Source organism: Pocillopora verrucosa, chromosome 8 (genome assembly GCF_036669915.1).
Source record: "Pocillopora verrucosa isolate sample1 chromosome 8, ASM3666991v2, whole genome shotgun sequence".
Lineage (NCBI taxonomy): Eukaryota > Metazoa > Cnidaria > Anthozoa > Scleractinia > Pocilloporidae > Pocillopora > Pocillopora verrucosa.
The window spans coordinates 3,664,775-3,715,477 of NC_089319.1; the positions used below are offsets into that span (position 1 = coordinate 3,664,775).

General features: G+C 38.8%; 4 protein-coding genes and 2 pseudogenes across 4 annotated transcripts; 5 read left to right on the forward strand and 1 right to left on the reverse strand.

The window, feature by feature from the left end:
* The first annotated feature begins 7,705 nt into the window (after nt 1-7,705).
* Nucleotides 7,706-8,843, forward strand: LOC136283149 (uncharacterized). Its single transcript, XM_066171501.1, has 2 exons — nt 7,706-7,736; nt 8,100-8,843. The coding sequence occupies exons 1-2, from the start codon at nt 7,721-7,723 to the stop codon at nt 8,639-8,641; spliced, it is 558 nt and encodes a 185-aa protein (XP_066027598.1). The 5' UTR covers nt 7,706-7,720; the 3' UTR covers nt 8,642-8,843.
* A 2,817-nt stretch (nt 8,844-11,660) lies between these two features.
* LOC136283114 (uncharacterized) lies at nt 11,661-13,658 on the forward strand. Its single transcript, XM_066171394.1, has 5 exons — nt 11,661-11,775; nt 11,883-12,100; nt 12,515-12,605; nt 12,848-12,997; nt 13,120-13,658. The coding sequence occupies exons 1-5, from the start codon at nt 11,661-11,663 to the stop codon at nt 13,656-13,658; spliced, it is 1,113 nt and encodes a 370-aa protein (XP_066027491.1).
* Nucleotides 13,659-16,348: 2,690 nt separating this feature from the next.
* Nucleotides 16,349-17,291, forward strand: LOC136282865 (uncharacterized; annotated as a pseudogene).
* Nucleotides 17,292-19,274: 1,983 nt separating this feature from the next.
* On the forward strand, nt 19,275-24,849 carry LOC136282841 (uncharacterized). The gene is made up of 8 exons (XM_066170789.1): nt 19,275-19,412; nt 19,518-19,735; nt 20,294-20,384; nt 20,958-21,110; nt 22,647-22,737; nt 23,305-23,537; nt 23,705-23,854; nt 23,986-24,849. Exons 1-8 carry the CDS (start codon nt 19,298-19,300, stop codon nt 24,516-24,518), a joined length of 1,584 nt encoding a protein of 527 aa, XP_066026886.1. The 5' UTR covers nt 19,275-19,297; the 3' UTR covers nt 24,519-24,849.
* A 7,008-nt stretch (nt 24,850-31,857) lies between these two features.
* LOC136282840 (uncharacterized) lies at nt 31,858-36,381 on the forward strand. Its single transcript, XM_066170788.1, has 6 exons — nt 31,858-31,946; nt 32,542-32,694; nt 34,031-34,121; nt 34,664-34,896; nt 35,064-35,213; nt 35,345-36,381. The coding sequence occupies exons 1-6, from the start codon at nt 31,865-31,867 to the stop codon at nt 35,875-35,877; spliced, it is 1,242 nt and encodes a 413-aa protein (XP_066026885.1). The 5' UTR covers nt 31,858-31,864; the 3' UTR covers nt 35,878-36,381.
* Nucleotides 36,382-38,834: 2,453 nt separating this feature from the next.
* LOC131790997 (uncharacterized) lies at nt 38,835-46,353 on the reverse strand (annotated as a pseudogene).
* Between the last annotated feature and the right edge of the window lie 4,350 nt (nt 46,354-50,703).

The following is a 50,703-nucleotide window of genomic DNA, read 5'->3' on the forward strand; positions in this document are numbered from 1 at the left end:
CAAACTGGCCTTGGTTGTCGACACACTGGCCTAAATCGTCGGCAAACGGGCCTAGGACACAGACACAAACACAACATCAACGTATATTTCAATAAGTCGATAGAGTTTAAGCATATTACATAAGCATAATACATAATACTGTGTTCCTGATATTCTTTGCAGTGCTTATATTGCATTTTGGTTTTTACATAATCTCATTGTAATGGTTTCTGAAAAAACCATCATTGTACGAAGCCAATAAAGTTATTACTATTATTATAGATCGAAAGTCTATCTGATTTGATCAACCACATACAACTGACTCGAGGTGACTAAAGAAGGAATGATTTAAGTCAGCGCTGACTTTGATTGGTAAAAGTATGAAGGCATTATAAAATTCAGTTTTGTGTCCGAGACATAATCCGCAAAATTATTCCAATTAAACATGTTAAAGCTTACAATCAAATTGAACACCTTAGGTTTGACTTGATCAACCACATTGTCTTCAGTTTTTGTTGCCTATATTAGCCCAGTGAGTCGCCTGCGGGGATACGCTTTGTGTGCGCCCCGAAGCGTCAGGCGACCGAGCAGTAAAAACGAGTGACAAAGCCGAGGACGATTGTGACGGGAAATAAGAAGCAAATCATAACTGCTGATTGTCGGCTGTGCCGTGGGTGGGGAATATACGACCACTGCAACACAAGGTGTACAGAGACCGTGTTTGACGAGGGTGCAGCCAAACGATTGGTTGTATGTCATATCTGTCATAAAACAGTAAATTGTTTAAACTTATGACTTTCCAATTAGTACCAGGCTCAAGGTGAGTGTGATTTTTTTTCCCTTTGTTATTAAGGATTACAAGAAATCGACCTTACAAACAAAGGTTTGTAAACATGCCAAGCGCCGTAATTTACTTTGTTATAACGCGAGTAGAGACGAAAGTCCTCAAAGAGAACCGAAGTGGACAGTCCGAGTTCAGAAGGTTTTCACACTCAGTTAGATTGCAAGCTTACGTACGGTAATAAAAACAAACACAGCTAACACTCCTATACTATACAAAGTTTTGTGTTCAAAACAAAACAGAAAAAACAGGAACGATGAAAAATATAGCCAAACTGGCACAACTGTTAAATTTCATACTAATCATGAAGGTGCCAGAGCGACTGCGATTACGCTGAGGTCCATCGCGGCTAAACCATCATGGTGATCTCCGATAATCACAGTGAAGAAAGCCTAAGAAATTACATTGGCCGCCCTTCGAGTGAACAACAAAGAGCTTGCTCTGATATCCTTTCTGATGCACTGGGTGGATGGCCACATCAGTCACAGCAGCCGAGTTTAACGGCGCTGTCATCTCAAACAATCTTCGTGTTCCTGTAAATTCGGCTGTCGTTCCTTCATAAAACACACGTCTTGAGCAGTTTGTTTTCTGATTGTTATGTGAAAAAACTTGCGTGATATTATGAGCCACAATTTAGCCGGATTTCACTGAACATTTCACTTTCAGATTGTCTACGTCTCGTGTTTCTCCCCACTTCTCTGGTGCTGTGGCCGCTTCCTGCGTGCTTTACGACAAAACAGGGCACAGTCAAGGCTTCTCTATTTGTTAATTATAATTCAACAGATACGTTCTCGAAAAAAAGCGTAAGAGCTGCTCAAGGCGAAGCCGAGAGGAATTTTAGTTCTCGAGTACTAAAAAATATAACTCTAACTAATTTGGCGAAGCAAAAATAGGGGGTCTTCATTTCGCCTTTCTTATTGAGCATAAAACGATCTTGTTAATTTTATGGGTTACAAGGCAGAGAAATTCGGAACTTTACCAGTTTTTTCGATTTATCGATCGGAGAGCTGAGAATGACAAAATAATGTTTATTTGGACGGACGTAACGTTTTAAGGTGTCGTATGTATGTATGTATATATATATATATATATATATATATATATATAAACGAATGTGGGGGTAGAGTCTACCTTGGCATAAAGTGCTTAATGCTGTGGTAGCAGAGCAGACAGACAGAACTTTTCAACTTTTCAGTTCTGTTTGACGAGCCCTTAGGCGCGAGACTCAGAGTCACAGAGAATCGATGCGTCCTCTTTAATTATTTAACTTATGTATATATAAACTATATATATATATTCGTTTCGTTTCTGCAAAGATAACATGTTGAAGCACAAGTTGGTAGTGTAACCTGTTTACAAAAAGTTTGCAGCCTGATGCAAATTAGTAGGTTCGCTTTATCTTTAACTCCCAGGTTTATTACGTTTTATGTTCTCGGCATCTGTATCAACGTTCTCAGTAGTTCTTTACTTTAAACAGAGTATATTATTTTGAACGGCTATTAGTGATTATGAAAACTTTCACGCGATATAAGGTGATCAGAGCTAAACGGATGTAATCCACTTGTTACTTAACTAAGCGAAAAAAAGTTATTCAAAGGATGAAATGGATGAGTTTTTGTCCTCTCGATTTCATGTCAATGGAAACAAAGTGAAAAAATCAATTTTCTTTTACTTTGTATAAATTATGTCATGCATCCTGTGTGGATGTTTCTTGTGAGGAAAGTCGACTCTTTAATTGCAAATTCCTCAAAAAAAAAGTCACTCTGTTGATTTGGCAAATCAGATTATCAATGATAATGATAAAAGTAGAAACAAACTCTTCTATTACTGCGACGAACAAAAGAAATTTTCGTGCAAACTGAAGAGCAATTAAAGCGATGAATAAAAAGGAATCATGAATTATAGATAGGAAGTATTTCAATTGTGAGTCAATGACCCTCAGAGGAAGGCAAATATAAGAAAGCTGATATGCAACAAGAAAAACTAAGGAGCTCCACCTGGGAAAGATAAACCGGCCAATTTCAGTATGGCTGTTTTATGGCTGACCCAGTTTGCCATTGTTAGCCTAAACATCCTTTTGGGAATTCTGTTTGTCCTAGCAGACAAAGACTTTTGTGGACGCGTTTTTGAAACTCGAGTCGGTGAGTAAATACTTCTAAATAAAAAAGAAAAGAGGAAAACACCGATTCTTATACTCTCTTTGTATAGCTAGTAGTTACTAGAAAGAACGTTTTTTTTCGTTACAGACCATGCCTTGGTGGGTCATGTTATTCAGACGACTGTTGTTGTGGACGAGTTTGAATGCCAGTTGAAATGTATGGCAAATAGCAGCTGTAAGTCGATCAATGTTCATCCCGGTGACAGCAATAGCCTAAGGGGCGGGAATCCGTCTTACCGCTGAAATACTGTACAACAGCTTCACCAGAGCTGTTAGCAACGGTAGTCACGTGGATTGTACGTTCTTTTTTGTTTACTGCAATGAAATCTCAGCTGAGTGAAGGACAAGTGTGTTCTCAGTTATTTCATGGCATCCTTCGTGATAAACAGCGTTTTATTTTCGTGACCGTTGCTGATTTCACGGTATGAAGATTTAATCCAAAGCTGTCGCGAGGACGGGTCGTCCACCAAAACGTTGGAAACAAGAAGCCAACCTCCTGGAAAAAACGAATGAAATCTGGATATTAGACGCGATGCCTGTTCCAATTTTTATTGCGGTATGTACCTAACTCAACAACAACTTCATTGAATGTCTTTTATTTTCCAAAGTATTTTTAACTCCGTCAGTTGTCATGTCACAGTAGACCTTTATTGGCTTTCCGTTCTTCTCAGGGTCGATCCAGTACTTCCCGTTTTTTGAAAGAAACGTGAGTCTCGGATGTCCTTACAGGAATGACCAGGCTGATTGTAATATAAGCCTCTGGTAGCTGAAAAAGAAATGAGGTTTGATCATGATGGGTTTATTAATCTTAACACACCAGGTAAGACGCTGAAAAAAGGGGAGAAAGCTATACGCAAACTTGAACACGACGGTCCACATTTATCTTCAGAAATGCGTTTTAAAAAGGAGCCAATTGAAAATTTCCACCATCCTCATTGCACTTAATAGTCATGTATTTTGTTTGACAACGTCTACAATATAACTTTTCTATAACAGTCTCATCGCTTACGTGTTTCACAATGTTTTCCTTTGTATCCTGGATGACACTGGCCGTTTTTAGTTGTTTGTTTTCGCCTGCGAGAAACATCCATGCAGGAGGCCTGATTAGTAAAACAGAAAGGTGAACTTTTTTCTTCCCGTTCTGCCATCGATTGTTGTTCAGAGTAAACAAAGCTTGTTTTCTCTTTATCAGTATTCAGACGCTTAATGTGCGATTTTTGAAAGCAAATTTGACGTTACCTTTACACTCTTGTCAACACTCAGAACATGCTATACAAGCGGAAATGAAACCTTTTGGTTCGAAGGTTGTTGCAAAACAGGAATTGCAAAGTGATGGAGATAGTTAAGACTCGCTTGAAAAATGTTTGCCCGAGATTTTAAACTGTCTGATGTAAGCGAATAACAAATGATTCTCTCAGATTTCATTAGTATATAGCAGTAGTTCCGAAAAATTGTTCTTGGCAGTAAATAAGATAGGAAAGTTATCAACAAACCTGCTTAACCCACAACCCACCTGAACAGAGCTATAATATTTAGATCCTTTCTTCTTTTGAAGACGACCTGGCTTCATCTGCCGTGTTTTATTATTCATCTCACAGCTGCGTTTTCCTCCAAAACAACCGCAAGTTGTCATCAATGGAAAGACATGAAGTGGGGATCAATAAAAGTTGTACAGGAAAGGTTAAACGATTCTACTTTATATTTACCAAGCGCTAATCACTAGTATTTGCCAAATGGGGATCAAAGATGGGAGTGCGACGAATTCAAGAAGAACTCTCATACAGAATTTTTTTCGCTGTCCTCTGATGATTTTTGGGAAGTCTTTGTTCGCTAAGACCTAAAAGCGACAGTCAAATACACCTACTTTCACAGCCCTGAAAAGCTCTAACAACACACGCAGAAAAATACCATATTTTTTCAGGTGTGTTTGATATAGCCAATCAGCTGCTGACACGTCAATCGCCTTTCACGTCTGTTGTTGATGAGTGAACGGCGAGTCTTCACCATTCTCAATTCAAGGTCGTTTGTCGGAATGTTATCGGATTATGGCTGCTAAAAAACTGAAAAATCCGTATCGTATCAGTGACATTCAAATTTTCCTAAAAGAGGAAGTAAACCAAAATACCAAAAGAAAAAAGCGAAAGTTACGTATTCAGTGCCCTTGGTAATTGCATTTCTCACCGCTGAGAACGAAAATCGATTGTTGGAAGACTTGTCAACTTTTGCTGTGTATCTGAAAGATTTCTTCAGTCGGTAAGGACAAGGGCAATAACTGAGAATTTTGTAAATTGAAAATTACGCCCAATTTTGCTTTTAGAAAGATTCAACGCATTCTTTCATCTTGAGCTTTAGCGCCAAACTCTAAAAAATTCGTACCGCTGACAGACAGTGAGGTTCAAACTTCCCTAGACGAGGAAAAAAAACCGATATACAAAAATAAAAACCGAAATCTACGCATTCAGTGGCTTTGGTGTTGGCATTTTTCGCGGCTGACAATGAAAATCGACAACTGGAAGTTTTACCACAGGCAGATTTTGGCCGTTTACCTGAAAGACTTCATCTGTCGGTAAGGACAAAGTCAATAAATGAGAATTTTTTTAAATTGAAATTACGACCATTGTTGTTTTTGTAATCATGATTCAACGCATTTTTCCATCTTAAGAGTTAGCGCCAACGCACTTTACGATTTTTATTCGGAGATTGTCAATTCTTTTATTTCCATTCGTTAATAAAGTCAACTTTTCTTGTCAGTAAAGAGCTACTGTGTTTATATGATAAACAAAATAATACATTGTTGCTTGTAGATATTGAATTTCTCTTCTCGTGTTGAACTCGACATCTCACTCGTTCGCCGCGCTTACTTGTAACCTATCGAGTTGAATACTCGAAGAGAAACTCTACATCTACGCACTTATGTACTATTCGTGACATAACATTCATTTGAATTTTGGTCCTCTTTTACTTTCAGTCAGTATGATTGTGTTTTAGGCACAGACTAACTCTATAGCTATAATTCCGGCATACTATGAATTTGTGCCAGGGAAAATATGCACGTTGAACCTGAAACAGTACCACCAGCTCAGATAGTCTAAGTGGCTTTGAACCTGCACAGGCGGTGGTAAAATAGTTGACGCATTGGATTCCGGGCCGAGGGCTCTGGGCTTAAGAACTAGCAGGGTTATTGTGTTCTTTTCTTTGTGCCTATCTCCATCCAGGAGTAAAACAGGTAACAACGAACTGTCAGGGATGCCTCACAAAGAGAGGGGGGGGGGGAGGACAGAACAGAAACTGGGATAAGCTCCAGTCTGATTGGCTACATGACTCAAGTACAGACATCACCACTCTTTTTGAAAAAGCATTACAGATCAGAAAACAGAGAGAAAAAGAAAAAAGTAACCTTGCGGGAACATACATCTTGATACACTGAATTTGTCATCAGGCATAATTTTAAACACATTCACGTCGAAGCCTCACTGGTCTTGCACAAGATTCTCATAACATTTTCTGTCCTGAGTAATTGGTAGTCCTGAGGGACTTTGGCCGAAGGGAGGCGGAAAAGCTTGTAACTGATCGAGATAATTATCAGAGTGAAAATTTTGCTGCACTGGGGGAGTGGGTAGTGTAAAAGTTATGTTATGACTAGGTCGTCGGGGCTGAATTTTTATAGCAGAGCCGCTATAAACTTTGAACAGGACCTATTATATCAGGCTTGAAAACATGTAAAAAATGTCGATCTAAGAATTAACGGGAAATGATTTGATGTACTATTGTTGATATGATGTATTTATTTTGTTAGGTCGCCTGCCTGGATGTCGGTAAGTTTCATCCGGGATACATAAAACACAGTATCAAACACCTGGATGGCGAGAGGATTCTAGCAAAGTTTATTGAGAGACCGTTCCAAAAAAAAAATTACCTAGATTTCATCTGCTGCAATTTTACAGCTTGAAGCGTAAGATAAAGTATTTTTGCAGATTAAAATGGTCGAGATTTGGTCACTTTGGCGAGGTCTAAGCTTTTCGATGAAATAGGACAAATTTGACGCAAGCTAAGAATTCGAAGAAACCGCGCCGTTATTCAAGATGCCTGCTGTTTGTGCAATACCAGTGACACCCCTTGTGATGTAAATATGTCATATTGTGAGGCCTGTCAGCTATAATTGCTACCTTGTGGGGTATTATAGCAAATACAAAATAGAATGTAAAAAATGCTCGAATAATGCCATCAAAAGTAACTTAACTAATTAGTGATTTTGCAAAACCAAAACAGTTCTGATTTAATTCTTTGTCAGTTAACCACTTTGCTTTGAGCCTACGGCTTGTTTCGATTTTTTCCATGACTTGATCCACAAAACCTAACAAAAATAATGTTTTTCTAACGGTGAGGAACTCGCGATGCAGCGGTAACTCAAGGATCATAAAAATTCCTTTGGACGAGATAATAGACTCTTGAGACCCTTGAGCAGGGATACCGTTGTGTGAAGACTATGAAGCTCGTTAATGTACATAGCATTTCCTTCTGTAGCTGTCAGAGGTTTATATAAGGATTCGCCTGGCCATTCATGTAAGGACATCCGGGACTCAGGTTTCTTTCAAAACGACGGGGAGTACTGGATCGACCCCGAGAAGAACGGAAAGCCTATAAAGCCTATAAAGCCTATTTTAGAGGACCCTCCTGTAAACCACTTTTGTGACGCTGGCATCCTCATTAAAGATTATAGTATTATAAAGGTCTACTGTGACATGACAACTGACGGAGGTAAGACATGGATCAAGATGATAATATAAAGATGAAACACTTTGAAGAAAGTTGTTGCTACGTTCTTCAGATACTACTCCTAGAAAAAAGTATCGAATGAATGCTTAGTGTATCAAATAAATGCTTGAAAGGTGGTGCTTCGTCTGTGATAATTTTGTTTCATCAACTGAGTTGGTAATGTGAATTGGCCACTGATGTATTTATTTTGTTAGGTTGCCTGACGAAGGGCAATTGCTCGAAACGTCAGCTTTAGAATTTTTCCGCAGTGGCCAATTTACATTATCGACTCAGTTGATAAAACAAGTGAACTCCATATTTTCCTTGGTTTGTTATAAGATATTTTAAAACATAAATTTGTTTCAGGAGGTTGGCTTCTTGTTTCCAACGTTGTGGTGGACGACCCGTCCTCGCGACAGCTTTCGATTGAGTCTTCTTACCGTGAAATCAGCAACTTTCCCGACAACAAGGCGCTCTTTATTACGAAGGATGCCATGAAAGAACTGAGAACACACTTGTCCTTCACTCAGCTGAGATTTCATTGCAGTAAACAAAAAGGACGTACAATCCACGTGACTACCGCTGCTAACAGCTCTGGTGAAGCTGTAGTCCAGTTCTTCAGCGGTCAGACGGATTCGCGCCCTTTGGGCTGTGGCTCGTTTAAAAGAATGAAAGATGATAACTCCATAACAACTGCAAGTTGTCATGGATGGAAAGATATGAAGTGGGGATCAAGAAAAGTCGCACAGGAAAGGTTAAACGATCATCCTTTTTATTTACCACGCGCTAATCACTGGTATTTGCCAAATGGGAATCAAAGATGGGAGTGCGACGACTTCAAGAAGAACTCTCATACAGAATTTTTTGCGCTGTCCTCTGATGATTTCTGGAAAGTCTTTGTTCGTTAGGAAATAAGAGCGACAAATCACCTACATCTGCTTACTTGGTCCTGAGAAATTTGAAATTACTGGCTCAAACGTTATGCGATGCTAAATGTTCTTGAATGTTTATTTTAAGTAGACTAAAATCTATAGATTAGTAATATTAGTGCCGAGTGTTGAATGAGGCGTCCTTCATCAGTAGAAAATGACGGGCACTCTTCCCTGTAAAAAACACCGCTAAGGAAAGAGAATACAAACTTTTCTATTCTCTTGTCTAAGCTCATAAGCTTGCCAGTGTTGAGATTAAAAAACAAAAGAACTATTGTTTTTGAACATTACAATTTTGACCAAGGACTGCGTCTTTTTTTTTTTTTTTTTGACTGCTATAATTGAAAAATTAACATGAACATGAACAAGTAGAGCTCACCAGGTCGCACGATGTTTGTTAGTTTGCGGCTTGGTAACCTTTTAGCAAGAGTTTTTATTTCAACCTGCTGTCCAACATCTCAATTAGCCTACATCTTAAGCTTGTAGCTATGTACGTTTGAATCACAATTTATAAAACAGCAAGTTGTGAAAACGTGTGGAAGTGTGTACCTGCCATTCTTTGCACCATCATAAAAACGCTCCGAAAAATCATTCAACGAATATTGTTCCGGCTACATTCTTGTAAAATTCATGTGATTTTAGTCCTCTTTTGGTCCGCTTCAGCCAAATGATCATCGTGTATCCATTTTTCGGGCACAGACTAACTCAATACACATAATTCCGCCACTGTTTGACCTTGCAACAAGGAAAAGGCCTCGCATTACCCATTTAATGTATAGTGGCTTTGAAACTGTAGGCGCTGTGGCCTGATAAGCGATGAGCGCGCTCGATTGTGGATCGGGAGCTCTGGGCTCAAGAACTGGCCCGGTTAGTATTTTTTGTTCCCAGGCAAGACACTTTACTCTCACCATGCCTTCTCTCCATCCAGGAGTATAAATGGGTAAAAGTGAATTGTCAGTAAAGCTTGAGGAAATGCTATGGAAAGAGGGAGGGGAGGGTAGAGGACAGAAACCGGGAGAGGCTCCGGCTGGAATGGTCACATGACTCGAGTACAGACATAACTACGTTCTTTGAAGCAGCATTACAGATTAGAAAAAAGGAAGCCAAGAGCATAACTTTGCAGGAATACGGTCAACTCTCTCGTAAACGGATACCCTCGGGGAATTGGAAAAGGTGTTCGTCAGTAGATGTGTCTGCCAAAGAGAATCATTCCCCGACGCGGATACTAAAGAAGAAAAAAAGGACGATGTCCCTTACGGGAGAGCGTTATGTTTAACTCTTATTCAAGTCAAACGAACGGAGAACTTGCTTTCCCGTGGACAAATAAAGATTTGGCAAAATCTATCCCCCCTTTTCTTTTGCCCTGTAAGATACCATACTTTGTTGATTGCAAATTTAAGACAGATTTTATCGCTAAGAGTCAATTACTATCCATAGGATGTCTGCTAACGAGAGAGCGTAAACAAAACAAAAGTCCAAAAGTGTTCACGTTCGCCCACGCGAGCGTCCGCCTACGGAAATGAGTAAAAAAAAGTTTGACTAGGAAGTAAATAAGGAATTTTACCACAATTGGCAGTAATGTCGCAATCTGATTGGGTAAATTGCCGTTGTTAATAAGAGTACAGTTAACGCTACTCGAGTCAGCGTGTCACAATCTCGGCGGTCACGCACTGAAAGAATCGTTTTATTTGCTGCGCTTCGTGAGTAAGAGTTGAGGCCACCCTGAACCGCCGTCGATTTATTAAATTGGCAATAGTGCCTGTAAGTAGAAAATTGACACCAGTTTCCTTCAAGTAGGAACTCGGACAACTTTATTAAAATTGATTCATCCAAAGCTATTGTTTAAAAAGCGCGGACCTAATTGACAAAAGATATTATGTAATAAGTTTTCGGGGAGTAGGCTGTTATGACCACCTGCTTATAATTTGCATTCTAAAATGAAACAACAACAACAACAACAGGAAAATGAATTCCCCGTTCTTCAACCTTGATCAGATCAGACCTACTGCGGATTGTGAACTTTGATGGCTTAACACTTTTGACAGCTTTAGTCTTTTTCAGCCAATCAGATTATTTGAACCATTATAACAAGTATTCCTATCAACTTATTGTGGCGCGCATTATGAGAGTACGGAGCATGCCGACGACACTGTTCTTTGCTTTGGCAATACATTTTGTTTTGAAAATTGAAAGTAATGTATCGGGAATTTAACGGATTCCTTATATATAAAACAAATAGAGAAGTCTCGATTGTGCTGTGTGCTGTTGTAAAGAACTTAGGAAGCGGCCAGAGCACTCAAGAAGTGGGGAGAAACACTTGTCTAAGTCTCGTGTTTCTCCCCACTTCTCTCGTGCTCTAGCCGCTTCCTGCGAGCTTTACAACAAAACAGAGCACAGTCGAGGCTTCTCCATTTGTTAAGTATGATTCAACAGATGCGTTCCCGAGAAGAGCGTAGGAGTTGCTCATGGCGAGGCTGAAAGGAATTCTAGTTCCTGAGCGCTAAAAAAAATATGGCTCTGACTAATTTGGCGAAGCAAAAATAGGGGGTCTTCATTTTGCCTTTCTTATTGAGCTTAAAACGATCTTGTTAATTTTATAGGTTACTAGGTAGAGAAATTCGGAACTTTACCGGTTTTTTCGATTGATCGATCCGAGAGCTGAGAATGACTAAACAAAATGTTAATTTGGACGGACGTTAATTGGAAATTCCTCTAAACAAAAGCCACCCTGTTGATTTGGCGAATTAGATTATCAATGGTAATGATAAAGTAGGCAAACAAACTCTTCTCTTACTGCGACGAACAAAAGAAATTTTCATGCAAACTGAAGAACAATTATAGCGATGAATAAAAAGGAATCATGAATTAGAGATAATAAGTATTTCAATTGTGAGTCAATGACGTTCTGCTTACAGAGGAAGGCAAATATCAGAAAGCTGACATACAACAAGAAAACTAAGGAGCTCCATTTGAGAAAGATAAAACGGCCAATTTTAGTATGGCTGTTTTATGGCTGACCCAGTTTGCCATTGTTATACTAAACATCCTTTTGGGAATCCTGTTTGTCCTGGCAAACAAAGACTTTTGTGGAAGCGTTTTTGAAACTCGAGTCGGTGAGTAAATAGTTAAAAAAAAAAAAAAAGAAAAAAGAAAACACCCATTCTCACACTCTCTTTCTACGGCTAATACTCACTAGAAAGAACGTTTTTTTTCCTTTAAGAACATGCCTTGGTGGGTCATGTTATCCGGACCACTGTTGTTGTGGACGAGTTTGAATGCCAGTTAAAATGTATGGGAAATAACAGCTGTATGTCGATCAATGTTCATCCCGGTGACAGCAATGGAAAACGTTGCTGTGAGTTGAATAATACAACACGGCAGATGAAGCCAGGTCATTTTAAAAAGAAGAAAGGATCTACATACTATAGCTCTGTTCAGGTGGGTTTTGGGTTAAGCAGGTTTGTTGATAACTTTTCTATCTTATTCACCGCCAAGAACAATGTTTCGGAACTACTGCTGTATAATAATGGAAACTGAGAGAATCATTCGCTATTGACTTACATCGGGCTGTTAAAAGTCTCGGGCAAACGTTTCTCCATGCGTGTATTAACTATCTCCATCACTGTGCAATTCCCGTTTTGCAACAACCTTCGAACCAAAAGGTTTCATTTCTGCTTGTATAGCGTATTCTGAGTGTTGACAAGAGTGTAAGGGTAACGTCAAATTTCCTTTTAAAAATCGTACATTAAGCGTCTGAATACTGAAAACAAGAAAACAAGCTTTGTTCACTCTGAACAACGATTGATGGCAGAACAGGAGGAAAAAAGTTCACCTTTCTGTTTTACTATTCAGGCCTCCTGCATGGATGTTTCTCGCGGGCGAAAACGAACAACCAAAAGCGGCCAGTGTCATCCAAGATACAAAGGAAAACATTGTGAAACACGTAAGCGGTGTGACTGTTCTAGAAAAGTTCTGTCTTAGACGTTGCCAAACAAAATACGTGACTATTAAGTGCTATGAGGATGCTGGGAATTTTCAATTGAGAAACCCTTTTATAACCCATTTCTGAAGATGAATGCGTACAGTCGTGTTTAAGTTTGCATATAGCTTTTACTTTTTTCAGCGTCTTACCTGGTGTGTGAAGATTAATAAACCCATCAAGATCAGACCTCATTTCCTTTTCAGCTACCAGAGGCTTATATTACAATCAGCCTGGTCATTCCTGTAAGGAAATCCGAGACTCAGGTTTCTTTCAAAAAGACGGGGAGTACTGGATCGACCCTGAGAAGAACGGAAAACCACTAAAGGTCTACTGTGACATGACAACTGACGGAGGTAGAAAATACATTGGAAAATAAAAGAAAATCAATGAAGTTGTTGTTACGTTACGTATATACCGCAATAATAATTGGAACAGGCATCGCGTCTTATATCCAAATTTTATTCGTTTTTTCCAGGAGGTTGGCTTCTTGTTTCTAACGTTGTGGTAGACGACCCGTCCTCGCGACAGCTTTCGATTGAGTCTTCTTACCGTGAAATCAGCAACTGTCACGACAACAAGACGCTGTTCATCACGAAGGATGCCATGAAAGAACTGAGAACACACTTGTCCTTCACTCAGCTGAGATTTCATTGCAGTAAACAAAAAGGACGTACAATCCACGTGACTACCGCTGCTAACAGCTCTGGTGAAGCTGTAGTCCAGTATTTCAGCGGTCAGACGGATTCCCGCCCCTTAAGCTGTGGCTCGTTTAATAGAATGGAAAATGATAACTCCAGAGCAACTGCAAGTTGTCATCAATGGCACGATATGAAGTGGGGATTCCTCTATAACACACGGGAAAGGTTAAACGATCCTCTTTTATTTGTACCAGGACATTATCACTGGGTTTTGACAAATGGGAATCAAAGATGGGAGTGCGACGACTACCTGGAGTCTGGTTCAGAATTTTTTGCGCTGTCATCTGATGATTTTTGGAAAGTCTTTGTTCGCTGAAGCCTAAACTGCGACAGTCAAATACGTGTACTTTCACAGCCTTGAAAAACTTTTAGCTACTAGCTTACTATAAGAAGTTATCAAATGCTTAATATTATCAAAAAATCTACTTGCACCAGACTAAAATTTATAAATCTGTAATATTTGCAGTGGGTCGTATATTAAGCAGTTTTCATTAGAAGAAAAAAATCTCTTGCAGTTTTCTTTGGGAGAAATACAGTCTAGTTCATTACCTTACCAGTGTTGAGATAGCTGAGAAGGACAGTCACTACAACTGACAACTGTCAGTACGATCACGATCACCTGTCATCCCGGACTCAAACCGTTTACTGTTAAGAACTATTGTTTGTTCTCATTGAAAATTCGACCTTGGATAGCGTCTTTTTTTTACGCTGCAATAATTGAAAAATTAACATGAACATGATTATGTAGAGTTCACCAAGTTACTTGCTGTGGATAGTTTGCGATTGGCAAATTTATTTAAAGCTGTTGTCCAACATCATATTTACTCTACACCTAAAGTTTGCACCGTTTACTTCATCAACAATTTATTAAACGACAAGTCGTGAAAACGTGTGAAAACTTGTACCTACCATTCTGTGCAAAAGAAAAAAACACTCAAAAAAATAATATGACAAAAGTTTTGGTGGATGCATACTTTTATCGTATATAAACTGTGGTGTTATAAAAAGATTTCCCGCCCTGAGAAAAGCTCTAACGACACACGTAGAAAAATACGATATTTTTCAGGTGTGTTTGATATAACCAATCAGCTGCTGACACGTCACTCGCCTTTCACGTCACTTGTTGATGAATGAACAGCAAAGTCTTCACCATTCTCAGTCCAAAGTCGTTTGTCGGAATGTTCTCGGATCTTATCATATAAACTACAGTGTTAGGGGACAGAAACTGGGATTAGCTCAAATGGCTCAAGTACAGACATTACCACTATTTTGAACAAGCATTACAGATCAGAAAAAAAAAGAAAGGAAAAAGTAACCTTGCGGGAAGATATATTTTGATACACTGAATTTGCTTTACCAAAAAAATATAGTAGCCATCGGGTATATTTTTAAACACATTCACGTCAAGCTGCTCCTAGGAAGCCTGATTCTGCACAAGATTTTTCTTACATTTTCTACTCCGTAATGCGTATTTTACGGGAGGCCACATTTATCATTTGTGTTTGAACCTACAAAAAATCAGGCAATATATTACACCTGATGGATTTTTCATCACGGTCATAAAATATGGAGGAGGGGCTCTTCAAATCGTCCTCGGAATCCTGTTTGCCCTGGCAAAGAGAGGCTTTTGTGGATGCGTTTTCGAAACTCAAGAGGGTGAGTTAAAACTCAAACTGAAAAAATGGGACCAAAATCTCATGCTTTGTTTCATATATATTCAGGTGAAAAAACATTAATCATTTTTTTTTTTTTTCACCTTTCTGACCATGCATTAGCAGGTCATGTTGTGCATACGACTGTTGCTATGGACGAGTTTGAATGTCAGTTAAAATGTATGGGAACTAACCGTTGCAAGTCCGCGATCAACGTTCTTCCCGGTGACTGTATCGGACAACGTAACAGTGAGTTGAAAAATAAAACGCGGTAGATGAACCCAGAAGATTTTAAACAGAGAAAAGTATCTATATGCTATAGGTCTGCTCGGGTTGATACTAAGTTTTATGGTTACCGTAATTACTTGCCAATATACCGAAGATATTCGGATAATTTTCAGTTTTGAAGGTGAATAATTCTTATAATAAAGTTGGGGTAAAACGCTTGCTGTCATCGGTGGAAAGAGCGTGCTCTTCCCCCGTACAAAGCTGAGCTAAAGCCATGTGCCAAATTGTACTATGTCCGACCATTTCTCGGAACCGGAACTTTACCGGTTTTCTATTTATCGATCTGAGAGCTAAGAATGACAAAAAGAAAATGTTCATTTGGTCGAACGTAACGTTTTAACGTGTCATATGTGTATATATATGTATATGTATACATATACATATATATATTTATATATATTCCCTTCGTTTCTGCAAAAGTAATGTGTTGAAGCACGAGTTGGTAGTGTCACCTGTTTACAAAAAGTTTGCAGCCTGATGCAAATTAGTAGGTTCGCTTTATCTCTAACTCTCAGGATAATTACGTTTTATGTTCTCGGCATCTATATTAACGTTCTTATTAGTTAAAAAAGAGTTTATTATTTTGAACAGCTATTCGTGATTATAAAAACTTTCACGCGATATAAGGTGATCAGAGCTGAACGGATGTAATCCACTTGGTACTTAATTAAGCGAAAAAAAGTTACTCAAAGTATGAAATGGATGAGTTTTTGTCCTTTCGACTGATGTCATGTCAAGAAAAACAAAACGAAAAAATCACTTTTCCTTTAAATTGTATCGTCAGGCTTCCTGTGTGGACGTTTCTCGTGAGCAAAGTTGACCCGTTAATTGCAAATTTCTCAAAACAAAAGCCACCCAGTTGATTTGGCGAATCAGATTATCAATGACAATGATAAAAGTAAAAACAAACTCTTCTATTACTGCGACGAGCAAAAGAAATTTTCATGCAAACTGAAGAACAATTACAGCGATGAAAAAAGGAATCATGAATTATAGATAATAAGTATTTCAATTGTGAGTCAATGGCGCTCTGCTTACAGAGGAAGGCAAGTATAAGAAAACTGATATGCAACAAGAAAACTAAGGAGCTCCACCTGGAAAAGATGACACGGCCAATTTTAGAGTGACCGTTTTAGGGCTGACCCAGTTTTTCATTGCTAGCCTAAACATTCTTTTGGGAATCCTGTTTGTCCTGGCGACCAAGGACTTTTGTGGAAGTGTTTTTGAAACTCGAGTTGGTGAGTAAATACTTCAAAAAAACAAAAAGAAAACACCGATTCTTATACTCTCTTTCTACAGCTAATACTCACTAGAAAGAACGTTTTTTTGCCTTTAAGACTATGCCTTAGTAGGTCATGTTATCCAGACGAATGAATGAATGCCAGTTAAAATGTATGGGAAATAACAGCTGTAAGTCGATCAATGTTGATGGTGACAGCAAAGGAAAACGTAGCTGTGAGTTGAATAATAAAACACGGCAATTGAAGCCAGGTCATTTTAAAAAGCAGAAAGGATCTACATACTATAGCTCTGTTCAGGTGGGTTTTGGGTTAAGCAGGTTTGTTGATAACTTTCCTATCTTATTCACTGCCAAGAACAATGTTTCGGAACTACTGCTATATACTAATGGAAAACTGAGAGAATCAATTGTTATTGGCTTTTAAGTGGGCGTCATCCTTGTAAACGGAACACCAGACAGTTAAAAATCTCGGGCAAACGTTTCTTCAAGCGAGTCTTAACTATCTCCATCACTTTAATTTGCAATTCTGAAGATAAATGCGGACAGTCATGTTCAAGTTTCCGTGTAGCTTTTTCCCACTTTTTTCAGCGTCTTAACCGGTGTGTGAAGATTAATAAACCCATCAAGATCAAACCTCATTTCCTTTCAGCTACCAGAGGCCTATATTACAATCAGCCTGGTAATTCCTGTAGGGACATCCGGGACTCAGGTTTCTTTCAAAAAGACGGGGAGTTCTGGATCGACCCTGAGAAGAACGGAAGGCCACTAAAGGTCTACTGTGACATGACAACTGACGGAGGTAAAAAATACTTTGGAAAAAAAAAGAAAATCAATGAAGGTGTTGTTACGTTACGTATATACCACAATAATAATTGGAACAGGCATCGCATCTTATGTCCAGATTTCATTCGTTTTTTCCAGGAGGTTGGCTTCTTGTTTCCAACGTTGTGGTAGACGACCCGTCCTCGCGACAGCTTTCGATTGAGTCTTCTTACCGTGAAATCAGCAACTGTCACGACAACAAGGCGCTGTTCATCACGAAGGATGCCATGAAAAAACTGAGAACACACTTGTCCTTCACTCAGCTGAGATTTCATCGCAATAAACAAATGGACGTACAATCCACGTGACTACCGCTGCTAACAGCTCTGGTGAAGCTGTCGTCCAGTTCTTCAGCGGTCAAACGGATTCCCGCCCCTTGTACTGTGGCTCGTTTAATAGAATGGAAGATGATAACTCCAGAGCAACTGCAAGTTGTCATCAATGGAAAGACATGAAGTGGGGATCAGTAAAAGGTTAAACGATTTTCCTTTATATTTAGCAGGCGCTACTCACTGGTATTTGCCAAATGGGGATCAAAGATGGGAGTGCGACGGCTAGTTCTTAAGCCCAGACCCCTCGGCCCGGAATCCAATGTGTCAACTATTTTACCACTGCCTGTGCAGGTTCAAAGCCATTTAGACTATCTGAGCTGGTGGTACTGTTTCAGGTACAACGTGCATATTTTCCCTGGCACAAATTCATAGTATGCCGGAATTATAGCTATAGAGTTAGTCTGTGCCTAAAACACAATCATACTGACTGAAAGTAAAAGAAGACCAAAATTCAAATGAATGTTATATAGCGAATAGTACATAAGCGCGTAGATGTGGAGTTTCTCTTCGAGTGTTCAACTCGATAGGTCAAAAGTAAGCGCGGCGAACGAGTGAAATGTCGAGTTCAACCCGAGAAGAGAAATTCAATATCTACAAGCAGCAATGTACTATTTTTCAGAAAACAGAAAGAAAAAGAAAAAGTTACCTTGCGGGAACATATATCATGATACACTGAATTTGTCATCAAGCATAATTTTAAACACATTCACGTCGAAGCCTCACTGGTCCTGCACAAGATTCTCCTAACATTTTCTACTCCGAAAAAATTGTTTTCACGGGAAGCCACATTTATCATTTGTGTTTGAACTTACCACAAAATAGCCAATATGTCATACCTAATGAATTTTATATCATGGTCATAAATTATGGATTATCTACATATGTTGTCAAGTTGAATTTCTAACGAGTTATCAACTGAAGGGTCGCTCTAACATTTCCAATTGTACTCGAGTTAAAATCAGGGAGGCAGCTTTCAAATCTTCCCACTTGTCGCAAGTTCGGTCAATCTTGCTGCATTTTTCATCTGCAAGTCTTTAGCTCTTTGTTTCGTAATTGTTTACCAAAAAAAGTGTACGTTTTCGTGAGCCAAAACTTGGCTGGATTCCATGCCACCGGACAAGAGACATTAAGTTTCGTAATTTTTAACTTTTAAAGTAAAAACGAACTATAAATTAGAGGATCTCCACTCCAAAAGCCAATTAAAATTGATATTATGGGTGAAGTTCACTTTGTGATTGACAGCTGTTTTCTCGATAGCCAATCAAATACTTTGGACTTTTCCAACCATTAAGGTTGTTTCAAAATGTGAAAATTTCGATAAGTGTGCTAACTCCTTCAAAGCTCACAATTTTATTTTATGGAAAAAAAGCCACCTTTTTAAAAAGAGAGAAAATAAGCCCTCAAAAGCAATTAAAGGACTAAAACTAAGATGAAAAACAGCTTTTAATAATAAATAATGTTTATTTTTAATTTAAATTGTCGTCCGATAAGGAGGGGCCCTATTTGTACAGGGAAACAAATTAAGACGAATCAAGGGAGGCTGATTTAAATGCAGAATATGTTTCTCAAGTGAAGAAGTTCCGCTTGGATAAGAAGAGCGATCATACAGAAATAAAGTAGAATGACTGTTTTATGGCTGCTCCAGTTTTCCATTGTGACTCTTCAAATCGTCCTCGGAATCCTGTTTGCCTTGGCAAAAGGAGACTTTTGTGGAAGCGTTTTCGAAACTCAACTGGGTGAGTTAAAACTCAAACTGAACGATTAGGATCTTCTTGATTCTTAGGCTTTGTTTTACATATATTCAGGTGAAAAAGCATCAGTCCATTTTTTTCGCCTTTCAGGCCATGCATTAGCAGGTCATGTTGTGTATACGACTGTTGTTGTGGACGAGTTTGAATGTCAGTTAAAATGTATGGGAAACAACCGTTGCAAGTCGATCAATGTTCACCCCGGTGACAGTATTGGACAACGTATCTGTGAGTTGAATAATAAAACGCGGCAGATGAAGCCAGAGGATTTTAGAAAAAGGAAAGGATCTACATGCTATAGCTCTGCTCAGGTTGGTTCTAAGTTTTATTGTTACCGTATTATTGTTTTTTTTCATTCTCCTTATCTATCTGAGAGCTGAGAATAACAAGAGAGTATTTGCTTAATTTGTACAGACGTAACGTAGAACATAAGTTGAACATATGTGTTATATACCTATAACCACTGTGTTTCTGCGAAGATAACTTGTTGAAGTACGAGTTGATGATGTCACCTGTCAATAATAACTTTGGAGCCTGATTCAAATTATTAGGTATCCTTCATCTCCTAGTCTTAGGTTGACAATGTTTTTGGTATGTTCCCGGCATTTGTATTAACGTCCTTACTAGTTCTTTAGTTTGAAAAAATATTTTATTTTGAACGGCTATTCTTCATCAAAAATACTTTCACGTTTCTAACGTGACCAGAGCTAAATGGATGTAATCCACTTTGTACTGTATAAAGAGAACACAATTGAAAAAATTCTCCAAGAATGAGATGGATAAGCAAATTTTCTTTTTGTCTCGATGCCATGTCAATAAAGCAACGGGAAACAAATCAACTTTCCTTATTTTTGTATTAATTGTGTCAGGCTTCCTGCATGGATATTTCTCGTGAGCAAAGGCGACCCACTAAGAGCGCTCAGTGTCATCCGGGATACCAAGGAACACGGTGCCAAATGCGTAAGTGGTCAGAACATTTTGCCTGTTACGTATTCACAGCTTTTTAGACAAATTAAACTGCATAATCATTACCGGTTGCCTCCTTTTGACAGCTCAAGGCTTAGGATAATGTTACTGACTTTGTTATAAATGAGTCATGACGTTAGCGGAACTTGTCGAGAACAAACTTAAACAAAACATAAAGTGGCGAGAGAACACATGCAGAATCTCACAAACGGAAGTGTATGTGAAGCATAAAACTGTTCTGTTGCTGTTCGGCCAGCTGGATGTTTAATTAAAGTATAACACATTGCGACTCCAAAAGTATCCAAAATTAATTCTGTGACCAAAATATTTCACCTCTGGGCAAAACATTTTTTTTCTCAGACATGCCCTTATATCCACCCAGATATAGAAATAAATATTATGAATAATACTGGGCGATAAAGTAACATTACAAACATTACTTCTACTCACTGTATGTTGTAGCAGAGTGAAACCAAGACTCCTGTTCTTTATAATAAGTTCATTTATATTTATGGTTGAAAAAAGAAAAATTAGCTTTCATTTTTGTTTCATGATTTTAATAATAAGCTCCCGTGGTGAGAGTATTGATCCGCAGCGAAGGTTGCGACGATCTGGGAATTACAGCAAACACTTGTGGCATTGCTTACATCAAAGTGAATGGAAAAGATTATTCTCCACACATCAGAGGCCATAACGTGGTTGTTATCAACGCTACGACAGGTATTATAATCAAGATCGGAGATAAAGCGCGCTGTCATTTGTTGAAAGAGCGCTCTATCAGGGTACAAAAGACAGAGTTGAGTCACGCCATCCACTAATTTGTACTATGTTCCACCATTTCCCGCACTTTTCTCTTGCTTTTTTTCGGTAATTGAAGTGAAATTTCGGAACAAACAAGCCGGCAAGTAGCAACAGGAGAGCCAAGCAAAGGTTTGTAAACATGCCAGGCGCTGCAATTGACGTTATTTTAACGTGAGCAGAGACAAATCGTCAAAGAGAAAACGAAATCGGGACAGCCTGAGTTTTGAAGGTTTTCGCTCTCAGTTAGATTACACGTAAGCTTAGTTACGTGCGGTGATAAAAACCAAACACAGCTAACACTCGTATATGATATATAGTTCCGTGTTTAAAAACGATACATAAAAAAACAAGAATGAGGAAAATTTAACCAAATCGGCATAACTGTTACAATTCATACAATTCATGACGGTCTCAGAGCGATTGCGATCATGCTGTGGTCCATCGCAGCTAGCTCATCATGGCGATCTCCGATCATCGCAGTAAAGCAAGCCTCAGAAATTACATCAGCCCCTCTTCGAGTGAACAACTAAGAGCTTGCTCTGATATCCTTTCCGATGTATTGAGTGGATGGCCACATCAGTCACAGCAGCCGAGTTTAACGGCGCTGTCATCTCGAGCAATCTTCATGTTCCTGCGAATCAGTCAGCTGTCGTTCATACATAAAACACACGCCTTGAGCAGTTTGTTTTCTAATTGTCATGACAAAAAACTTGCGGGTTTTTATGAGCCACAATTCGGCCGGATTTCACTGAATATTTCACTTTCAGATTCCGTATTAAAACTGGAAACCTTTGGCGAAAGTGTTAAATTCGACCTGCCGAAATATTTCAGGTTATGAACTATTGCAGATTGTGATCTGAGAGGGTTTGACACTTTTGACGGCTTTAGTCTTGTTCAACCACTCAAATTATTTGAACCATTCTAACAAGGATTCTGATTGGCTTATTGTAGCATGCTTATGAGAGTATAGAGCATACTGACGACATTGATGTTTGCTTTGAAATCAAGGTTTGTTTTGAAAATTGAAAGTAATGCGTGGGAAATTTAAAGGATTCTTTTTATGAAACAAATAGAGAAGCCTTGACTGTGCTCTATTCTGTTGTAAAGCACTTAGGAAGCAGCTGGAGCACCCCAAAATCATTATGAAGGGTTGCTTATCTGGGGCGAAATAAAAGCAGGTACTAAAACCTTACTTCTGACGACTTTCCCGAAAAAGGCAACCTGGTGTAGGCTTTTATTTTCCGCGCATACGCCAGAAGGTAACACCGCTATCTCCCTATCGACTTCATAGTCCTAATTTAATAGAACGAGGTGCTCGGTTTTAAAGCTGCGGGGTTAACTCCAGCTCGAATAATTATAATTTTTCTAAGCTACCAGTCATCTGGAAGATGTACGTCTTCATTATAAGCTTGATTGTAGTCGAAGGAAAGGTTTATTACCATTTTTCATTTGCAGGTACTGTTCTAGGAGCCAAAGGATTTGACACTCATGCGAATAGTTTCGCTGGTATTCACCTGAGAGATTACCTTAACGAAATCAAAGGAGAGTATGTGCCACATTGACGTGCTTTTAGATATGTTCATAGAACAAAACAAAACGAAAGCTGATATGAAACAAATGTAAAGGAAGAGAATGATCATCCAACCCTCTAAAGAGGAACTGGTCTTTTACGCTGTAATCTCACTACCATAAAATGTAGCATATGATAGTTCAGAGCACAAACATCATGGATCCCACATCATTTTAAGTACATCTGCCCCAGCTTTTTATATATATATATATATATATATATATATATATATAAATATATATATATATATATATAAAGAACTCATAATCTCCTAAAAGATACATATTTTTCTCTTTCTAACGACCGTTCGGGATTGTTTCCAATGTCAAACGCATGAAAATTTGTCGCAATAACTCCTATCCGAAACTGAATCAGAAATATGCTCACAAAACGAGATTCGGTTAATTCCGTGGGGAACGTATTTCAAAATATTAGCACATTAATGCCTCATAGAGGTTTTCGTTCTTGCACTTTTTTCGTAATTCGTAATAAATGTATTTGTTTGCCATTCTCACGGAAATATCGTGTTTGTTCCAATTGCAGAAAAATCGTTTTGGTCGCCATTCAAGATGAAGGCTCGACATACATATCACCAGCGATTGACGCTCTAAAAAGAGTTGGCGCCACCGATGACTTACTTAATCTGACAGAGTTCAGAGGATCTTTTGCTTTGGTGGGATTCGCTGGTGTGAATAGACCATCTTGGATTGCACAACAAAATGCCAAGCGAGAAAGGGGACCCAGTAAGATATCTCTGACAATCCCATCATCAGAAGGTATATCTTCGTTCTATTGATACCCTATAGAGGAATTTCAGCTTTTAAATAAGTGAACGGGCCCATCATAGCGAGCCAGCCACGCATTGACTAAGCATTTTCAGGCTCTCGTGCACTCATATCGGTGTGTGTTGATTAACAAGACAAAACCACATTTTCTCCTGTAGCTATCAAAGGCTTATATTACAATCAGCCTGGCCATTCCTGCAAGGACATCCGGGACTCCGGATATTCCGTTGGAGATGGGGAGTACTGGATCGACCCTGAGAAGAACGGAAACCCTTTAAAGGTCTACTGTGACATGACAACTGACGGAGGTGAGATGCAAATGCTCGATCATCTTAAAAAAAGTAAAGGAACTGAATTGGATTTGAGTTTCTGAAATTCTACTTCATGATGTTTGAAACATTTAGTTCATGTTGGTTGATGTTGGCTTCGTTTTGCACAGGAGGCTGGCTTCTTGTTTCCAACGTTGTGGTAGACGACCCGTCCTCGCGACAGCTTTGGATTGCGTCATCATACCGTGAAATCAGCAACTGCCACTGGAACAAAACGTTGTTCATCACAGAAAATGCCATGAAAGAACTGAGAACACACTTGTCTTTCACTCAGCTGAGATTCCACTGCAACAAACAAAAAGGACGAATGATCCACGTGATCACAGCTGCAAACAGCTCTGGTAAAGCTGTAGTCCGGTACTTCAGCGGTCAGACGGATGATCGACCTTTGGCGTGTGGCTCGTTTAATAGAATGAAAGATGATAACTCCAATATAGCTGGAGTCTGTCACCAATGGCAAGGCCAGCAGTGGGGTCACTCACCGTCGGCAAAAGGGACATTGACCGACCACGCCTTTTATGTCCCTAACAAATATCACTGGTTGTTGGTTCCTGGAAATCAAAGATGGGAGTGTGACGACTATATTTCTAAAAGATTTTTTGCGTTGTCCTCTGGCGATTTCTGGAAAGTCTTTGTTCGTTAAGGCCTGGAAACACCTACATCCGCTTCCACTTTTCCTGTGAAACTTTTCTCTGCAAAGTAAGACGTCATGATCATCGGATAACTGTAACGAGCTTTCAAACTTTTTTTATTTGTTTTTTATCATTCGAACAATTTTCGAGGTTTTCGTTTTTACATTTCGTATGTTAGTTTGTGGCCTGAACGTCTTGGAGGAGTTGGTATTTCACCTCTTATTCAAATACTACGGAGCCTTAGGGGATTAGGTAGATTGTGTTGTAAAATCCTCTGACCGACCTCTACCCCAGCCCCCCTCCCCCTTCTGGAGATACGAAATGACTGGTACTACGGACAAGCGAGTCAACACTTGACACACTTGGAAGTACCTTTGCTTTGACGTTGAGTTAAGCCTCCTTAAAATCTCCTACTACAATCATTCAGGGAGAACTTAAAGACTATTTCAATTTATCGCTCTGTTTTGATTTGCAGTTGGTTTGCTAGTTTGAGTTTGTTTTTACAACCGTTGCTTTTAGAAAAAATTGGTTGGTCAAGGTAATTTCATAACAACAGTTCACTTAGAAATGCAAATTTCATTAGGAAAACTTGGAATAGAAATGCTGAGACAAATTTGTTAGAAGATGCAGTAACATTATTAAAAAAAAAACACGTTACAGCAGGGTTGACGTAGCCATTTCACACACGAAATTTTAAAATAATAAATTTCAGTAGATTTTGATGTTTAAAAAGTTCAAGGTAAAACTATTTCTAAAGTGATGTTGTAAATATTTGACATGTAGATGATTATGCGCACAGACACACACAACCTTTTCATTCCCGTTCCGTTCCCAAACTTCATTAGTATGGGTACGGAACGACTTAACTAACTGAGTACGAATGGTCTTAGCTGGGTACGAAACGACTGGCATCCGCTCGTGGTTGTCGGTGAATTTCTTTGGGTTGTTGGCGAACCGGCCTTGCATGGGATGTCGGCAAGCTGGCCCAAGTTATCAGCGAGGGCCTAAGTAATCGGCAAACTGGCCTTGGTTGTCGGCACACTGGCCTAAATCGTCGACAAACCGGCCTTGGACAAAGATACAAACACAACATCGACGAATATTTCAATAAATCGATAGAGTTTAAGAATATTACATAAGCATAATACATAATACTGTGTTCCTAATATTCTTTGCAGTGCTTATATTGCATCTTGGTTCTTACATAATCTTATTGTAATGGTTTCTGAAAAAACCATCATTGTACGAAGCCAATAAAGTTATTACTATTATTGTCATTATTATGGATCGAAAGTCTATCTGATTTGATTAACCACATACAACTGACTCGAGGTGACTAAAGAAGGAATTATTTAAGTCAGCGCTGACTTTGATTGGTAAAAGTATGAAGACTTTGTAAAATTCAGTTTTGTGTCCGAGACATAATCAGCAAAATTATTCCAATTAAACATGTTAGAGCTTACAATCAAACTGAACACCTTAGGTTTGACTTGATCAACCACACTGTCTTCAATTTTTCTTGTCTACTTTATCCCAGTGAGTCGCCTGCGGACATGCGCTTTGTGTGCGCCCCGAAGCGTCAGGCGACCGAGCAGTAAAAACGAGTAACAAAGCCGAGGACGATTGTGACGGGAAATAAGAAGCACACCAAAACTGCTGGCTGTCGGCTCTGCCGTGGGTGGGGAATATACGATCACTGCAGCACAAGGTGTACAGAGACCGTGTTTGACGAGGGTGCAGCCAAACGATTGGTTGTATGTTATATTTTTAATAAAACAGTATATTGTTTAAACTTATGACTTTCCAATTAATACCTCGCTCAAGGTAAGTGTGATTTTTTCCCCTTTGTTATTAAGGATTATAAGAAATCGACCTTACAAAAAAAATTTTGTAAACATGCCAAGCGCCGTAATTTACGTTGTTATAACGCAAGTAGAGACAAAAGTCCTCAAAGAGAAACAAAATGGACAGTCCGAGTTTAGAAGGTTTTCACACTCAGTTAGATTGCAAGCTTACGTACAGTAATAAAAAACAAACACGGCTAACACTCCTATACTGCACAAAGTTTTGTGTTCAAAACAAAACAGAACAAACAGAAACGATGAAAAATATAGCCAAACTGGCACAACTGTTATAATTCATACTAATCATGAAGGTGCCAGAGCGACTGCAATCATGCTGAGGTCCAAGAAGTCAACCTCCTGGAAAAAACGAATGAAATCTGGACATTAGACGCGATGCCTTTTCCAATTTTTATTGCGGTATGTACCTAACTCAACAACAACTTCATTGATTGTCTTTTATTTTCCAAAGTATTTTTACCTCCATCAGTTGTCATGTCATAGACCTTTAGTGGCTTTCCGTTCTTCTCAGGGTCGATCCAGTACTTCCCGTTTTTGAAAGAAACGTGAGTCTCGGATGTCCTTACAGGAATGACCAGGCTGATTGTAATATAAGCCTCTGGTAGCTGAAAAGGAAATGAGGTTTGATCATAATGGGTTTATTAATCTTCACACACCAGGTAAGACGCTGAAAAAAGGGTAGAAAGCTATACGCAAACTTGAACACGACGGTCCACATTTATCTTCAGAAATGCGTTTTAAAAAGGAGTCCCCAATTGAAAATTTCCACCATCCTCATTGCACTTAATAGTCATGTATTTTGTTTGACAACGTCTACAATATAACTTTTCTATAACAGTCTCATCACTTACGTGTTTCACAATGTTTTCCTTCGTATCCTGGATGACACTGGCAGCTTTTAGTTGTTTGTTTTCGCCCGCGAGAAACACTCATGCAGGAGGCCTGATTAGTAAAACAGAAAGGTGAACTTTTTTCTTCCCGTTCTGCCATCGATTGTTGTTCAGAGTAAACAAAGCTTGTTTTCTCGTTATCAGTATTCAGACGCTTAATGTGCGATTTTTAAAAGCAAATTTGACGTTACCCTTACACTCTTGTCAACACTCAGTACATGCTATACAAGCGGAAATGAAACCTTTTGGTTCGAAGGTTGTTGCAAAACAGGAATTGCAAAGTGATGGAGATAGTTAAGACTCGCTGGAAAAACGTTTGCCCGAGATTTTAAACTGCCTGATGTAAGCCAATAACAAATGATTCTCTCAGTTTTCATTAGTATATAGCAGTAGTTCCGAAAAATTGTTCTTGGCAGTGAATAAGATAGGAAAGTTATCAACAAACCTGCTTAACCCACAACACACCTGAACAGAGCTATAATATTTATATCCTTTCTTCTTTTGAAGATGACCTGGCTTCATCTACCGTGTTTTATTATTCAACTCACAGCTGCGTTTTCCTCCAAAACAACCGCAACTTGTCATCAATGGAAAGACATGAAGTGGGGATCAGTAAAAGTCGTACAGGAAAGGTTAAACGATTCAACTTTATATTTACCAGGCGCTAATCACTGGTATTTGCCAAATGGGGATCAAAGATGGGAGTGGGACGACTTTAAGAGGAACTCTCATACAGAATTTTTTTCGCTGTCATTTGATGATTTTTGGAAAGTCTTTGTTCGCTAAGACCTAAAAGCGACAGTCAAATACATCTACTTTCACAGCCTTGAAAAGCTCTAACAACACACGCAGAAAAATACGATATTTTTTCAGGTGTGTTTGATATAGCCAATCAGCTGCTGACACGTCAACCGCCTTTCACGTCTGTTATTGATGAATGAACGGCAAAGTCTTCACCATTCTCAATTCAAGGTCGTTTGTCGGAATGTCCCCGGATTATGGCTGCTAAAACACTGAAAAATCCGTATCGCTGACAGACAGTGACATTCAAATTTTCCTAAAAAAGAGGAAGTAAACCAAAATACCAAAAGAAAAAACCGAAAGTTACGTATTCAGTGCCCTTGGTAATGGCATTTCTCACCGCTGAGAACGAAAATCGATTGCTGGAAGATTTGTCAACTTTTGCTGTGTACCTGAAAGATTTCTTCTGTTGGTAAGGACAAGGTCAATAACAGAGAATTTTGTAAATTGAATATTACGCCCAATTTTGCTTTTAGAAAGATTCAACGCATTCTTTCATCTTGAGCTTTAGCGCCAACGCAATTTTCGATTTTTTCGAACTTTCTCGAATTAGGCAACTAAAACTCTAAAAAATCCGTACTGCTGACAGACAGTGAGGTTCAAACTTCCCTAGAAGAGGAAAAAAAACCGATATACAAAAATACAGTGACAGTGAGGTTTTTAGATTGAAATTACGACTATTGTTTTTTTTGTAATCATGTTTTAACGCATTTTTCCTTCCTAGGAGTTAGCGCCAACGCACTTTACGATATTTATTAGGGGATTGTCAATTCTTTTATTTCCATTCGTTAATAAAGTCAACTTTTCTTGTCAGTAAAGAGCTATTGTGTTTATATGATAAACAAAATAATACATTGTTGCTTGTAGATATTGAATTTCTCTTCTCGTGTTGAACTCGACATCTCACTCGTTCGCCGCGCTTACTTGTGAGCTATCGAGTTGAACACTCGAAGAGAAACTCTACATCTACGCACTTATGTACTATTCGCTATATAACATTCATTTGAATTTTGGTCTTCTTTTACTTTCAGTCAGTATGATTGTGTTTTAGGCACAGACTAACTCTATAGCTATAATTCCGGCATACTATTAATTTGTGCCAGGGAAAATATGCACGTTGTACCTGAAAACAGAACCACCAGCTCGGATAGTCTAAGTGGCTTTGAACCTGCACAGGCGGTGGTAAAATAGTTGACGCATTGGATTCCGGGCCGAGGGGTCTGGGCTTAAGAACTAGCCGGGTTATTGTGTTCTTTTCTTTGTGCCTATCTCCATCCAGGAGTAAAACAGGTAACAACGAACTGTCAGGGATGCCTCACAAAGTGAGGGGGAACGACAGAACAGAAACTGGGATAAGCTCCAGTCTGATTGGCTACATGACTCAAGTACAGACATTACCACTCTTTTTGAAAAAGCATTACAGATCAGAAAAACAGAGAGAAAAAGAAAAAAGTAACCTTGCGGGAACATATATCTTGATACACTGAATTTGTCATCAGGCATAATTTTAAACACATTCACGTCGAAGCCTCACTGGTCCTGCACAAGATTCTCCTAACATTTTCTACTCCGAAATAGTTGTTTTCACGGGAAGCCACATTTATCATTTGTGTTTGAACTTACCACAAAATAGCCAATATGTCATACCTAATGAATTTTATATCATAGTCATAAATTATGGATTGTCTACATATGTTGTCAAGTTGAATTTCTAACGAGTTATCAACTGAAGGGTCGCTCTAACATTTCCAATTGTACTCGAGTTAAAATCAGGGAGGCAGCTTTCAAATCTTCCCACTTGTCGCAGGTTCGGTCAATCTTGCTGCATTTTTCATCCGCAAGTTTTTAGCTCTTTGTTTCGTGTTTGTTTACCAAAAAAAGTATACGTTTTCGTGAGCCAAAACTTGGCTGGATTCCATGACACCGGTCAAGAGGCATTAAAATCAGGGAGGCAGCTTTCAAATCTTCCCACTTGTAGCAAGTTCGGTCAATCTTGCTGCATTTTTCATCCGTAAGTCTTTAGCTCTTTGTTTCGTGACTGGTTGGATTCCATGACACCGGTCAAGAGGCATTAAGTTTCTTAATTTTTCACTTTTAAGTAAAAACTAACTATAAATTGATGGATCTCCACTCCAAAAGCCAATTAAAATTGATATTATGGGTGAAGTTCACTTTGTGATTGACAGCTGTTTTCTCGATAGCTAATCAAATACTTTGGACCTTTCCAACCATTAAGGTTGTTTCAAAATGTGAAAATTTCGATAAGTGTGCTAACTCCTTCAAAGCTCACAATTTTATTTTATGGAAAAAAAAAGCCACCTTTTTTCAAAAAGAGAGAAAATAAGCCCTCAAAAGCAATTAAAGGACTAAAACTAAGATGAAAAACAGCTTTTAATAATAAATAATGTTTATTTCTAATTGAAATTGTCGTCCAATAAGGAGGGGCCCTATTTGTACAGGGAAACAAATAAAGACGAATTAAGGGAGGCTAATTTAAATGCAAAATATGTTTATCAAGTGAAGAAGTTCCGCTTGGATAAGAAGAGCGATAATACAGAAATAAAGTAGAATGACTGTTTTATGGCTGCTCCAGTTTTCCATTGTGACTCTTCAAATCGTCCTCGGAATCCTGTTTGCCTTGGCAAAAGGAGACTTTTGTGGAAGCGTTTTCGAAACTCAACTGGGTGAGTTATAACTCAAACTGAACGATTAGGATCTTCTTGATTCTTAGGCTTTGTTTTACATATATTCAGGTGAAAAAGCATCAGTCCATTTGTTTCCCCTTTCAGACCATGCATTAGCAGGTCATGTTGTATATATGACTGTTGTTGTGGACGAGTTTGAATGTCAGTTTAAATGTATGGGAAACAACCGTTGCAAGTCGATCAATGTTCACCCCGGTGACAGTATTGGACAACGTATATGTGAGTTGAATTATAAAACGCGGAAGATGAAGCCAGAGGATTTTAGAAAAAGGAAAGGATCTACATACTATAGCTCTGCTCAGGTTGGTACTAAGTTTTATGGTTACCGTATTTAATTGCCAAAATGCCGAAGATATTCGGTAAATTAATAGTTTTGAGCGTGATTGGAATGACAATTCTAGCCTCCTGAGTGCAAAAAAACGTAGCTCTTTATTTCACACAGCCATTGAATTTGGCTGTTGAGGGCGAAACAAAAATGGGTAGCTTCATTTCTTCTTGCGTTTTGAGCAAAAAACCTTCTCGATTATTTTTTTAGGTTACAAACCAGAGAAATTCAGAACTTTATTGTTTTTTTCATTCTCCTTATCTATCTGAGAGCTGAGAATTACAAGAGAGTATTTTCTTAATTTGTACAGACGTAACGTAGAACATAAGTTGAACATATTTGTTATATACCTATAACCGCTATGTTTCTGCGAAGATAACTTGTTGAAGCACGAGTTGATGATTTCACCTGTTAATAATAACTTTGGAGCCTGATTTAAATTATTACGTATGGTTCATCTCTTAGTCTTAGGTTGACAACGTTTTTGGTATGTTCTCGGCATCTGTATTAACGTCCTTACTAGTTCTTTAGTTTGAAAAAATATTTTATTTTGAACGGCTATTCTTCATCAAAAATACTTTCACGTTTATAACGTGACCAGAGCTAAATGGATGTAATCCACTTTGTACTGTATTAAGAGAACACAATTGAAAAAATTCTCCAAGAATGAGATGGATAAGCAAATTTTCTTTTTGTCTCGATGCCATGTCAATAAAGCAACGGGAAACAAATCAACTTTCCTTATTTTTGTATTAATTGTGTCAGGCTTCCTGCATGGATATTTCTCGTGATCAAAGGCGACCCACTAAGAGCGCTCAGTGTCATCCGGGATACCAAGGAACACGGTGCCAAATGCGTAAGTGGTCAGAAGATTTTGCCTGTTACGTATTCACAGCTTTTTAGACAAATTAAACTGCATAATCATTACCGGTTGCCTCCTTTTGACAGCTCGAGGCTTAGGATAATGTAATGGACTTTGTTATAAATGAGTCATGAAGTTAGCGGAACTTTTCGAGAACAAACTTAAACAAAACATAAAGTGGCGAGAGAACACATGCAGAATCTCACAAACGGAGGCGTATGTGAAGCATAAAACTGTTGTGTTGCGGTCCGGCCGGCTGGATGTTTAATTAAAGTATAACACATTTGCGACTCCAAAAGTATCCAAAATTAACTCTGTCACCAAAATATTTCACCTTTAGGAAAAACATTTTTTTTTTCTCAGACATGCCCTTGTATCCACCTAGATATAGAAATAAATATTAATATAGAAATAAATATTATGAATAATACTGGGCGATAAAGTATCATTACAAACATTACTTCTACTCACTGTATGTTGTAGCAGAGTGAAACCAAGACTCCTGTTCTTTATAATAAGTTCATTTATATTTATGGTTGAAAAAAAGGAAAATTAGCTTTCATTTTTGTTTCATCATTTTAATAATAAGCTCCCGTGGTGAGAGTATTCATCCGCAGTGAAGGTTGCGAGGATCTGGGAATTACAGCAAACACTTGTGGCATTGCTTACATCAAAGTGAATGGCAAAGATTATTCTCCACACATCAGAGGCCATAACGTGGTTGTTATCAACGCTATCACAGGTATTATAATCAAGATCGGAGATAAAGCGCGCTGTCATTTGTTCAAAGAGCGCTCTATCAGGGTACAAAAGACAGAGTTGAGTCACGCCATCCACTAATTTGTACTATGTTCCACCATTTCCCGCACTTTTCTCTTGCTTTTTTTCGGTAATTGAAGTGAAATTTCGGAACAAACGAGCCGGCAAGTAGCAACAGAAGAGCCAAGCAAAGGTTTGTAAACATGCCATGCCATGCCATGAAAAATTAACCAAATCGGCATAACTGTTACAATTCATACAAATCATGACGGTCTCAGAGCGATTGCGATCATGCTGAGGTCCATCGCAGCTAGCTTATCATGGCGATCTCAGATCATCGCAGTAAAGCAAGCCTCAGAAATTACATCAGCCCCTCTTCGAGTGAACAACTAAGAGCTTGCTCTGATATCCTTTCCGATGCATTGAGTGGATGGCCACATCAGTCACAGCAGCCGAGTTTAACGGCGCTGTCATCTCGAGCAATCTTCATGTTCCTGCGAATCAGTCGGCTCTCGTTCATACATAAAACACACGCCTTGAGCAGTTTGTTTCCTAATTGTCATGACAAAAAACTTGCGGGTTTTTATGAGCCACAATTCGGCCGGATTTCACTGAATATTTCACTTTCAGATTCCGTATTAAAACTGGAAACCTTTGGCGAAAGTGTTAAATTCGACCTGCCGAAATATTTCAGGTTATGAACTATTGCAGATTGTGAACTGAGAGGGTTTGATACTTTTGACGGCTTTAGTCTTGTTCAACCAATCAAATTATTTGAACCATTCTAACAAGGATTCTGATTGGCTTATTGTAGCATGCTTATGAGAGTATAGAGCATGCTGACGACATTGATGTTTGCTTTGAAATCAAGGTTTGTTTTGAAAATTGAAAGTAATGTGTGGGAAATTTAAAGGATTCTTTTTTATAAAACAAATAGCGAAGCCTTGACTGTGCTCTATTCTGTTGTAAAGCACTTAGGAAGCAGCTGGAGCACTCCAAAATCATCATGAAGGGTTACTTATCTGGGGCGAAATAAAAGCAGGTAGTAAAACCTTACTTCTGACGACTTTCCCGAAAAAGGCAAACCGGTGTGGGCTTTTGTTTTCCGCGCATACGCCAGAAGGTGACACCGCTGTCTCCCTATCGACTCCATGGTCTTAATTTAATAGAACGATGTGCTCAGTTTAAAATCTGCGGGGTTAGCTCCAGCTCGATTAACTTAATCTCTTTAAGCTACCAGTCATCTGGAAGATGTACGTCTTCATTATAAGCTTGATTGTAGTGGAAGGGAAACGTTTGTTACCATTCTTCATTTGCAGGTACTGTACTAGGAGCCAAAGGATTTGACACTCATGAGAATAGTTCCGCTGGTATTCACCTGAGAGATTACCTTAACGGAATCAAAGGAGAGTATGTGCCATATTGACGTGCTTTTATATATGTTCATAGAACAAAACAAAACAAAAGCTGATATAAAACAAATGTAAAGGAAGGGAATGATCATCCAACCCTCTAAAGAGGAACTGGTCTTTTACGCTGTAATCTCACTACCATAAAATGTAGCATATGATAGTTCAGAGCACAAACATCATGGATCCCACATCATTTTAAGTACATCTGCCCCAGCATTTTATATATATATATATATGTATATATATAAATAAAGAATTCATAATCTCTTAAAAGATACATATTTTTCTCTTTCTAACGACCGTTCTGGATTGTTTCCAATGTCAAACGCATGAAAATTTGTCGCAATAACTCCTATCCGAAACTGAATCAGAAATATACTCACAAAACGAGATTCGGTAAATTCCGTGGGAAACTTATTTCAAAATATTAGCACATTAATGCCTCGTAGAGGTTTTCGTTATTGCCCTTTTTTCGTAATTTGTAATAAAATGCATTTGTTTGCCATTCTCACGGAAAATTAATGTTTGTTCCAATTGCAGAAAAATCGTTCTGGTCGCCATTCAAGATCAAGGCTCAACATACATATCACCAGCGATTGACGCTCTAAAAAGAGTTGGCGCCACCGATAACCTACTCAATCTGACAGAGTTCAGAGGATCTTTTGCTTTGGTGGGATTCGCCGGTGTGAATAGACCATCTTGGATTGCACAACAAAATGCCAAGCGAGAGAGGGGACCCAGTGAGATATATCTGACAATCCCATCATCAGAAGGTATATCTTCGTTCTATTGATACCCTATAGCGGAATTTCAGCTTTCAAATAAGTGAACGGGCCCATCATAGCGAGCCAGCCACGCATTGACTAAGCATTTTCAGGCTCTCGTGCACTCATATCGGTGTGTGTTGATTAACAAGACAACACCACATTTTCTCCTGTAGCTATCAAAGGCATATATTACAATCAGCCTGGCCATTCCTGCAAGGACATCCGGGACTCCGGATATTCCGTTGGAGATGGGGAGTACTGGATCGACCCTGAGAAGAACGGAAACCCTTTAAAGGTCTACTGTGACATGACAACTGACGGAGGTGAGATGCAAATGCTCGATCATCTTAAAAAAAGTAAAGGAACTGAATTGGATTTGAGTTTCTGAAATTCTACTTCATGATGTTTGAAACATTTAGTTCATGTTGGTTGATGTTGGCTTCGTTTTGCACAGGAGGCTGGCTTCTTGTTTCCAACGTTGTGGTAGACGACTCGTCCTCGCGACAGCTTTGGATTGCGTCATCATACCGTGAAATCAGCAACTGCCACTGGAACAAAACGTTGTTCATCACAGAAAATGCCATGAAAGAACTGAGAACACACTTGTCTTTCACTCAGCTGAGATTCCACTGCAACAAACAAAAAGGACGAATGATCCACGTGACCACAGCTGCAAACAGCTCTGGTAAAGCTGTAGTCCGGTACTTCAGCGGTCAGACGGATGATCGACCTTTGGCGTGTGGCTCGTTTAATAGAATGAAAGATGATAACTCCAATATAGCTGGAGTCTGTCACCAATGGCAAGGCCAGCAGTGGGGTCACTCACCGTCGGCAAAAGGGACATTGACTGACCACGCCTTTTTTGTCCCTTACAAATATCACTGGTTATTGACTCCTGGAAATCAAAGATGGGAGTGTGACGACTATATTTATGACGGATTTTTTGCGTTGTCCTCTGGCGATTTCTGGAAAGTCTTTATTCGTTAAGGCCTGGAAACACCTACATCCGCTTCCACTTTTCCTGTAAAACTTTTCTCTGCAAAGTAAGACGTGATGATCATCGGATAACTGTAAAGAGCTTTCAAACTTTTTTTATTTGTTTTTTATCATTCGAACAATTTTCGAGGTTTTCGTTTTTATATTTCGTGTGTTAGTTTGTGGCCTGAACGTCACGGAGGAGTTGGTATTTCATCTCTTAAATACCATAGTAGTGACTAACTTATAACTTCTCCATACAGTATCACCCTTGGATTAAATATTGAGGTCATAGGAATAAATGAAATGATCACCAGCCTAGAAGTCCATAACTGTCAAACAAATTCTCCTCGGCAGCACCATAGGAAATGTATAGAGAACAGAATGGTGAACATCCATACTGATGATAGGGTGTTAAGAGTTAAAATCTTTTTATCTTTCAAGTAAACCCGACCCAAAAGATTTGTTCATCTATCTGGTTTTTTTTTCTTTACTTTTTTTCGGGAAGTCATTATTTTATTGCCGCGAAGGAGGAAGGGGGAAGGAGGGGGCGGGCGGGGCTGTTCAGAGGATTTTGGGGGGATCGCGTGGTTTTCAGGCGAAGCTGGGCCAGACTGTAGACAATCGACTGCCAATGATGGTGGGGGGGAGAAATCATTCAAATACTACGGAGCCTTGAGGGATTAGGTGGTTTCTGTTGTAATATCCTCCGACCGACCTCTACCCCACCCCCCTCCCCCTTCTGGAGATAAAGAAATGACTGGTCCCTTAGTACGGACAAGTGAGTCTTTACACCACTTGGAGGTACCTTTGCTTTGACGTCGAGTTAAGCCTCCTTAAAATCTCCTAGTACAATCATTCAGGGAGGACTTACAGACTATTTCAATTTATTTCTCGGTTTTAGTTTGCGGTTGGTTTGCTAGTTTGAGTTTGTTTTTACAACCGTTGCTTTTAGAAAAAAGTTGTTTAAGGTAATTTCATAACAATAGTTCACTTAGAAATGCAAATTTCATTAGGAAAACTTGGAATGGAAATGCTGAGACAAATTTGTTAGAAGATGTGGTAGCAATTTTAAAAAAACACATTACAGCAGGGTTGACGTGGCAATTTCACACAAGAAATTTAAAAACAATGAATTTCAGTACATTTTGATATTTAAAAAGCTCAAGGTAAAACTATTTCTAAAGTGATTTTACATCAATTTATTTGCAAATACTTGACATGTAAATGATTATGCACACAGCCTTTTCATTCCCTTTCCGTACCCAAACTTCATTAGTATGGATACGGAACGAATTAACTAACTGAGTACGAATGGTCCTTGCTGGGTACGAAACGAGTGGTATCCGCCCGAGGTTGTCGGTGAACTGGCCTAGCACGGGATGTCGGCAAGCTGGACCAAGTTGTCAGCGAGCGGGCCTAAGTAATCGGCAAACTGGCCTAGGTTGTCGGCACTAGCCTAAATCGTCGGCAAACTGGCCTAGGACACAGACACAAAACACAACATCGACGTATATTTCAATAAGTCGATAGAGTTTAAGAATATTACATAAGCATACTACATAATACTGTAATCATGATATTCTTTTCAGTGCTTATATTGCATTTTGGTATTTACATAATCTCAATGTAATGGTTTCTGAAAAAACCATCAGTGTACGAAACCAATAAAGTTATTATTATTATTATTATTATTATTATTATTACTATTATCAGTATTATCGATCGAAAGTCTATCTGATTTGATTAACCACATACAGCTGACTCGAGGTGACTAAGAAGGAAGGATTTAAGTCAGCGCTGACTTTGATTGGTAAAAGTAAGTTTCAGTTTTGTGTCCGAGACTTAATCAGCGAAAATATTCCATTTAAACATGTTAAAGCTCACAATAAAATTGAACACCTTAGGTTTCACTTGATCAACCACATTGTCTTCAATTTTTGTTGCCTACTTTATCCCAGTGAGTCGCCTGCGGGGATGCGCTTTGTGTGCGCCCCGAAGCGTCTGGCGACCGAGCAGTAAAAGCGAGTGACAAAGCCGAGGACGATTGTGACGGGAAGTAAGACGCGCACTAAAACTGCTGGCTGTCTGCTGCGCCGTGGGTGGGGAATATACGACCACTGCAGCACAAGATGTACAGAGACCGTGTTTGACGAGGGTGCAGCCAAACGATTGGTTGTATGTCATATCTTTAATAAAACAGTATATTATTTAAACTTATGACTTTTCAATTAATACCCCGCTCAAGGTAAGTGTGATTTTTTTCCCCTTTGTTATCAAGGATTATAAGAAATCGACCTTACTTTAAACATGCTAAACATGGAAAACAAACTTCGTTAGTATGGGTATGGAACGACTTAACTGTGTACGAATGGTCTTAGCTGAGTACGAAACGACTGGTATCCGCCCGAGGTTGTCGGTGAATTTCTTTGGGTTGTTGGCGAACTGGCCCTAGCATGCGATGTCGGCAAGCTGGCCCAAGTTGTCAGCGAGCGGGCCTAAGTAATCGGCAAACTGGCCTAGATTGTCGGCACACTGGCCTAGCTTGTCGGCAAACTGACCAAGGTTGTCGGCAAACTGGCCTAGCTTGTCGGCAAACTGGCTAAGGTTGTCGGCAAACAGTCCTAAGTTTTCGGCAAACATCCCTAAGTTGTCGGCGAACTGGCCTAATTTGACGCCGAACAGGCCTAAGTTATCGGCGAGCGGGCCTTAGTAGTCGGCAAACTGGCCATGAACACTACTGAACTAGTAGTTGAAATAAGGCCTGAAAAATAATTAGGTCCTAAGTTGTTGGCAAACTGGCTAAGGTTGTCGGCAAACTGGCCTAGATTGTCGGCGAGCGGGCCTAAGTTAAACGTCAACTGCCTGTGAACTGGCTTGGGTTGTTGGTGAACTGGCTTGGATTGTTAGTGAACTGGCTTGAATCGTTGGTGGTTAAGGTTGTCGGCAAACTGGCCTAGGTTGTCGGCGAGCGGGCCTAAGTTAAACGTCAACTGACCTGGATTGTTAGTGACCTGGCTTGGGTTGTTGGTGAACTGGCTTGGGTTGTTGGTGAACTGGCTTGGATTGTTAGTGAACTGGCTTGGATTGTTGGTGATCTGGCTTGGATTGTTAGTGAACTAGCTTGGATTGTTGGTGAACTGGCTTGGATTATTGGTGAACTGGCTTGGATTGTTAGTGAACTGGCTTGAGTTGTTAGTGAACTGGCTTGGATTGTTAGTGAACTGGCTTAGGTTGTGGGCAACTGGCCAAGGTTGTCTGCAAACAGGCTTAAGTGTAAGCAAACTTGCCTGGGTTGTGGGCAAACTGGCTTAGGTTGTCGGCAAACTTGCCTAAGTTGTCAGCAAACTGGCTTATAATTGGGAAGAAATGGTCAAGAAATGGTCTATTGTTCCGGCTCAACTTCTTAAATTAAGTATTAAACATTGGTCCTTTTGTTATTTGTAGCGCTGAAGGACTTTGGCCGAAGCGACGCGAAAGAGTTCATGACTAATCGGAAAAATTATCGGTGTATTTAAACCTCTCTCTGCGTACTTTTTTCTTTATCAGACAGTTTGTTATCATGCTCGTGATACACAGATCGGATTTCCGCTGCGCGGTCATCCGATTTTGTTATCACTCGTATAATTACAGACCGAATTGGACTCCACTTAGTCCTGTTACTATTAACTATTATGTACACAAAGAATCAAGTCTAACTTGCGTAGCGCGCGAGATTTGAACTGCTCTCATACTGTGAAAGATAAATCTGGGCGCGGCGAAGTCGTGATTCGATAGTCCGTCGAGCGAGAAAGTGAAAGTCTCTCCCTCCAATTTTCCCCCCTCAAATGTTCTTTTCGCTGTCTTTCCTTCAGCCCTTCTGAGCGTTTAAATTTCCCGCTCGTATGCTAATAGGAAACTTCGAAATCCCTCATGTGTTCTGAAGCTGTTGCGCCATTGTTCAAAAATGGCCTTCTAGGGTCATTATAACAAAGCCTATTGTTATCAATGTTGAGCGAGTTTCCTTGATACGTTGAAGGCCAACACGCTTGGATTGTTGGTGAACTGGCCTTGGTTGACAGCCTACTGACTGAGATTGTAGCTGACCTTGCCCAAGTTGCCAGGGAACTTATCAAGGTCGTTGGCGATCTAGCATTAGTTGTAAGCGAACTGATCTAAAGCTAAAAAACCAATTTCAACGGGGCTTATCCCTTCGTGACAATTCTTTCTACTGCTTTACAAAACTTTCTTCTCTTGGCATATTCATCAGAAGCTGGGACCAGAATCATAAAATAAATTCTTTTGCTACTTTACTGATAGCTTATTGATACTGATTTTTTATCTTTACACAGTTTTCTTTTGGTGATAAAATAAATAGTAGTTTAGTGTGGTTCCTTGTTGACTCTATACGATATTTTCCTTTGTTCAGTTTGGTTGTTGTAATTACTTTGGTGTTGTTATTACGACACTTCATCGCAATGCGCTCTATTTCCATATTGCAAAAAATGGATTGCATCTGATTGAATGAACAGTTAATGGTTTTTCTGATGGTCTAAATTCACTAATGATCGTAATCTCCGGCGCAGCCGTTCTTTGGGATGAGGAGAGCCTTGAAAGACGTCCTGAAGAATGGCTACGAAGGAGACTGTAACAATTGCTGTTCGCGACGTTTTGACTGCCACGAAGCCAGTCAATAAAACCATTCCTTTCGATAACCAAAGTCAAAATAGTAAGACAAACAATTGGACGATCCCGTACCTATACCACTCTAAAGAGAACTAAGAACATCTCAGTCTCCTGCAAGTAAAACATCTTATAATACAAGCGAAATGCGACTGGGCTGAGTTCTAAGCAGATTCCTCACTTTGTAGTTCAACGGAAAAGCTTAAGGCCTTCCATTTTCCAATCACTGCCGGTCTAGGCATGACACAAATACTTCCTTCCTTGAACAGTTACACTTGAATTGCTTCTAAGGTCTAAAATGCCTAGTTTGCAGTTGGTATCAGTCAGAGCATGACATAAGTAATTTATTCCTTTATCGTCAGCACGATTATGTCTGGCGTTTAGGCCAGACAACTTGAATGCACTGCTGGTGAATGCTGTACACAAGTGCTCAGCTTTATTCCATCGTTTCCTCTGTTATTCCGACTGACGTCTAACAACGTTAATTGCAATTAACCGAGGTTATTGCTTCAGACAAGAGTTTCATCCCTTCATTTCCAAGAGAACTGACACAAATCCAGCCTGGGTAACTCGCAGTTACCGCTAGTTAGGGCTTCACAAACGTGCGTGATTGCCACTGACATTAGGTCTGGTTAATTTCTTGCAATTTCTATACGTTATTGTCTTGGACAAGAGCTTGATTCCTTGTTTCGATAAACTACTGAAAGAGAGGGTCAAGCTGTTTAGATCACTGCGACTGAGAGCTATAGAGAGCTTTGGTTTATAGATTTAATGAATGTAACCGAAGAAGTTACAATTCATAGACCAAACATTTCGACACTAATGTCTAGTGCCTTCATCAGGGGTGATCTAGAGGTCCTTTCATACGATCACTAATTAGCTGCCTTTTTTCTGACGTGGTGTAAATGGGCGTCAGGAAGTAAGCCACCATTATCACGATTTAAAGAAGCGTGAGCGGAGTAAATATGCTAAGCTTCCAAACGGACAGACCAAACGTCAATTTGGTACACGTTTGAAAGAGCATCAAAAAGCGGTTTTCTTTGGCAAAAAAGAAAATTCAGCTTTATTGGAGCACGTATACCTAACTAACCATACAATTGGGTGGGAGAAGTCTAAAATTATCACCACTAATCGGCGTTACCATCAGCGCCTTGGTTTGGAAGCTTGGCATATAAACACCTTGATACAAGGGACTGTCGAATAGTACAAATATAAGAAATATTAAACTTTTACTTTTAAGACTAGAGCTTTGAGTTTGAGACGAAAAAAGATCCATTAGATAAAATTCATGACGAACTTGGGCTTCAACGTTTACGTGAAACTAAATTTGATTTGAGAAAAATCTCAAAACTTTGGGGATTTTCCCAAATCAAATTCAATAAATTGAAATAAGAAAAAATTTTCTTTTTTTAACATTAAAACATTACTCTTTAGAAACTTACCACCTTCTTTCTCATCGTTGAGATCAGTGGTGGAAAATACCATAGAGATTAGGTACCTAAGAGGAAAAGCACACAGACGCATTAGCTGTAATCACCTTATTGTGAAAAAAAAAAACACCTTTCCAAAACGTTACTGACATGTGCGCTTAACAACCTTCCACTTTCACACGCCTCACGGATCATCTCACAAAAAATGACTGGCAATAAAGCCTTACAAAATAAATAACCGTCTTGTGAATGCAGAGAGTCTCTTTTGTCCAGTACATCATCCATGAAAACAGGTACATGTAATGACTATTGCTGTTTAATCCGTTAATGATATTGGCAAATCAAGACTCCCTTCAAGAAGAATAAAATGAGGAAAAAAACTGTGTAGAACACTCTGTGATGTTGTTTTCTCCAACAAATTACTGGAAAAAAATCGTTGAATACAGCTGCACTGAAAAGCTGAATCAACACTCCTTTATGAGGGATAGCAGGACAAAAAAAAAACTACACTGGAATTCCTCAGCAAAATAACACCTGACATAAGATCTGAAAGCACTTTCAGTTTTAAGTTTACCTTCTTCCCAAAGAAGTAAAATCTGATATTCTCCATATACTCTTTCTTCTTGCTGTTTCATTGATTTAAAAAGTTCTTGTTTTCTTTTAGAACCAGAGCTGGACAATGCAGCAGGGTACAGAGTATCTTAGGGCAAAAATGCACATAGAAAATTTAGCATTTAGTGCCCTAATTCAATAAGGCTTTTTAAAAGTAGTATCAACAAGTTGTATCATCAAGATCATTAAAATATTAGTGAACTGCCACAGTTTATTCTTGATACCTGGTAGAAATACAATAACTTTTCAAAGCAACTTTTCACTAAAAGTAAACAGTTTCCAAGTAAACCAAAAAAAATTTTTTTTTTGGTTTTCTTTCTCAATGATCAAGTTCTTTAAAGTTTGGTGTTCACCTTTAGATTTCTCTGGCTGCACAGTCTCTATATTCTGCTCCCATCTCTCAAGCTCCTCTTGTCTTTGCCAACCTCCAATGGTGGACCTTAGTAAGTGGGGCTGAGAGGCTACAGCTTCTTCTCCAGGATTAGTGGTGGAAAATGAAGAGGAATGAACAGCTACTAAGCATTCATGCCTTGTTATACATTTGATATTAACAACAGGGATGCTACCATGACACCTATGACATCTATGTATTTATTGTGTCTGGAGGGCTTATCTCCCACACAGGGACAGCAATCATTAGCTTCATCAAATATAAATTTTTTTTTTGTACATTGTATCAAACAAGTATCATAACACCAGGATGATTCTTCAAATGTTCATTGCATAAGTAGTTATTACTATGACAAGTAGTTTTATCTAAACTGGAGCCTTCAGTACATGATCTCTCTCTGCAAATGTGGTGGTGTTGTATGTTGGAAAGGAAACATTTTTTGCAAAAAATAAATGAAAGGACCAGGTTACTCTCTTGTTACTAACCTCTGGGTGCATCCTTTTTAAAAAGTGCTCTGCATGCATTGTACTCTCCCTCATCCACTGTTGTTTTCAGCTTCAGCTCAGTCAGGTTCAGTTCCTTCAAGATCTTCTTGGTGACAAAACAATCCTGAACCATCTTGTCCAAACGGTTGCATAGGTAATCTTCCCACAATTTATCCAAGCTCTGAGGAGAATCACACTCCACTCTTATCACCAAGCTTCCCATAGAAGCACCTGTGATGACAAACCCCATTTCTTTCAAGTATTCTTTAAATTCATTACGCTCATCTCTTGACTGTGGTGGTGTAGTCTGAAGGTAGTTTATGGCAATTAAACACAAGGCTTTCTCTTTAAGTGCTGGGAGATCATCTATTTCTGTATCAGATCTTCTTTTCCTACATGTGCCTGACTCTGTGGTTGCCCTCCGATGTAAAGCAGGCTCTGAAGCTGTGCTGTGCATGTCTGGATCTGAAGTTTTCAGGTTTTCCACATCAACATTGATATTTAATTTTGCATCTGTTGATTTGGAACAAAAAGTCTAAGTTAAAGTTGTACTTCAAAATTCACTTGTAACACACATTCAGCACAAAGGATGGTTGATATTCAATATTGACCGAGGGTGAGGTCAAGATATCTGGACCCTCTTGGTCGATAAAAATGCAAAAAGAAGATGAGGTTAATAACCAGCCATCTTGACCAAACAAGCTTGGTCAATAAAACACTTATCATACAGAAAAAAGATTGCACTTTGAGAAGAATATCAGAATCAAGAAGGACTGATTTATTTTTGAGTGCTAGGAAAGAAAGCTAATTGTGAAGGTACCTGATAGTTTTTCATCTGACAAATTAAAAATACTTGGTAATTTGACAGGTTTACAATTACCAATATTAAACATTCTAATTTTCATAAAAATAACAAATGGTGGAAGTTTGCTACCCCAAATTTTTTATTTGCATGGGATCAAAGCTGACAATCCCTTCTTGCCTGCTTGGGTAGTCAATCAGAACACAAGATTCACCTTATCTTGCCAACGGGTACTGCCAGCTTTACAATAAGATAAGGTTTAACTTCAAACATATCAGTTGGCTGTGAATGGACAATCATAGATGTAATTTTTCTGGGTCAACAATTTTGTTTCCCAACAAATGAAGTTCAAAAGAGTTTTAAAAGTGAAAAAAGAAAAACAGTCTCAATACAGTTAACATTTTGATTAAAATCATTAGCGACATTTGATTCCAGTAACAACCAGACTTCCTTGTACTATCTACATGCATACACTTGTCCTCAACTTTGGCTCAAAAGAACAGATTGCAGATGCTAGATCTTAACAACTTCTTGTGCACTACATAAAATGAAAAGCACAGCATTTACATCACATGAGCAAATTAAAGTAAAACCAAACAACATACAGTACCATTTGAAGTTTTGACCATGTTCTTGATCATTTCTTTAAATCTATCACATTCTCCACTCCAAGAGTAAACCTTGCTGTAGTTCTCTCGAAGCTTCATTGCATTGGTTAGTCACTCCTCTGGACTTTGATTGGACAACTCTTGAATCCTTTGTGCCCATTGAGCTGCATCATCATCTGATTCAATAACTACAGACTGTCCACCCTCTACTTTATGCAAAGCTTCAGCTATTCCCGATTCGCCAGACATAAGAACAGGAACACCAGCAGAAATGGCCTCCAGGGCCACCAACCCAAAGCCCTCAGTACGGGAAGGCAGGGAAACCAAATCTGACTGATAGAACATCATCTTAAGTTCCTCTTGTTGGCTGCAGTAACTACGAATGGTTAGTTGGTAGCGCTTTATGCTGGTTTTTTCAAGAAACCACTGTTCCACTTTTTGGTGCTCACCTGGAGATGAACCTACAAAAGTCAGTTTGAACTTCCTACCAAGAGAACCAATGGCATTTGCAATTATATCGTAGCCTTTCAGGGAAAGATCATCAAAGGTTGCTCGGCCAAACATAAACACATTGAAGTTCTTGACTACTGTTCTGTCTACAGCCAACTGTGATTTATTTGAAAACTTTTCAAAGATCCCAGGAGTAATAAGCTCCACTTTAACACTAACAAGACTTCTACTGTACAACTGTTGCAGACGTGAGCCAACAGCTACAACTGCATCCGCTGCTTTACACAACTCAATTTCCATCTTGTGCTTCCTCTCGTTCTCTTCGATTGTATCTTCTGCAGCCGTGGAAGATTCTTTATATTTCCCAAGGTCCTCACAGTAGACGTGTACAAATTGGATCCATTTACACTTTGTATTCTGAACAAGAGAATACGCTGGAATACCCAGCTTTCTTCCATGGCCTATCACCAGATGTGGGTTTGGGAGCTCTGAGGGTGAAAACTTCAAGCACTCGAGGGGATCGGCTGAACCAGGAACATTTCGAGCTGTGATTAAATTAACACCATGTTGTTTAGCTTCTTCTCTGTCCCGATCATCGCTATTAGAAACATAGCAGTGGATTTTCATGCTACCAGTCGTCGCTTGTGCCAAATTAATTGCAAATTCTCGATTGAAAGTTGATAATCCACCTTTCGAAGATTTCCATTCGTCACAGAGAAACATGACATCAATAAGCTTTTGTTCTTTCTGCTCCTCTTCGCTACTTGTCGCAGTCCCAACTTCAGAGTGCGCCATTGTGTGTTTTTTCATCCGCGCTGTTAATGATCAATTTGTTTTATTCTGCTACTACAATAGCCATGAGGAAGCACTCTTGAAGCTGACAAGGAGCTAAAATGATAGTAAATGAGCGTGAGTAACCTCGCACGTTCTCATATGATGGCGCTTTGCCCAAAAATGAGGTACCCTAGCAGCTCCCTTATGCCTCTGAACTCTTTACGGTTTAATTTTCCACAAATATAATTTAATTTCGTTTCTCATGGGATGAAAAGTTTAAAAGCGACCGATGTGGATAATTTAGATAGATGGAGCTAAGGTTCGATCGTGATCTGAGAACGAGTTGAGAGGTTCCTTAGCTGTGGGCACCTAAACGTGTGGAAGACTGGGTCGATAGAATCAAACATGGCGGCAGACTAGACGCACAAGTTAAGGATTTTTTTAAGGATTCAGGCAAATTTGAGGTTTTCTGCACACTAGAAATCATCGTCGAATGGATCTGCGAGATTCCTTTGGCATTATATTAGCGACAGCCAGAAGTAGAGGACAGAGTCTATTATTTCATTATCCATATTTACCGCCTTTCTGGACTGAAGGGAGAGAAAAAGGTGAGGTGCACAGTATAGAATGGCCATGTTGCAGACGCATCACAGCAGGCCTGGAGGAAATCTAGCGTGTATAGAGCCATTTCAATTTTTCGTGGAAAGAGCATGTGCACTTGTCTCATTCTCCAGCTTCAGACTGGTTCACTATTGTAAGTTCTTAAAATTCTTGCACTGTGCGTGCGAAACTTAACTTCAGTGCATCAGTTGCCTTGCAGAAATCCCCAAGAATCGTTTCGCCTTGGGTAAAGTTGTCTCTTCTATTTGCTTATTATTATATGGGGGATTGAACACAGGGTTCATATGGGTCCTGGAAAACCTGGAAAGTCCTGGAATAGGCCATTTTACAGTTGTGTACTTAGTTGCCAAGCCTTTGATTTGGAGTGAGGCTGAAGGTGACCTTGTTGTGATAGAGACCAGTATCTAGTTAGCATGATAACAAATTAATTTGCATTTCAAAAGCAGCAAGGTTTGTATCATAACAAGGTCACCCTCAGCCTCACTCCTGTTCAAAGGCTTGGCAACCAAGCACACAACTGTAAAATGGACTATTCTGCTTTGACATTTTCCAAGTCTGGAAAGTCCTGGAAAAAGACTACAGGTCCCAGAAAATCCTGGAAATCTGCTTAACTCAAGTTTTCAGTTTGTACATTTCAGAATGTACATTAAAAGAAATGATTGTAAGACTCTAGGGAGAATTGATTTTGAAATTGTGGGAGTGAGAGGGTGTAAGGTGAAATTTGGAGTCCTGGAAAATCCATCTGAGTCTTAAAAAAGTCCTGAAAAAGTGTGTAAAATTTCTTTCTTAAAAAGGGTATGAACCCTGTGAACACCATGCAGAAGGGTGGATAAGATTTAAATATCATGCTCTTAACTTTTTGTTTCCTTCATAATGGTAAATTTTCAAAGTCCTTTTAATTTTAAGCCTATGAAATTGGCATGGCTATGCAAATCCCCAATAAGTAGCATATGTTAAATTATCATTACCACATCTGACTGTGCTAAGATGGTTCTAAGGTTTGGTAAACTGCCAAAAAACTGCATAGGAATTTTATATCTATTGAAATTCTATCATCATATGCATTACCTACATTTCAGAAATTTTTCTGGAATCAAAGATGGTTATCTCATTGGGTGAGTTCAATATGATTTAAAATAATTTGAGATCATTGAGATAAAACTGATTTTAGTTACCATTACAAGTACAGAAAGGGATACAGGTGTAATGGTCTAATTTTGCACCCTTCGGTATTTTTCTTATGGCTAATTTAGAGGACATTTACCAGTTGAATAAATTTTCTGAAGTTTGCAAGTCAACTGTTTCACAGTATTGTGGATAACCTAGTCATTGTCATTGTCACATTTACCCCCATTGTCCACTGAGCTTAACATGAAAAGATGATAACCTCCCTATGTATTAAATGAAGAATTGAAATCCTGTCTTCTAATTACTCAAAGGCTCTTAACTCCCAACCAACATTTACATGATTAATGGCTAGTCCCTTTTATACAAAGTGTTCATGTTAGTTGTCGTGGTTATGAAATCATTTTTCGTTTCCCAAGGAATCATTCTTGTACTTACTGCACTGGCCATGGTGTAATGTGTAATGTAAAGAAGCTGAACTTCATCTGATTTTGGAGTATAAATCAAAATTAATGGCAATAAAAGTCTACTTTATAACATGCTCCTGTGTGTCACTAGTTTCTTGCTCGAATTATCCTTGATGGAACGTGACAAGAGGTCAATGTATATAATGTACACTGACAAGATGACCAAAAAGAAACTTAAACCTCTCATTTTACTTTTATAATCTGCATATATGTTTCAGTTTTACTTTCTCCAAGGTAAAATGAGCTGCAAACTCATGAGTGCATGGATATAGGAGTGCCAAAACTAAATGAACTTTGAGATAGCTGTGTAGAATTTCTCTAAGTGTGACACAAACTAAGTTGTTACATCTCGGTACAACATGTTATTCCTTGAAGTTAGGAAAAAGTGATTCTTATAGTATTCTTTTTGACAAAATGAAGGTTCCAAATGCAATATCCTATCAAGTCCACCTCTCCTCCCTTATTCATGGACAAGTACAAAGTCACAACAATCGGCACATATTACCGTTGGTGAACTTAAATTGCTCACATCTAACCTTGCAAATTTACACTGCAGCTGTTTCCCCTCTCCCTCGCCCACCTTGATTAAGGGTCTCCCTGTAATAAATATCCTCTGCTATATCCTGAATTGAAAATGATGTTCCTTGGACACCAATTGGAGGATTTACTGTTAATGGAAAAACCAGGCCAAAAAAGGGGATTCGACTTGTAATAGTTGACTCTATTAAATTTCACTTTGAATTTTGACCCTTCTTCTGTTATCAATAGATACATGTAGACTGAATTATTGTGCATGTTTTAAATGATCTATGAAAGGAAGCAATTATAGGAAAATGTCAAGTATCCAATTCTAGATGATCTTCACAGTAAAAAGTGTGTGATTTATTTCTTATTTTCTGCCTTCCATTAATTTGTGGTTCTGCATTATAAGGAATGCAAGTGTCCAAAGGAAAATATTGTACAGTTAAACAAAGTTCTATCTGAACAAATTGTGTATGATAAGATAGCTATGCTCAACACAAGACTGCAGACAGATCAACAGATAAGAAACAAAGATCTTCCTGAAAGATATTATACTGTACACCGACAAAAGAATTCAAGGGACTGGTGTTGTTCTTTTCATTGCAATTTAATGTAGGTAATAATTATTCTAAAGAGGGTAAATAGTTCTGTACAAAATGCACAAATTTCAGTGTAATTTCAGAGTGTGGAGCACAACTGACTCATTTGGATGGGGACATGATCAGACACTTGTATATGTATGTATTTCTTTAATGTTTACTTTCCTCAGGGCTTGTTAAATGCATAACAAGAGAAAGGAATTAATGCCTCAGCTGGTATCCAGCCATAGTAAGGAATGGTTGACTTAGATTTATACATCTTATGAGCACATATGCACTGTAGCCTTGACTGGGACAATGTATAAGGAGCTATAATGGTACAATTTGCCCATGGTAAGGTACTACATATAATTTGTCAGCAGCTGTTGAAAGTTACTTCGTAGTTTTCATACTGTTGGCAATGCTGTTAAGCTTTTGCCTCAGATATCTTCATGGAAGTTTCTGAAAAAATATCATCACAGGCTCTTGAAGATTGTGCCTTTTGAAACTATTTTTACATTTTCTACTCATGCTCCCAAAGTGTATTTTGCACAAAGTTACATTATACAATTTTATGGGGCTTGAGAGAGACCTGTTGTGGTTGTTGGGGTAAACTGATTTCTCCATGGACTTGCCAAATTTTTTCTACTCATTTTTTAATGCTTAGAAGCCACTGACATTTTAATCCTGTTCTCAAGGATTAGCCAGGTTTCAGAATTTTCCATGCCTTGTTTTTTTAAAGCAATGGCTTTTCTTTTCACATAGCATTACACAATTTATATTTAGGGTGCAGAGATGAAGAGAAGGCATTTAATGGCAACCATAGGACAAATACAATCAGCATACCAAAAGCTACATATTAGGTATGTTTTGTTTGCACCTGCTATCAATGGTAGCTGATTTGTTCAGCTTCACTTTTGATATGAGGATAATGGTAGGATCATCTACACAAGTTTAATTGTGTAATTCTGCTCCTCTCCTTTGTTGGCATTGGGAAAACTTGTTTATGAAAACAGAGTCATTTTTACTTCCAAGTAGATTGTTTTGTGAAAGAGCAAGTTTGGCAGGCTTTGAAATTGATAAAAATTGTTTCCATGCATTGAATTTAGTATTTAAAATAAAGTGAATTTTTAATGCACCAAAATTTAGGAAAAATTGTTTGTAAGTTTTCCCCTTTCATGCATAAAGAGTTTATTCCCGGATTAGGTGTTTCACAAAATAAAGAAATTGGTGTTTTTTTAATTTTTTTTACAGAGTTCAGGCAAGTGTTGCAAGCACACTGATCTTTTTGAATAAACTTCCCCTTAAATC

Bases quoted from the DNA above. Each gene is read 5' to 3' on its own strand.
- LOC136283114 (XM_066171394.1), top strand. From the start codon at position 11,661: ATGGCTGTTTTATGGCTGACCCAGTTTGCCATTGTTATACTAAACATC. The intron at 12,101-12,514 runs GTGGGTTTTGGG...TTTACTATTCAG, and splicing joins CATACTATAGCTCTGTTCAG to GCCTCCTGCATGGATGTTTC. The intron at 12,606-12,847 runs GTAAGCGGTGTG...TTTCCTTTTCAG, and splicing joins AGGAAAACATTGTGAAACAC to CTACCAGAGGCTTATATTAC.
- LOC136282841 (XM_066170789.1), top strand. From the start codon at position 19,298: ATGACTGTTTTATGGCTGCTCCAGTTTTCCATTGTGACTCTTCAAATC. The intron at 22,738-23,304 runs GTATGTGCCACA...TTCCAATTGCAG, and splicing joins CTTAACGAAATCAAAGGAGA to AAAAATCGTTTTGGTCGCCA. The intron at 23,538-23,704 runs GTATATCTTCGT...TTTCTCCTGTAG, and splicing joins GACAATCCCATCATCAGAAG to CTATCAAAGGCTTATATTAC.
- LOC136282840 (XM_066170788.1), top strand. From the start codon at position 31,865: ATGGATATTTCTCGTGATCAAAGGCGACCCACTAAGAGCGCTCAGTGT. The intron at 32,695-34,030 runs GTATTATAATCA...CTTCATTTGCAG, and splicing joins TGTTATCAACGCTATCACAG to GTACTGTACTAGGAGCCAAA. The intron at 35,214-35,344 runs GTGAGATGCAAA...CGTTTTGCACAG, and splicing joins TGACATGACAACTGACGGAG to GAGGCTGGCTTCTTGTTTCC.